Source organism: Rhineura floridana, chromosome 21 (assembly GCF_030035675.1).
Source record: "Rhineura floridana isolate rRhiFlo1 chromosome 21, rRhiFlo1.hap2, whole genome shotgun sequence".
Lineage (NCBI taxonomy): Eukaryota > Metazoa > Chordata > Lepidosauria > Squamata > Rhineuridae > Rhineura > Rhineura floridana.
The window spans coordinates 14,595,307-14,667,083 of NC_084500.1; the positions used below are offsets into that span (position 1 = coordinate 14,595,307).

At 44.3% G+C, this 71,777-nt stretch overlaps 3 protein-coding genes and 1 long non-coding RNA gene across 5 annotated transcripts in view; 3 read left to right on the forward strand and 1 right to left on the reverse strand.

Annotated features, from left to right (window-relative positions):
- Positions 1–213: 213 nt before the first annotated feature.
- APPBP2 (amyloid beta precursor protein binding protein 2) lies at positions 214–46,388 on the reverse strand. Its single transcript, XM_061604796.1, has 13 exons — positions 45,798–46,388; positions 20,401–20,489; positions 18,837–18,988; positions 16,730–16,853; positions 11,948–12,116; positions 10,134–10,223; positions 9,261–9,328; positions 9,069–9,174; positions 8,128–8,252; positions 7,136–7,221; positions 5,019–5,209; positions 2,726–2,891; positions 214–928 (listed from the first exon to the last, which is right to left on the reverse strand). The coding sequence occupies exons 1-13, from the start codon at positions 45,936–45,938 to the stop codon at positions 675–677; spliced, it is 1,761 nt and encodes a 586-aa protein (XP_061460780.1). The 5' UTR covers positions 45,939–46,388; the 3' UTR covers positions 214–674.
- On the forward strand, positions 25,792–27,513 carry LOC133374474 (keratin, type II cytoskeletal 8-like). The gene is made up of 2 exons (XM_061605497.1): positions 25,792–25,833; positions 26,638–27,513. The coding sequence occupies exons 1-2, from the start codon at positions 25,792–25,794 to the stop codon at positions 27,511–27,513; spliced, it is 918 nt and encodes a 305-aa protein (XP_061461481.1).
- On the forward strand, positions 45,811–60,644 carry LOC133374206 (uncharacterized). Its single transcript, XR_009759836.1, has 3 exons — positions 45,811–46,410; positions 49,212–49,329; positions 60,546–60,644. It is a non-coding gene; the product is annotated as an uncharacterized LOC133374206 (long non-coding RNA).
- Positions 60,645–68,439: 7,795 nt separating this feature from the next.
- Positions 68,440–71,777, forward strand: part of PPM1D (protein phosphatase, Mg2+/Mn2+ dependent 1D) — a 44,663-nt gene continuing 41,325 nt past the window's right edge. The window contains exon 1 of one of the 2 annotated variants that reach the window (XM_061605392.1): positions 68,440–69,295. In XM_061605392.1, coding sequence (XP_061461376.1) covers positions 68,866–69,295 — 430 coding nt within the window. In that variant the 5' untranslated portion in view covers positions 68,440–68,865. The remainder of the gene's footprint in view (positions 69,296–71,777) is intronic. The other variant, XM_061605394.1, reaches the window with a different exon arrangement.

Consider the following 71,777-nt stretch of genomic DNA (forward strand, 5'->3'; position numbering starts at 1 on the left):
GGCAGCAGAAGGCAAGAAGCAAGCTCTTTCCCCCCTTCTGTGTATGAGTGAATATCCGAGATTAACTTTTTCAACGATGCGTATCGAATGACAACCTTTTTTTTTTCCAAACTGTATGAATACAGTAACCATAGAGCATAGGATTTCAAACTTGTCAGAAGCACAAGGCTGTTGGCACCCTCGTTTTTCACCAATTAAAACTGCAACTCTGAGAACTGTTTAATGGCTTTATTGCTCTCTTTCCATTCTTGCAGAGATTTCGTGTAAAGTAGCTTCGCTTGGACAAAAAAAAAAAGATAACATAGAGATGTCTATGGTTTTTCTCTCTTTTAATATATAAATGTATATATCTCTCTCTCACTCTCTCTCAAGTTGAAATGTGAGCCAAAACGAAACATGCTGTACTCATGCTGGTAAGAATTTTAGCACACATTTGTTTGTATGGTCACTCCATTCGAAGTTGAGATTTCTCCCCCCAAAAAACAGGGGATATTTTTAATGGACTGGACTGGACCAGTGTTTCAATGCAACTGCAGCCCCCTCAGAGAGAGAAAAAAATACACAAAAAAACCCTACATGGTTTCAAATTTCACAGTATGACTTTTCCCATGTAAATTTGGGGAAAAACGGAAGAAGGGGGGGGGAAAAGATGTTGGTAAAATCAACCAAGTTCCTTAGCAAATCTGTCCTTCGACGGTCTGAGACATCAGGAAAGACTGGACAACTTCTTCAGTGGATTGCAGGCTGGTGCTCACGTCCTCAAGGGCGTCTGTAACTGAAAACTGCCGATCCCGCAACCGGTTCCAGTTGGCTAAAATGTTGTGGTACTCAAATACCTTCTCGTAATTGCCAATGGAGTTGTACAGTTTAATGAGGCCCCGGTAGTCATATTCTAGTCCACTGTAACCTTCACCAAAAAGCTTCTTCCCTGAAAATAAAAGAAAGTTTAAAAAGGAGAATTAATTTTTAGGCTGCATTTTACGTTATCTACCAGCAAGTCCAGCATTAAAGAAAGAAAGAAAGAAAAGATTCCAGAAGCCTTTCTTTAGCAGGAGTGCATTTCAGCATGGCTTACATCAGGAACGGGGACCCTGTGCCCCCACCCCCCAGGCTGTTGGACAACAACTCCCATCATTCCTGACCACTGGCCATGGTGGCTGGGTTTGACAGGAGGTTGGATCCAGCAACATCTGGAGGTCCCCACAGAGACCCCACCTCTGACTTAAATGGGCAGAGGAGATGTTGCTATTTGTACTGGTTCCCCCCCCCCCAAAAAAAGAAAATCTATGTCTGCTCTTCTCTGCCCAAAAGCAGATTTGGAAGAATGTATAATTGAACCAGCCATGATTGGAGGTGGGGGAGCAGTTCTCTCTCTTGCTTCAAACACCTCCTCTGTGGAAGGCCTTAGTTTAACACCTCAGTCTTTGTCACCAACTAAACAAAGCTTAAGAATTTGCTCATGTGGCTCTTCACTATTGCCCTAGTTTCTTTGCACTGGGTTGGATCCAAAGGATGTGGACTCAGCAGGCTGCCCGTTGCCACTGCCTGTACTCTTCAAAAAGCCTCTCCCTGGAGGAATGGGAGACCCTCCTGAATAGCATGGGCTACCTAGCAGGGGCTATAGGGGGAGGGTGTTTTTAAAAAACAAAAAAATCTGTAGACATACTATTGCGGCACTTCTATTGTTAGATAGCTTCCCACATTGTTTGGCTTGCTGTGTTTGATGTTACTGTTATTTGCATTGGCCAGTTGATACTGGGGGTGGGTGGGGGTTGTTGAATGAATGAATTGGGGGGGGGGAGATTGTCTTGAAATGGGCAGAAGAACCTTGTGGGAGAGTCCTACCCACATCCCCCTATCACAAAACACACACACCCAGGCAACACAACACATCCATCTCTCCCCCTCCCCCAAATCACACTAAACAATTAAAACAGACAATACTCTCCTCTCTCCCAGGCCACTCCCCAATACTTACCAGGCAGCAGTAGATCCCTTCCCATCCCTTACCCCAAACCTCTTTTCTTTAAAACTGAAGCTTGACAGGGCAGGATGGAGAGCAAAGCAGCAGCAACGACTGCCAATGCCCTCTTCTCCTGTTCTAGAAATGCGTCTGGGTCCATGTGGGGCCCAGGGGCATTCTGGGAAGAAGAAACAAAGATGCCTGGAAACAAGAACTTGTCTCCCAATTGTTAATTCTCTTTTAATGTTTTAAAAAGCCCCCCCCCCAAAAAAAAACCCAGAAGGGGCTGGATGCCTTAGGGGGCGCCAAGAGAAGTGTCTGGGTGTACCAGGGCACCCATAGGTGCCAAGTTAGCAACCCCAGTGGTGAGCCAGCTTACCGTGCACACTTTGCTGCTCCTGAGTTCGGCTGGGAAGACCCCTGGTTTGGGTGTAACGCTAAGCTAGGGACTGTGGTTTGTATGAGCAGAGAGGAGACAGCTCAGACAGGAGTGTTTTGTTGCAAACCATTAACTATTATCTATGGTTTTACTGTGGTGTGCAAACTGGGCCAGCATGTGCTGGCTGAGACAATGACTGGCCCAAGGTCATCCACTGAATTTCGTGGGTTAACAGAGATTTGAACCCTGCCCCCAAATCCAACCCTCTAACCACTGACCCTCCTTTTTAGCTAGACTTCTTCCAGGACAAGAGAACCTCACCCGCCCACCAAGACAGACAACACCTCTGTAACTGCAAGCTTACGCTCAAAGTGTGTACCCACCAATTGCTATGGATCTCAAATAGAGCTTTTCAGCATTTTCGTACTGATTCATGTCATAATTGTAGAGCGAGGCAAGGTGTCCCACGGAAAGAGCAACTTCATAATCCTCTTGACCGAGGAGCTGCTCCTTGATCTGGATCGCTTTGATGTGCATTTCTTCCGCTTCCTGAAATAGGCCCACAAAGTTAGCACGATGATAAATTACCATTCACCATTCATGCGGCACCATCAGCGCACATGACCCTTTTACAGAGAAGCAGCTTGTTTAGTTTATTACATTTGCACATCACTTCACGCTAAACCATATCCCAAAGTGATATACAACCAATTAAAATGCAGTAATAAAATCACACAAGCATTATTAAAAGCAAATTTAACAGTATAATCACGTCTCACTGGTGCTGCCCAGAAAACAAAAACATCCTTGCTTGGTGCTGAAATGAAAACAAGCGTCTCATCCATTTAAAGCACATGGCTTCCCCCCAAAAATCCTGGGAACTGTGGCTGGGTAAGCTTCAATTCCCACGATCCTTTAGGGGAAGCTATATGATTTAAATGTATGGTGTGGATGTGACCAAGGGTGGTGGGGCCAGAAGGGCATCCCTGGAAAAGCATTCCATAAATATTGTTCCATGGATATTGTTCATGTATTTTGCTTTGTAAATTAATTTGATATTATATGGTTTTTTATTGTACCTTGTGTATTCTATTGTAAACTGCTTTGAGATCTTTCAGATAGTAAGCAGTCTATAAATGGAAATAAATATAAATAGGGAACTACTACAGAGAAGGCCCATTCCTCAGAAGAGGGCAGGTCCCTATCCTGAAGAGCTCACCACCTAAAGTTCTTACAACTCTAAAGTTTAAAGCCAAGGTCGGGCATTTTGGAAATCCCTCACCCCACACGGAGAAGCAGGAAGACTTGCAAGGGCCAAGAGTCTATGGGTTATATCCAACATTGGTCATACTTAAGAGTAGACCCATTGAAATTAAAAGACTTTACTAACTTAGGCCCATTAATTGCAATGTAGAGGTTGTTCAACACAGCCCTGTGCTTTTAACACCACCGCTTTTTTGATCAGAGCTGTATGGTATTCAGTGATGCAACCCAGGCAGTGGGGAAGCATGGAATCCAACATTATGTTCAGTCTTCCACCTCTTGAGAATCACCAGCTTCCCTTAAAACCACAATTTCCCAGCCCTTATTTCATTTATTTAGGTGATTCAGAAGCTGTTCATTAAAATCAATCCTAGAGCAGGATACAACTTACATATAGCTGTATTAAACTAAGTTATACTCTGAGTAGATCCACTGAAATGAATAAACCTAAGTTAGTCATGTCCACTAATTTCAATGGGTCTACTCGCCCATTATATCCCTTCCAGGCAATTGTGCTTGTCAGATGGGACACTGCTGAGGCTACTATTTGCCCCAGAGGGGCACTTAACCTATATTAGAAACGAGGCTTTTAGTGTAGCAGCTCCAAATGTATGGAATCACTTGCCAGCTGAAATCAGGCAGACACCTAGCGGGATTATGTTGAGGTGCCTACCGAAGACATGCTCGCTTAGGAAGGCTTTCCCTGAAAAGCATTAACCCAGTCATTTATGGGATATAACTTTTTATATCTGATGAAATTGTTTTTTTTGTTTTCGAGGTTGTACGGACAGTTTTAATGTTTTTAGAGCCTGTGTTTGTGTGTTATATTTTGTATACCACCATTGATGGCTTTATTCTACACGCAGTGCGTAGCTGGACTATGGAATTCGCTCCCACAGGAGGCAGTGATGGCTGTCAACTTGGATAGCTTTAAAAAGAGAAATTTACCAAGGAGGGAAAGGCTATCAGTGGCTACTAGCCATGACGGCCATGCTCTGCACAACCAGAGGCAGCATGTTTCTGAATATTAGTTGTTGGAAGCCACAGGAGGGGAGTGGTGCTCTTGCACTTGGGTCCTGCTTGTGGGCTTCCCACTGGGGCATCTGGCTGGCCGCTGTGAGAACAGGATGCTGGACCAGATGGGCCACTGGCCTGATCTAGCAGGACCCTTCTTATGTTCTTATGCTGTGAAGCGATCTATACAATAATAATAATAATAATAATAATAATAATAATAATAATAATAATAATAATAATAATAATAATAATAATAATATTCTGAGTAGGACTGACATTGAACACAACCCTTAAAATATCATGAACCCTCAAGAGTGGGTCAGAGTGTGTGTTGCCATGGAGCTGCAGGTGCAGGTCAAATAAGATACATCACCAGCATTCGCTGGCCAAAATTACCTTAAATTTCCTCATTGACTGATAAAGCCTGCCAAGGTTACCATAGTGTTTTGCTGTCTGCACATTGAACTCCCCGAAGGCTTTTTTAGCGAGCTGGAGCGAAGACAGGTGCAGGTCGTGAGCTTCTTGGAGCAGCCTCTGTTCTGTCTCCTTGTTATGACAGTCGATCGCAATCTCCTCCAAGATAAGTGCTTGCATGGGAAGGGGAGGCAGGAGAAGAGAGAGCCATATTATCCAACTGAATCAGTAGACTGATGAACCCAACTTAGTCAAGCCCATTATTTTCCAACAGGTCTACTTTGAACAGGACGAGCACTGGTTGCAACCTATCAAGTTAACTAGGAAGCTGAGGCACTGAATGTTGTTGCCTGCGTTATCTGAAAAGGCCTTCTGCACAACACTTGCCTTTTCCTGTCTCCAGTCATTGGATCATTTTGAAGCTGTACACAAAACTCAAAAAATATTCAGGCACTGGGGACCTCAAGACTGGATTTCTGCAAGGCTGTCATGAGCCAAGCAGGGAGGGGGCAGATAGACAAGGGCGAAACAGTGGACGAGGACTTGGACTGGGAACCTGGGGGGGGGGGAGGAGATAGCGGGATGGACTCACACAGTGCCCCAGCCCGTCTTGGACAGCTCAGCCCCCTCATCTCCTGACGCCCCCTGTGGAAGTGCTGCAGCCGCCGCTGCCAGAGATTCAACCTTTTTATATTCCCAGGCATTTTAATGCGTTTTATTATATGTATTGTTGTATTTTGCTGCTGTTTGATTATTTTTGTTTACCTTTGTTGGCTTGATTTTATTGTATTATTGTATTTATATATTCCTGACTGTTTTATTTTATGTACACCGCCCAGAGAGCCCTTGGGCTTAGGGCGGTATATAAATTAAATTAATTAAATAAATAAAAAATAAAACCTTGCTTGTCAGATGTTTCCCAGCCAATGCTACTCAGCTTCCCCCGCCCAAACTGTCAGCTAGCAGCCCCCCTCTGTCGGCAATAGAAGCTGAGATCAAACCACCTTTACCCCGTGCCCAGAGGCAGGAAGTTCCAAAAGTCTGAGCTGAGGAGGCGCCTGCGTGCGCGTGAGAGATCCAAGTCTACTTAAGGGGACTCGGGGGGGGGGGGAAGAACCCAGTTGCTGAGTGAACATCTTAGAGTTGTGTGGTCATGCTTAGCCAGAGTTAGAGCAGTGCAAAGTTCCTAGAAAGAGTAGTTAGATTAATGAGGCAAACTGCTTTGGATGTATCTATTACTTTAATAAAAAAAGAAAAAGCCATAGCCAAGTCTGAGCCTGGTTTCCTCGACTTCGGGCAGGACAAATGCACTCTATGTGGGGTTTCCCTTGAGCTTGAACTGGGAACTGCAGTGAGTGCAGAATGCTGCAGCAGAGTTGCTGATGGGAGTGAGATCCTGTTAGCATATAACACCTCTGCTCAGAGATCTGCACTGGTTGCCAATTTGTTACTGGGCCAACTTCAAGGTGTCACTATTGGTATAGAAAGCCCTTAACAGCTTGGGACCCATTTACTTGCAGGACTGCACTTACCCTACATAAGCCACATCGTCTGCTTAGGTCTGTGGAACTGGCCCTGTTAAGGCTGCTGGTTCCACACTTGTAAGAAACCATTCTTGTAGTCTGGCAATGCCTACGCTTTGGGACTCCCTATTGACATCAGGCAGGCGCCTTCGCTGTACTCTTTTCGGTGCCTGCTTAAAACTTTTTTATTTAGGCAAGCCCATCCAGACACAAAGATGCTGATGTGACTAACAAGAGATTAATGATCTACTGCTGTTTTAATCCTTTTTACAACTGCTTTTAACTGGTTTTATTGATAATTTTAATGTTTTTGTCAACTGCTTACATGTTTCTCACAATCAAGAGGTATAGATATTTTCTTAAACAAATAATAAAAAGAAAAACCCAGCCGTTCAGGGCCAGCCTTGCCTTTAGGTAGAGTGAGGCAGTGGCTACAGGCAGCAGATGCTGGGGAGGTGTGGGGAGGGCACTGTTTTCTCACACACTTCATTCCACATCAGGCTTTGAGATTTTTCTACAGTACCAGCAGTTATTCCTGTTCCCTAAGCACCAGGCCTAGAAGCAGCATGCAAATACCTTTCACTCTTTTGGAGGAGGCGAGAAGCAGGTGGTCTTCTGGGAGAATGTGGGTTATGATGCCAATCGCACGCTCCGCGTGGAATCTACGAACAAGAGCAAGCAAGCACATGAGGGAAAATCTCTTGGAACATTTAGCAGTCAACATCAAAAAGGAAGTCAGCAGATTAGAAACAGGAAGTTCGAAGAAGTGTTTGCATACTGAGGGTTTATTTAGACACAGGGCAGCTGTTTACTGTTTGCAAAGAACACGGTGCAAAAGACACAGAATAAAGAAGACTTCTGTCAGACTCTAGTATGAAAAAAAGGCACAGGTTTCACCTTAAAAACAAAGAGCATGGTTGTCCACCTGATGGTAAGGAGAGAGTGAAAAAAATTCTCCTGACAAGGAAATCGATTATTTTCTCTGTCTTCCATACAGGATCATCCATCAAACCAGACTGGCAGTTAGGATCAGTGCATGCAGAAAGAAGCTCGTCTTTGTGCAACACATTATCTCGCAACCCAGCCGCATATTTAAGAATTTGCTCGGTCGCCAAAGGTGACCAGGATTTCTATGCAGACGAGTGAGCAGGCTAGTGGCGGCACATTTTTTATTAACCTGCTAAGAGGCTAGCAGCCTGCATTTCCATGTTGGCCTGGGAGAAGGGGCTTCCCTTCTTCCCTGGCCAGCATTGAAACACAGGCTACCATAACAGGAAAAAAACAAGTGGGACCTAACGTTGCTGTGTGATGTGTTCCTGTTCAGGATACCAGCCAGCCATGCACTCTTGACAGATACTCCATTCCATCCCACCCCAACAGTCAGTCTGTATACTGCGGTCAGTGAACATGTTCAGTTGTCACTGGGATGTTTGGGGGTCCTCCTCCCACCTTTAAGTTTTTCTCCCTCCCCCAAATGCTTTTTGTACCTCTTTCTAAATATTTGAATTTTCTTTTCGAGTTATTGAACAAGAAAATCTCTGGGTCTAAAAAGCGAGCACAGTACTCACAGTGCATTGTCGAACTTCCCCGAACTGTACTGGTGAACGTAAGAAGAGTAAGCCAAGTCTTCATGAGCTGTAGCCACATGGATGTTTTTGCCTCCAAACACTGACTGTCTGATGTCTAGCGCTGTCTGAAATTATTGGGGGGGGGGGAGAAAGTTATATATACTTCATAATGTGACTTCTTAGTTATATTAACTATGATCCCGAAGATTCCAAAGCCACTTTTTACAGAATGGTTTGTTTGGGAGAGACGAGAGGATGGTTGTTTGGAAAATGCTACACATTCAAGCCCTTCTGCCTCTATGCCAGTTCCCCACATCCACTCCTGTCAAAGCAACTTTGCACTTAGCTTCTGTGACTTTTGGTGCATGAAGCTATTTCTGTCTCTCCCCAACAATTCATCATAACTCTGTAAACCCTTGTGAAATTTGTAACTCCATCCTTCTGAAATTTGGCAGGTTACTTTTCCAGGGCACCTCTACAATGTATGCAATTTTCACAGTAAAACTGGCACCCACAAAACTACACAGAGAGAAGCAAATCCCCCCCCCAACTTCACAAAAACAACAACAACCCTGGACCTATTTGTCTGTAATTGGTCAGATTTCTTATCAAGGGGTACTTATCTCATATAGGCTATTTTCATACAAGTTGCCCATAAAACAGTAGTTAATTATTTTCTTTTGACCACCCTAAACTGTAAAGGCTGCCCCTGCAGAAAGATCACTATAGCTATCCTTCCGAAACCTGGCAAGATTCACTGCTCAGAAAGGACTATCATGCCTTCAAATTTCATCTAATCCTGCCAGAAAAGATACAGTACAGTAAGGACGACTCCCATCCCCAAATAAATCACTTTTTTGCAATGAAGAATTTCAGGCAGAAACACACACAGCCACTTCACAGAATCTGAAAACAACACACAGACACAGCCCAGCCCATACCTGATAAATTGCAACTGACTGGCATATGTTGTCTACGTTGAGTAAATAAAACCCATAGTCTAGTAGCGTGTCTGAATATTTAGGGTGTTTGGCTCCAAAGTGCTCCCTGAAAGATAAAATGCAAGTTAGAAAGCACAAAACACAACGAAGACACAGGAAGCAACAGTATTTTTAAACAGGGCTTATACTTACCGTGCGAGGTACACTGCGTGTTTTATTAACTGTTCAGCTTTCTTAAATTCACGTTTTACAACACAAGCCTAAGCCAAGAAGAGAAAGCGCGTGTAAGAGGCCATGAATATCCAAAGGCGTTCCTGCATGCTTATGGACAGCCTCTGCTCATGAACTGCCAACAACTCCACTAAACTGAGAGTGAAAATACTGTCCCATTTAAATGTGTGTGTATGTAAAGAGAGATGAAAGGTCGACACTTTTGGAATGCACTGCTTCTTTTAAAATGGTAATGATATTTTTTAATTTGGAGAGCACAAACAGAGCTGGAAAAATCCCAACTAGCATCTTAGGGAAACATTATATAAGAACAGTCCTGCTGGATCAGGGCAGTGGCTCATCTAGTCCATCATCCCGTTCTCACAGGGGCCAACCAGGTGCCCCAATGGGAAGCCTGCAAGCAGGACCTGAGCACAATGGCACTCTCCAGTGCAGAGAATGGTCTTCAACCGATGTGTTAGGACACACTATCGGGTCACAGCCTGATCCAAGATGGGTCACAACAGTAACACGATTCCCATACAAACATATGGTAAAAAAAAATAAAATTAAGAAATAAGCGGCCAAATGCACGTTTGTGTTAAAGGTGGGTTCTGGATCTGAAAAGGATGAAGGCTACTGTTGTATAATGCAGGCACTTGACACAGACAGGCGGCTAACACTCGTGTCCTCCCCCACTGTCATCTCAAATGCGTGTGAACATTTTTTCAGCTCTCCTCAGGCTGGTTCATTAAGTATCCAATGTTGCCCTTGCCCCCCCCCCAAAGAAATGTGGAATGTGTTCCAGCCCTGCTCAATACCATCCAGGTTATTTGTAGAAGAGTTAAGAGTCACCTTAGAAGCTTGCCGTAAAACGTCCACTACGACTTTCACCGGCAACCCGACCGAGATCTCCTTCATGGCTTCTATGCACCACTTGTAAGCCTGTGGCGCACACAAAAATGTGGTCATGATTATTTAACATTTACAAAGCGTTTAAACTTTCCTATGTACAGACATTTTGTTTTTGTTTTATAAAAAAAAATGCAGAGATGGTCCCTGCTCACAAGCTTACCATTTAACAGACGTGATGCCAAAGGAAAACAGAATGGGGACAGAAGAGGGAATCAGCCAAATCCAGGTTCTAGCAGGGCCGGCACAACTGGGCACTTGCCGGGGAGGGGGGGGCACACAGTGCAGCAGGGAGCTCGCTGAGAGGAGCCCCTACACCTGCTCCTCCCTCTTCACTGTAAACCTGCTGGTTCATCTGCCTCTCTGGCCCAGAAGGGAGGAGCAAGAAAATAAAAGTGGGGCTGGCAGAGGAGGAGGAGCTGCCCCTGCCTGCTTGCTCACTGGTTCTGTCGGGTAGCAGCGATGAAGCAGAGGAGCAGCCCAAGTGGCAACAATGGCAGTCAGGAGGGAGACTCAGTGAGGGAAGTGGGGCATTGAGCCCAAGGGCCCTCCACAAAAACCTGAATCTAGTACTGGGCTCCAGTATCAGAGCAGACAAGCACATTTCGTGAAATACCACTCAGCCTTCAAAGCTAAACACTTGCAGAGGCAGTCCAATGAGAAACCCCAGTGGGACTTGCGGATTCCTCCTTCTGCTCCAATAGTCTGAGATTCACATCCTCTGTGCTTGGCTGTTCAAAGGAGGAGCGGGAATAGCTGCGAAGCAGCAGCCTTGTGCCCCCCCCCATCTTCTGACCTCTGGTCTGCTGGCCAAAGGAGCTCTCAGTCCTTAATCCAGCACCAAATACGTTTACAGAGTCTCCCCCAGAACTTGGCTTTCAAACTTTGAACGTCAAGGAAATTCTGTCTTAACAAGAGTTATCAACTGTAGCTATGATGGGGCTGAGTTTGTCGAGGCACAAGGGTGGCGTCAAGAACAGAGAAATAAGCAGCCCTAGGGAGGTATTCTGGCAAATGACAGGGATGCAAGAGCCTCGCAAGAGATCTGGGAACCATCAACTCCCAGGTGACTGGAAATGCCAAATCTCAGTGGCATGCAGATAGTCCCAGGTTCCATCCACACTGGCCTCTCCAGGTAGAGCTGATACAGGCTCCTCGTCTATAATCCTGGAGAGCCGCTGCCAGTCAGTGCAGACAACACTGAGCTGTATGGACCGGTGGTCTGACTCGGTACAAGGCAGCTTGCTACGTCCCTAGTTCTTTGTTCCCACCTGAGGACTTAAATGCTCTCCAGTGGCACCCTACACAGGTGGGCTTGACAAAGGCAGAAAAGAAAGCACTTCAATTCCTGCAAACTTCAGCACTTGAACCCGGGCCAAAATGCTAATTTCAGCCAAATGCAAATTTTATTTGGCACCACCTTACGAGCTGGAATTCTGCTGCCAAGCCTCAATGAAACACGCTTTTGTATGCCCACGCACCACCGCCGAGTCAACCCACAGAACTCTTTGCCCTGGAAAAACTAGCTGACCCATTCTTTACACTGAAGCTGCCTTATACCGGAGCCAGACCATTCGCTCATCTAACTCAGTACTGTGTACCCTGGTGGGTTCAGGCAAAGTGTCTCCCCTAGCTCAGTTGGAGATGCTGGGGATTGAAACGAGGACTGTCTTCATGAAAAAGAGACATTCTACCACTGAGCTGCGGCCCTTCACATGCTGGGAACTTTTAGGTTGGATTTTGTGGAATGTGCTCACCTCGTCATAATGGCTCTTTGCAAAGAGCAAAGCGCACAGCTCCCCGTACAGGGCAGCCTTGTTAGCTTGCTGGCCATGCTTGGCTAGCTTGTCCATGTAAGACTGTGCTAATTTGAACGTTTCTTCTCCGAGGTGGTATTTACAGTTGCCGTTCCGGACATGCAGCAACCTAGGACAGACACAGAAGGATCTTGAAACCTCATGTGGTAAAATTGCTGAACGATTCTCCTCACAAAATAATGAAAATGCCATTTACTGCTTTTATGAGCTTGCATCCTCAAAAGAAACAAGGAACTAGAACCGGAGGATTCTCATCACCATTTAAGCATGTTTAACATCCTATGAATTATTTTAAATGCATGCCAGCAAAGCACAAGAAGGAAGACATGTTCAGAGGCAGTGACCTAGTTCAGATACAACAGCATTAATCCAATAAACCATGATTTACTGGACCACAAGCAAGCCCAAGTGCTGTGGGCTTCTCATCCCCTCTCCTACAATGCAAAACTTCTGCTGTTTATTAAAACCAGTTTACAGTTATCGGTTTAACCTTTGACTACAAACTAAGATAGGAAACCAATTCTGAATGTGGAGGCCCAGAAAAATTGGAGGGGGCGGGGAGGAAAAAAAACCATGGTTAAACAAAAGACAAAACAAAATTTTGTCTTTTGTCATGGTTAAACAAAATTTTCTGTTTTTTCCACCTGTTTTTTTTCCACATCTCTTGCTTGCAGTCAGGGATTAAACCACAGTTTCCAATTCAGATGCAACAGGAAACTGGTTTAACAAGTTCAAATCATTTTGCATTATCACGCACAACAGCAGAGCAGAGAAGGTAAAAAGCTTGTTCTTGACTAAATAAACCATGAACTTATTATGTCTGAATTGGGCCAGTGTATCTCCGAATACCTGATGCATTTTAAAATCATGTGTTACAAAAGAAAATAAAACTCATCCTCATTGGAAAAGAAACAATGCTCCCCCGCATCCCCAGTCTCAATTTCAGACTGGTACTTGAAAATATAGCATTCTGTGGTTATGTCTGAGACAGGGGTTACCAAAGTGTGATCTGCGGACCACCAGGGTCCATGAGCTTGTTCAGGTGGTCCATGGTGGATAGTTTAATTTAAAAAAAACAACTTTATCAACACACACAGCACATTACAATTGCTAAATGACAGGCAGGAAAAAAAATCATGAAATGGCCTGCCAAGACCCTCATCAATTTTAAAGTGGTTGGGGTGAAGTTTGGGAACTACTGGTCTAAGATAATTGACTTCTTGAGGAACCAAGGAGAGAATGATACTGATGGATTTATAAGGAAGTCAATTTTGTTTGTGGTGTTTTGGAATTCCAAGATGCTCCACAGTCTTTTGTATTTACTTTTTCTTCATTGAGAATTGTTGTGATTAATGAGTGGTTAATGAATGCTGTACGCATTGTGTATATATATATACATATCCTTTTCCACCTCTATTCCGAACACACCAAGGAATCTGTACTTTGGACACATGTCTCTAGAGTATATCAGACTATTGAATTCTTTTCAATAGCAGTCACTGAATGTGTGGCACCAGCAGATTAGCTAGAGATAGAGAGCTGTTGTGAGCCCTGCTTGGGGGGGTGGGGGGTGGAAAGGCGTGAATGAAGCAGAGGAGGACTCAGATGGGATGTTTGAGCCGGTGAAGGGCTGAGCGGGGAGTGGGATCCAGAAGGTGCCCCAGCTCTAGACGTGGACAGTTCAACTCCGCCAGCCCCAGATACCCCTATGGAGGGTCAACTCGACCAGCTGGTCGTTTCCCAGCCTGATGCTTCCCCAGGCAGCACCCCTCCCTTGGAGGGGGAAAATGGGAGGGTAACAGAGGCTCCCCCTTCGCCTCACAGCAGGAGTCAACAGACACAACTGAGGCGGAGCCTTCACTTATGCGCGCGCTCCCAACAGTGACAGCTGCACATGCAAGCAGGGTGCCCACCCAGCCTTACTTAAGCGGGGGGCGGGTGGCAGTAGCTGAGTCAACGTCTTAATGCTGCAAAGTTGTGTCTAGTTACTCCTAGAGAGATGCTGAGTTCTGAGTAAGCCATAGACAGATTCATGAAGTGCACTGAATTGAAAGTATTTTTTACTACAATACAAGAACAAACCACAGTCTTGCCTGAGTCCTTCGAGTTCAGGCAGGACAAGGGCTATCTTACAAGATGCTGCAGCAGCACACACACCATACATTTAAAGCACACTCCCAGTCACCCCTGAATCCTGGGAACTGTAGTTAACCCCTAGCAGAGCTACAATTCCCAGCACCCTTACACTACTGTTCCTAGGATTCCTTGGGCCAGGGAATATGCTGTAGAAGGATGGTGTTACACAGCACGCATGTCTGAAAACACTGGTGGGAGAGCTCTCTTTCCAACCATCCTCCTACTTTAATCCCCCCTCCCTCCACACTTTAAGATGTTTGCTGAGGATGGTGTTCTTGGCTTTTAAACAACTAGAGCATGTTAGCTCTACAGGAACTGATGAAGCCTCTCCCCAAGATAAGAGCAGAGAAGGTGGCAGAACTTTGGATTTTTTTGGAAGGACATCTGCAAGCCGTTTCCCAACATAAAATTCAACGCCTACACAAATGTGAAGGGAAAGTTAATCCATTGTTTTTTTTTTTTTAAAAAAAAGGTTGCTTAGGGAAAGCAGATATAAAGTGCTCGATGAAGCCCAGAGAGCAGGTGAATGCGTTTTCACAAGGGCATCTTGGAAAGGCCCCAAACAGCAATCTTGTCCCGAATGGCTATTAACGTATTAAATTGCACAGATTAATGAAACCGGAACAGGATTTGTTTTCTTCTCACCCCCCCATAGCTATTATATTAAAAAAAAAAGGGGGGGCAGACTATGTCTCCTGCATATCTCTGTCAGCTGTGCAGCATAAGGAGCTGCAGGAAATCACAGCTAAGCATTAAGTCAGCATAATCTTAAAAGAGCCAATAACAAGCAGGTGGAGGATGGAGACTGCAGTGACCTGGCTCTCCAGAACGGCAGTGTCACCTTGTTTGCACATCAGTAGCGCACAGCAAGATTGCTTAAGACCATGGCCCTGAACATGCAATCCCTACCCTTCCCAGGCCTCAGAATGCTTTATTTTTATTTTTGAGCGACTGCAGAAAGAAGAACAACATATGGTCCTTGGATGCTGGGGGAAAAGCAGATTGATTACCTGTAAGGGTGATTCTTTGAGGGGGTGGTCATTGAGTGAAGGCACACACACAGGGGACTGCAAAACAGCCCAAAGAACCACTCCCACAAGCTTTGTATCAGTGACCAGTTCCAGTGCTGGAACTACGAAGACTCATTGCTATGAACTACCAAGACTCCTTATTGGCAACTAGACTTATGGAAGAGCCAGTTTGGGGAGAGGATGGTGGCTACCCCCCCCCAAATTTCATCGCCCAAGATTGATTGCCAACGAGTCTCATTTCCACAGCCATCACATGCCTCTGTAGAGGCCAGATGGTAATCCTCAAGAGGTCCAGTTTGGAGATGTGGTCTCCACAGGACAATCCCGTAAGAGCCCTGCTGGATCAGACCTAGGGTCTATTCAGTCCAGCACTCTGTTCTCACAGTGGCCAATCAGGTGTCCCTGGGAAGCCCACAAACAGGGCCCGAGCACAGCAACCCTCTCCCCACTTGCAATTCCCAGCAACTGGTGTGAAGGGAGGACATACCCATTAATTGACCTATCCTCCAAGAATTTGTCTATTCTCCCGTGTTAAGCCATTCTACTATACAGACGGGCCCCGCTTATACAGCAGGTTCCGTTCTGGACTGCCGCCGAAAAGCAGAAACCCATTGGAAATAATGGTGTGCGTCGCGCAAAAATGACACAAAAATGGTGCGTGACAAAAAAAAACCGCCGCAAAAGCGGAACAAGTGCCTTAAAGTGGGGACTTTCCAGAATTGAAAGCCGCCGCATTAGCGCAACGCCGAAAGACAAAACGCCATAAAGCGGGGCATGCCTGTATTTAGCAGAAATGTGCATGTGTGCGTGCATGTTTTTGAAGTGCAGCAGCGTTCAGTGACACAGATCATGGCAACCAGAGTTGGGCCCACGTGAAGGACAAGCAGTTACAGTTGTGCCTGACATCTCACCCCTTGTTGGGGATTGATGGGCATGACAAAAGGTCTCCATAATCTACACTGGTGACCTCCACAAACAACAACAGTCAATTCATGGTTATCAGGTGCTGGTACTGACCTTTAAAGCCCTATACGGTTTCGGCCCAGTTTATCTTAAGGAGCGCCTCCAGCGTCACCAATTAGGCTGCCTAACAAGATCAGCCACACAAGACCTTCTCTCGATTCCCCCAGCTGAAAAAGCTAGGCTGGTGCGAACCAGAGAGAGGGCATTTTCAATTGTGGCTCCCACCCTCTGGAACTCCCTTCCTTTCGATCTCCGCCATGCCCCCTCCTTGATAGGCTTTCGCCGAGCCTTAAAAACCTGGCTGTTCAGACAGGCCTATGGCACTTCTGGGGAGGGTTAGGTTTTTTATGTTGCTGACCACTTGAAAGAGTGGTGTTTTTAATGATTGAGTATGTTTTTATTGGTTTTATATTGTATTTTATTGGAAATGTACGTCGCCTAGAGTGGCCGTTAATTCGGCCAGATAGGCGACTAACAAATAAAATTTTATTATTATCATTATCATCATCATCATCATCATCATCATGGCAACTCAATAATATAATGACAGACCCACTCTGCACTTAAAAAAGGAAAATGGGCCAGGGCTTACCTCACGCAACACTCCACCGCACGAAACCAATGGAGCATCTCGTCGTGAAGGGTACATAACTGAAGGCAGGAGAGGAAGACCTTCTCAGCGTCGCTGTACCAGCCGGCATCTGAGAGGAAGCCTCCTAGGAAGGCAACAAGCAACGACAAGGCATTGTGCAACCAGAGCATCATTACCAGAGAGAAGGGCCTGCGCCCTAAACATGCTTCGACTGGTTTTATTTATTAAAAATGTTTAGATCCTGTGTATTCGTCCTTTGTGGAAGCCGTCATCAACAATCACCAAGCAGGTAAGTTGTGGGGTACATAAGCCACAGGGTTGTAATCAAACTAAGTCTACTAGGAATACACCCACTGAAATCAATGGACTTAACTTAGTTGTGGTCATTGATTTCAATGGGTTTACTCCAAGCAGGACTCAGCTGCATACAATCCAGAGTTTGTCCTTTGCATGCTTGTTCAGCAAAGGCTTTCCAAAGGGCAGAAAATATGAACTGGCTGCTTGTTTTGAACAAGGTGATGCAGAAAATGGGCCTTGCCCCATTATGGTGCAACAGGGTTGGGCCAGGAATCGAGCCTGCACTGGGGCTTGAGGCCAATGACCCAAAGGATTTAGTCTGTGTGTCACCACCTTGCTTTTGTCCAGCAAGTAGAGCAATGAAACTTCTTACGAGCAACAGGTCTTTGGGAAGTCACAAAGGCTTCCAACCCACTGGGTTGCATCCAACATTGGTCCTACTCAAGGTAGATCAATTGAAATTAATGGACATACCCCAACTTTAGTTCATTAATTTCAGTGGGTCAACTCTGAGTAGGACTTACTTGAATACAATCCAATGAAATTAACTGACATGGATAACACAGATACATTAATTGCAATGGGTCTACTCTAGTTGCATCCAATGTTCTCAACGGGTGTGTGCTGTGTGGCAAGGCGGTTAAATGTGTCAGACCAGGACCAGGGAGACACGGGTTCAAATGCCATTCAGCCACAAAGCTTGCCTTGGGCCAATTGCTCAGCCTCATCTACCTCACAGGGTTGTAGCGAGGCTAAAGGGTGAAGCTCTAGAGAGGAAGGGCAGGATACAATTATAATGAGTGAATTAACATATTACTTGCAGGGTTAATTGCTTCATTCGCAACTGATACACGGGCCAGGAAGCAAAAAGGAACTGGGCCTTTTCGGATGCAGCACATATATACTGGGAAACTCCTGCCTGAGAGAGGCTTGGCTGGGCCTGTCTCGAATGGTTCTTAGGCTGCCCACCTAATCTTAGGCTGATTTTCTCTCTCCAGGCATTTGTTCCGTTTTAAGTTCCTCTCTGCTGTTGCTTGACTTCAGACTTTTTATGGCTCTGTTTATAAAAGCTCCCTGTTTTTATCTTATCTGTGCTTTTTACGGCTGTTAAGCTGCTCTGGGGGCCCTATTAAGGGCTGAAAAGACAAGGCATAAATGATTATTTATGAATAGACTCATAAAACTTTCAGAGTTGGAGGTAATCTAGTTGAACCCCCTAATCGAATGAAGGAATCTTACCAACTACAGCTGCCTGCACCTACCTGATACCCTCCAGATGTTGTTGGGACTACAACTCCTATCATCCCTGGCCATGAGCCATGCTGGCTATGGCTGATGGGACTTGGGGGTCTAACAACATCTGGGAAGGGGGGCACAGATGTTTCCCATCCCTGGTTGACATGACCAGCTCTTAACATCAAGGAAGAACTATTATAATTACTGGCTGGGCAGTTCTCTGGATCCAAGCCATGCAGTGTTGACTTTTATTTATTTATTATTTATTTATTACCATTTATACCCCGTCTTCTTTTTCATGATAGAAACCCAAGGCGGCTTACATATGGTTCCCAAGCGGTCTCCCATCCAGGCACTAACCAAACCTGACCCTGCTTAGCTTCAGCAGGGCGGTGGCTCACATCCCTTCAGACCACAGCCTGGGACTTTCTTTTGAAGATAGGATTTTTTTTTTTTAAAGGAACTCTTGGTGTGTGTTTTTTTAAAAAGCCAAAGTGTTCCCCCCCCCAATGTGCCTTTTTACGAAGTTTCAAGCAAGCGAACTAGCCTGACATCCTATCTTGCCCACAGTTACCTAAGACAAATCCAATCTGGATAGCTTTTTCTTTCACAGCAGCATCTGATTCTGCTATGTAGGAACACCTCCTGCTGAACGAGTAGGCCAGGACTGATGCCACTTTTACTCCATGATCCATCAATGCCTGGAAACAGTGATGAAGTAGATGTCTGGAAGGGAAAGAAAAGAAAATACAGCAACTTTTTACCCCCTTCCTATTAAAATTTGTAGAGGCTGCAACCCTAGTGATGCTTAGTGATGAGTTCAAGGGGACTTATTCCCAAATAACCATATTTAGGATTTGCACTGCAAGTTTCTGTTTTAAGCAGTAGGTACTGAAATATCAAGTGATTCACCAAAGAATAAAATAAAACCATCGATCACAGCTTGGTTAAACCTTGTGGAACAGATGCATTGCCTGCCTTCCTGTATCAATCTCTTTTTGCAGCAATAAAGGGATTCAGAAATGCGGGTGAACAACTTAAAGTTCATCTATGATTCGCACGTGTACACCCAAAATTAACAGCTGCTGTATTTTACAACACCAAATGGATTTATGTTGCGTCCTTGACAGGGGTTGGGGGAAGAAAACACACACACACACATACACAATTTTCACAAAAATCCAAAAAGCCACCCCCAGCACAGATTTGCAAAAAACAGGAAGCAATCCATCATTCGGAATTCCTGCCATGGCCAATATCAGCCACGTGAAATATGCTAGCACCGCAAGGCTCAAGAGCTCTTAATTGATTGTACTTCCACCACGCTGACACAAAAGCAACTGCCAGAGCCTGTTAACAGGACTGTTAAGCAGATGGACAAAAACATATTTTATGAAGAATTTTGCTTCTCGCTCTCTCTCCCTTTTCAAGCCCAGCCTTGCCCACAGTAGCTGAGCACACTCTCCAATATGCTGAATCCAGTGGGCGTCTGCAATTAGCGGAAGCCTCTTTGCCTTGGCTTATTTGTGGTTGCCAGCAATCCCTTCCTCTCTCCTGAGTGCTCTGGCACAGGGAACTTGGGAAAGTTGTGCACTCATTTTCTATTGTGTTTAAACATTGTTCTAGACTTTAGAGAGGGAAACTCAAGGAGAACACACACACACACAGACAAAAGCGTGAGGGCTCTCTAGTAGATCCTGTCCATTACAAGAAACTTCAAATTCTGATTGCCTTCACCATGGGTCACGAATGTGGCGTCTGCATACCTCTTCCCTGGCACCCAGAAGATTCCCCCCACTGGAATCACAAGTGCTGACATAAGGCTTTTATTGTAGCCAACAGAAAGTGTTTTTGAAGCCTATTCGGTGGAGTGGGGGGCAGTGCAGGCTGCTCCACTAGGGAGGGGCACTGCCTCGCCAGACTCAGCCTACCTCCTTATTTACAACCAGGCTAGGGGTTGGCGCAGGCTGCTAGCCTCCCCCTTCTCCTCAGCCTTAGCGTTGCCTTTGTAGAACTCAAAAGGGAGGAGGATAGAGGCATAAGCGGTGGCTGGCCTGCACTGTTTTTTTTACAGGGAAAACTGTTTATTCTGCAAAGCAAGAGGAGCTGCCTTTTTTTTTTTTAAAGGACAGACTTACCTTTTATCTAAAGCTCGAAGCACCTTTGCAAAAACTTCTAGTTCGCAAAATTCACTGCCCAGCTGGCAGAGTCGGCCTTGTTGGTAAAGCTGCAGGAAGAGAGATTGGGATGGGGGGAGGCGGGAAGAGTTTTATGAGTTGTATTAAATGACATAAATTCTAATATTAAGTTAAGAGCCTGGAACACCGCTCTGTCCTAGCTCAGGGTGCGGCTGCTTTCCTCTGCAGAACTGGGTCACAAAGCGTTGCTTCTCACACAAAACTGGGCCGTTTGGTCAAACTCACAATTTTAAGATTAACCTCTCTGTGGCTCATAAAATCTCTACAGCAATCCAATGTGGCAAGAATTCGTTTAGGAAGGAATGGCGCCTTATCCTGTGACATCCCTATAATGAAAGGGGTGACACAAGGGTGCATATTGGCGCCATTCCTTTTTAATTTTTTTATTTTAATTTTTTTATAAATGACATAATTCCTGCACTGTCCGCACCCAAGTTCTTTCCCCCTGCTGTAGGTTCCCAAAAAATTTCAGTACTATTATATGCGGATGACCTGGTTTTAATGTCCATGAACAAAGTAGGTATAAAAAGATTACTCCTCGGTTTGGAAGAATATTGTCAAACCCACCACCTCCAAGTAAACCAGGCAAAATCAAAAATCATGGTTTGCGGTAGATACAGAAGGACAAAAAACACTTGGATTTTAAATGGACGCAGACTAGAACAAGTGAAGTCCTTCAAGTATCTCGGCATAGTCTTCACAAACACACTCACCTGGAAAGCGCAAGAGGAAGCCATCAAACTAACCAGTGCTACAACATTTGGCCAATTAAAAAGGTTCTACTATACGAGAGGAAGCCAATTAACCCTTCCCCTCCTAAAAATATATAGAACTGCAGTAATTCCCAAATTACTATATGGGGCAGAATTGTGGGGACATGCCCTCAAACGCACTGTAGAGCCTCTACAAAACTCTTTTCTAAAACAGATCCTGGGCCTCCCACGCAGCTCCCCTTCAGCACATGTAAGGACGGAAGTGGGAATACACTCATTAACTGCAAAAATTGACTTGGCAGCATTAAGATTCTGGAGGAAAATCCTATTATTGGACGATTCTGCATTAGTCAAAGGTTGCTGGCAGGAACAAATTCAAAAAGGGGGGTGGGCACAATCTACAAAACTCTTAATTGAGCATTACAATCTAGCACCTTACGATCTTAAATTATTCACCCCAAAAGAGCTGAACAACTGGGTACTCAATTTTGATGAGTCTCAAGATAGACGCCGAGTGTCGAGTTCTCAGTTTTCGACCTGGTTCCCGCTCTTCAAAATAAACCACACTCCCGCCGCTTATTTTTCCACCCTTTCCTGTCCACAGAAACGCAGAGCATTTACAGAAATAAGGTTTCAGACAATGCCCTCAGCAGTTTTAGAGGGAAGGTATAAGGGAGTGCCAAGAAACCAACGTTTCTGTATATGCGGGAATAATATGATTGAGGACCTCCCCCATTACATGCTCTACTGTCCTCTCTACAATTCCCCGAGACATAAATTTTTAGACCCCTTCCTAAAACCTAGAGAGGGCCTAGTACAGGAATTTATACTTACTGACCTATTGGCCGACAATTTTAAGGAGGTGACCACTGCGGTTACAAACTTTGCCATGGCACCGAAGAGATTAAGAGCCCAAATAGTGAAAGACAATTCAAACAAAGCCGAGCAGCCATGATTTCCCAAGACAGAACATATTGCATTTTATTGTACAAATTTTACTGTTGTGTTTTTAAATGTGTTTTGCGATGGCCAATGGCTAGAAGCAATAAAGTATTTGATGATGATGAGATTAACCTCTCAAGTTATCTACCTGGTCCCACCCACTTTGACCAGTGTGACGATATCAATGGGCTGGAAGGGGGAAACGTTTTTGCTTGTGGGAATTAATAATCACATGAATCCATGGGTGTTCAAGGTGAATGCACACAGCTAGAGGCTCACAAATCAAAGCTCACTAGTATGGTTAAAAAAACAAAGTCCTATGCTCTCTGGTGAACCTGGCAACATTACAGCTACGAAATAAAAGGGGCAGAGAATCATTCTAAGTGCCTGCCCCATTCATGTATAAAAGCAATAGGTGGGATGGGGAGAAACCTTGAATTAACTGCACCTTTCCCCCTTCCCCCCCCACCTCTCTGTTCCCGGCTTGAATACTGGTAGCGAGCACAGAGAGAGGAGTGTAAAGCTCCCCCTCTCGCCAACTTTATTCTCATAAACACTCTCATAACTCTAGAGCTCAGGGACATCCAATGAAGCCGAATGTTGGACGTTGCAGGACAGACAACATAAAGAATTCTTCATGCCACTTGCAGTTAAAACCATGGAATCCGCTCCCCCAGGAGGCAGTGAGGGCCACCAACTTAGACAGCTTTAAAAGAGGATCAGACAAATACACGGAGAATAAGACCATCAACAGCTACTATCCACATGATGGCTGTTTCATCTCCACTGTCGGAGACAGTATGCTCCTGAATCCCAGTTGCTGGAAACCACAGGAAGGGAGAATGCTCTTGCGTTCAGGTCCTGCTTGAGGGCTTCCCATTGGGGCATCTGCTTGGCCAATGTGAGAACAGGATGCTGGACTAGATGGGCTACTGGCCTGATCCACCAGGATCTTCTTATGTTCGTATTGCTGGTCCCATCTGCCCCAGCATCATACAGCCATACTGGCCGAGGCGGATGGGAGCTGCAGTCTAAAAACATCTGGGAGGGGCTGCAAGGATGGCAAAGGGTCTTTTAAGCTCTTAAAATTGTTAAAGCAAAGTAAAAGCTACAACAAGCCTTTGTGTCCCGTCCCATCCCCCTGCCACAATAACTGTTTTGGAAGTAAGAAGGTTTCTTTCTTAACAGGAGGAGTGGGAAAGAACTCAGGAATGCTATCTCTCTCTCTCTCTCTCTCTCTCTCTTTTAAAAAAATAGCTTTTGGGATTGCAGATTCTTTGTAACACTCATGAGAGACATCAGGGTTTACCGGCTTTATTCGCTTAGATCTGGCCAGTAAAGTACAATACTTCCACTCTTCTTTTTTTCTTTACACAGAGCACAAGCCAACAACAATTTGCTTACTACACTGCAGTATGCTCCATTCTGAGGGAAATGAAGATACTAGAAACAGTAGTGTTGTCAAAAGGGTTTATCTCAGGCAAGTATATATTGTTCAAAGATATAGATATGCAGTAATATCTCAGTTAAGGAATCCTCCAGGAACCAAGCTCCTTTTAACAAAGGCTTATTTTAAAGTGAAACCGATCAACTTTGCTTTGCTATGGATAAGCTTTCAAGCCTGTGCCTTTGCTTTAAGGTGAAACTGACCGCCGTGTGTCTTTGCTTTATTATCAATAAACTAACAGCCTGTGACTTTACTTTAAGGGGAAACTGACCACCCTGTCTTTGCTTTACTATCAATAAACTGACAGCCTGTGACTTGACTTTAAGATGAAACTGACCACCCTGTGTCTTATAATAATAATAATAAATTTAATTTTTGTGTCGCCTATCTGGCCGAAACCACTCTAGGCGACGTACAACATTAAAATTCAACAATACAATATAGATACATAATAAAATACAGTGCAGTCAACAATAACCATTTTAAAAAGCGGCAGTACAGGGCCATCAACAGACAATTTTAAAACAATATAAAGAAATTAGCCCACCCCGGGGACCCCAAAGGCCTGTCCAAAGAGCCATGTTTTTAAGGCTCGGCGAAATGTATCCAGGGAAGGGGCATGGCGAAGATCAGACGGGAGGGAGTTCCAGAGAGTGGGCGCCACCACTGAGAATGCCCTCTCTCTAGTCCCCACCAACCTAGCTGTTTTCGTTGGTGGGACGGAGAGAAGGCCCTGTGTGGCTGATCTGGTCGGGCGGCTTAGTTGGTGGTACTGGAGGTGCTCCTTCAGGTAAACTGGGCCGAGACCGTATAGGGATTTAAAGGTTAAGACCAACACCTTGAATTGGGACCGGAAAACAACTGGAAGCCAATGTAGGTGAAATAACACCGGCATGATGTGATCACGGTGGTGGCTGTTTGTAAGCAGGCGTGCCGCCGCATTCTGCACCAGTTGTAGTTTCCGGACCGTTTTCAAGGGTAACCCCACGTAGAGCGCATTGCAGTAGTCTAATCGAGAGGTGACCAGGGCATGTACCACCTGTGGGAGCTGATGAATAGGAAGGTAGGGTTGCAACCTCCGTATGAGGTGTAGTTGATACCAAGCTGCCCGGCTCACTGCCGAAATCTGAGCCTCCATGGACAGCTTGGAATCAAGAACAACCCCGAGGCTGAGGACCTGATCCTTCAGGGGTAATTTTACCCCATTAAGATTCAGGTCAGCAACACCCAACCTTCCCCTGTCACCCACAAGTAGCACCTCGGTCTTATCAGGATTGAGCTTCAGTCTGTTTCTTCCCATCCACCCACTCACGGATTCCAGGCACTTGGACAAGGTCTCTACAGCCAACTCCGGTGAAGATTTAAAGGAGAGATAGAGCTGCGTGTCATAAGCATATTGGTGACACCGCAGCCCAAAACCGCTGATGATAGCTCCCAGCGGTTTTACATAGATGTTAAATAGCATGGGAGAGAGGATAGAACCCTGTGGTACTCCACAAGTGAGGGGCCAAGGGTCTGAAACCTCATCTCCCAATGCTACCTGTTGATGCCTGTCAGAGAGAAAGGAACGGAACCACTGTAAAACAGTGCCTCCTATTCCTAATCCCTCCAGGCGATCTAACAGGATACCGTGGTCGACGGTATCAAAAGCCGCTGAGAGATCCAGGAGGACAAGAAAGGTGAATTCTCCCCTGTCTAGTGCCCTCCTCATATCATCTACCGGAGCAACCAAGGCTGTTTCAGTACCATGTCCAGTCCTGAAACCCGATTGGTATGGATCTAAATAATCCGTTTCATCCAAGTGTGCTGACAACTGGTTAGCCACCACTCGCTCAATGATCTTGCCCAAAAATGGCAAATTCGAAATTAAAGTAAAGCAAAGACACGGGGTGGTCAGTTTCACCTTAAAGTCAAGTCATGGGCTGTCAGTTTATTGATAGTTTATTGGTATAGCTGTGGGTTACTTTAAAAGAAAACAGTGTATGAGCTAGTAGTTTTTAGTGGACTTATTGGCAAGGCTGATGTACTATGCTCCGTGTCGGGATCACAATCCTTTCGGGGCCTGTGGCCACATTTGCAAACTGGAGAAACTGCTGTGGGCATAACCCCTCCCCCAACCAAGCACACACCACAAGCAATTCATCTTGCAACAATTGAATGCTTTCTTTCAAGCCTAATTTCAGCCAGTTGGAGAGAATCTTGTGGGCACCAGGGAAGACCTTTGTGGGTATGTGTACCTACAAGTGCCACACTGGCAACCCCATGCTATGCGTCAGTGTTCTTCAACCTCGAGTCCCTAGATGTTGTTGGATTACAACTCCCATCATCCCTAGCCATCTGCTCCAATGGTCAGGATGATGAGAGTTGTAATCCAACAACATCTGGGGACTCAAGGTTGAGGAACACTGCTATGCAGTAATCCTCACAGTGTTCCATTTTGCTTTGCAGAAACTGTGTTGCAAATACTCCAGCATCTGAATTTCCCATGTACGGTGACCCTGGAAAAATGACAGATTTTGAAATGTCTTCTTTGCTCGCTTAAAATAGCTGGAAGCTGTGCTTGATCATTCACTAACTGTATATTAGAAGTGCTTAGAGGACCCTGGCACTTATTAAAGCTCCCCATGGAAGCTCAGACTGCCAACCTAATTGGCCGCCTGCCAAATGTTTAAAAGGAGGGGAATTCCCCCAAAGATGGTTGAACTCAAGGAAAGTTTGAGGGCTTTACTTAGATGCACAGCAGTTTATTTTTTTGTTTTACTTTACAGAAGCCCTCTTTTCTGGCCTCTGAAGAATGGGAGAAAAGAGAATGAGGATGCAACGTAACTAAAGCTCAAAATGTTTGCAATGAATGACACATTTTTAAAATGAATATAGGTACTGACCAAGCCAAAGCAAAGCACTTTGAAGGATGCAATTAATATTTTAATATGTTGAGACTTCCATACAGCCCTTTGCCAAAAATGGTCACAGAACAGTTTGTTTTTTTAAAAAAGACAATGTAAAAACATAATACATAATAAACAAATGCATTAAAATAATTTTCATCAATTATGTAAAGAGCACAATTAAAAGCACCATAAAAATCCTATACGCTCCTATACGGCGGGCCCCGTCACCGCCTCTCGAGTCAGCACCTCTTACGCCTCCTCCGGCTATGGGGGCAGCAGGTTTGGAGGCGGCGGCAGCGCCAGCAGCTTCCGAGGGTCCTCCGTCGGCGGCGGCATGGGGGGTATCACGGCCGTCAGTGTGAACAAGAGCCTGCTGGCGCCGCTCAACTTGGAGATCGACCCCACCATCCAGCAAGTGAGGACCAAAGAAAAAGAGGAGATCAAGACTCTCAACAACAAGTTCGCCAACTTGATTGACAAGGTTCGCTTCCTAGAGCAGCAGAATAAAATGCTGGATACCAAATGGAGTCTCCTGCAGAATCAGAAAACCACCCGAAGCAACATGGACAGTATGTTTGAGGCCTACATCAACAACCTGCGCCGGCAGCTGGACGGCTTGGGGCAGGAGAGAGCAAGGCTGGATGCTGAGTTGGCCAACATGCAAGGCCTTGTAGAAGAATTCAAGACTAAGTATGAAGATGAAATCAACCATCGTACTGAGAAGGAGAATGATTTTGTCCTTTTGAAGAAGGATGTGGATGAGGCCTACATGAACAAGATTGAGCTGGAGTCCCGTCTGGAATGCCTGACTGACGAGATCAACTTCCTGAGGCAGCTGTATGATGAGGAGCTGCGTGTAATGCAGTCTCAGATCAATGACACTTCTGTGGTCTTGTCCATGGATAACAACCGCAGCCTGGACTTGGATGGCATCATTGCTGAGGTCAAAGCACAGTATGAAGACATTGCTGCCAAGAGCCGGGCTGAAGCAGAGAGCATGTACCAGATCAAGGTGAGCCACCACCCCCTGCACACATGCACCTGGTTTACTACTGGGTGATGAGGGCTGAGCTGGGTTGGTGAGAGTCGCCACTCATTCTTCGTTTTACATTTAAATAGTACATTTTAATGTGTACTATTAATATTTATTGATGTATTTTGCTGCTATTTTGATTATTTTTGTTTGATTCCATTGTATTATTGTATTTATATATTCTCTGATTGTTTTATTATTATGTACACCGCCCAGAGAGCCCTTGGGCTTAGGGCGGTATATAAATTAAATAAATAAATAAATAAAATAAAATAAAAATCCTGGCAGAAAAGATGGGGTTTTTTTAACCAGATGTATGTAAGAACACAAAGTTGGGTCAAGATGCACCTCTGTGGTAAGGTCATTCCATAGATGCAGACCTACCACTGAAAAGGTTCTTCCCAGAGCCCCTACACTCCACACCTCATTTAACATAGGAACCATCAGTAGAAGCTCTTCTACTAACTGAGTGCACAGGCAGATTGATATGAAAGGTGCTATGTACTCTTACTTTGGAGAAAGCCCCACTGAACTCAGTGGGTTTCCTGGTGTTGTGGGCACACTGACACTAGACTAATCACCGTTTGTGCTACCCAGGACTGCCTCGTAATCATGGCTCACAAATCCACTTAAAATTGGGGTTTCAAACTATGGTTAAAAAGTATAAATCCTGGTTAGCACTGATGTATGCATAACACTACATTAGGGTAAATACAAATTATGGAAGGGAGTGAGGAACGCCTGCATGAGAGGGAGTCTGTGAATCTACATCCATATTCCTGCTTTCCTTGGGGCTAACTGGGTGGATCATATCCAAAAAACAAGGCCTAGTCTGCACCACAGGGCTGTGGAGTCAGTACGTCAGACCTTCAACTCCGACTCCTCTATTTTTCTACTGTCCGACTCCGACTCCTTCATAAATGGCACATGTCTATTAACTAGTAATAACAAATTTACTGTAGTAAAATGGTAGCACAAGGCATTTCATCACCACCACGTGAATCCAGAGCTTGGAAAAGTTACTTTTTTGAACTACAACTCCCACGAGCTCAATCCCTGGGGCTAGAAATGTACCGACTCCGATTCCGACTCCACCCAAAATTGCTCCGACTCCACAGCCCTGCTGCACCATACATTTAAAGTACTCTTATACCACTGTGAACAATAATGGCTTTCCCCCCCCAAGAATCCTGGGAACTGTAGTTTGTTAAGGATGCTGAGAGTTTTAGGAGACCCCCTATTCCCCCTTCCCCACCCCCAGCACAGTTCCCTGAGTAGAGGAATTGATAGTTAAACTGTTCTGGGCTCTGTGTGGGGAATAGGGGTCTCCTAACAACTCTCAGCACCCTTAACAAACTGCAGTTCTCAGGATTCTTTGGGGGGAAGCCATAAGAACATAAGAAGAGCCTGCTGGATCAGGCCAGTGGCCCATCTAGTCCAGCATCCTGTTCTCACAGTGGCCAACCAGGGGCCTGGGGGAAGCCCGCAAGCAGGACCCGAGTGCAAGAACACTCTCCCCTCCTGAGGCTTCCGGCAACTGGTTTTCAGAAGCATGCTGCCTCTGACTAGGGTAGCAGAGCACAGCCATCATGGCTAGTAGCCATTGATAGTCCTGTCCTCCATGAATTTGTCTAATCTTCTTTTAAAGCCATCCAAGCTGGTGGCCATTACTGCATCTTGTGGGAGCAAATTCCATAGTTTAACTATGCGCTGAGTAAAGCAGTACTTCCTTTTGTCTGTCCTGAATCTTCCAACATTCAGCTTCTTTGAATGTCCACGAGTTCTAGTATTATGAGAGAGGGAGAAGAACTTTTCTCTATCCACTTTCTCAATGCCATGCATAATTTTATACACTTCTATCATGTCTCCTCTGACCCGTCTTTTCTCTAAACTAAAAAGCCCCAAATGCTGCAACCTTTCCTCGTAAGGGAGTCGTTCCATCCCCTTGATCATTCTGGTTGCCCTCTTCTGAACCTTTTCCAACTCTATAATATCCTTTTTGAGATGAGGCGACCAGAACTGTACACAGTATTCCAAATGCGGCCACACCATAGATTTATACAACGGCATTATTTATTATTATTTCAATATTATTATGATATCGGCTGTTTTATTTTCAATACCTTTCCTAATTATTGCTAGCATGGAATTTGCCTTTTTCACAGCTGCCGCACACTGGGTCGACATTTTCATCGTGCTGTCCACTACAACCCCGAGGTCTCTCTCCTGGTCGGTCACCGCCAGTTCAGACCCCATGAGCGTATATGTGAAATTAAGATTTTTTGCTCCAATATGCATAATTTTACACTTGTTTATATTGAATTGCATTTGCCATTTTTCCGCCCATTCACTCAGTTTGGAGCCCTTCGCAATCCCTTTTTGTTTTAAGCCATGACTGCTTAAAGTGGTACAATAGTGCTTTAAATGTATAGTGCACTAGGATTAAATGCGAGGAAGCACATCAGGCTATCAGAATCATAGTTTTACTATACTAGACGCTTTATCAACAACCATGATACAAGCATATAAGCTGTAACACAGCATAATACTTTGGGTTGTTTATTTACTAGGTCAAAAGACTCCTCTGTTTAAAAAAAGCAGCAGGAGCAGGGACAGCAAGCTTCTTGACTCATAATTTGCCAGTTCCATCCACATGGATTAAATGTTTTGGAAGGCTGCCTTGGTCTTTAATAACCTTATCAGAAATTCTGACAGCTTGGCATATCGCCGCTAATCTCTTCCCTTAAATACCAACACACACATTTAAAATGACTGTATCCTTGGTAGAATTTCAAAGCTATATATCCAAACGGCATGGGGAAAAAACCCAACTGGGTGACTCAATGTGAAGGGAGTCATTTGAAAGTTAATGCAAAGATATAATGGAGGGATTTGTTTCCTTTGCTCTATTCTAGCTGTGTTCTGGGGAATCCTGAGGTTCCGTGGGAAGTAACTTTAGGGCTCCTCAACAGGAACAAAAAATGGCAAACAGCTCTTAAAAGATAGCTTTCCCATCACCTCTGAACTTCTGAACTATGAATTTGTTCAGGAATTCATGGGCATTCTTTTAGGGTGGAAAGGACTAAGATACCACCTTCTCCTGTTCGAACCTGCCTGGCTAATGAGATCTTCTTGGGGGGGGGTGTTCTGGTTCTCTTCCACCCCCAACCTTCAGAGATGAGACAGCTAGTGACCAGCAACAGGGGGGTCTGCCCTTGTGGCTACCCCAATCTCAAGAACACCCTCCCCCAGAGAGGGCTGGCACTATCTTTTCAGCAACAGGCAAAGAACTTATGATTTGCCCACAACTTTTAGGATGCACTGTTTTATGTACTGTTTTTATTATTATAATATTATTTATTTATTTATTTATTTATTTCCCGCCATCCTTCCAACACTGGAACTCACATGCCCACTCCGCTGATGGAGATGGAACACTGAGCTAGGTCCATCTACTGCAACCTGGTGCCCTTCAGATTTTTTTTGGGGGGAGGGGGGAGAATATTAATTTCAACTTTAATGAATGTTATTACATTTTTATTCCACCCCTCTTTCACAGCGCTTGTTATTTCAACAACCCCTGCAAGGTTAGGCTGAGAGAGAGAGAGTGTGATCAGGCCAAAGTCACCCAATGAGAGCTTCACGGCCAACCAGAGATTTGAACCTGGGTTTCTCTAGTCCTATTCTTAACCACTACCAGCACAGTGGCTCTCCAATTAATTTAGGCACATTTTAATGTTCCACACTGCAGGAACAATACACACTGGCTTTCACGTTTAGCTGTCAGACAAAATCCAGGCTAGACAGATATTCTGGACCATTCCACAACCTTTCTGCGGGAGAGCTGAATGGAGCTTGTGAGCCACCATTTGAAACCTCTGTCTTACAGTAACACCTGATGCCTCTTTGGGGTTTCTTTTCCCACTACAGATGTCAATTAGCTCAACACTGCCAAGCTGGCTGTTTTATCACCTATCACTGCAGTTGTAAAGGGTAACTGCATACTTTGCCTACATTTTAGCAGTAAGTGAATTGTCACTATCGGTACTGTTTGCTTTTCATTCCCCTCTGACTACACTGCTTTATAATTGTCCACCATGTGTATATAACCCTGTAATGGCAGATTCCTCTTCATGCATCCAACAAAGTAGACTCTGGCCCATGGAAGATTATCCCATGACAAAATTTGGTAAGTTGTTAAGGTGCAACAAGACTCTTTGTTGTTTTTGCTGCAATAGACTAATATGGCCACCCCTATTTTTTTTTAAACAAAAAACTTTTTTTTAAAAAAACAACAACAACTAATTGTTAGAAGGCTGTTTCTTAAGACAGAGATCTCCCAGGAATGTGTGAAATGGGAAACCCATCATAACGACATCGGAGAAGCCCAGATGGATTAGGCTAAAAGCCCGTCTAATCCAGGACTCTGTTCTCGCAATGGCCAACCAGATGTCCACAGGAAGCTTACAAACAGGACCTGAGTGCCACAGTGCTCTCCCCACCTGCAATTCCCAGAAACTGGCATTCAGAGGTGCAGTGCCTCAGACAGTGAAAGTAGAATACAGCCGTCGTGGTAAGTGGTCACTGATGGCGTTCTCTTCCTTTAAAGTGTTTGGAGATGACAACATCACCCCCACCAAGGAGAGGGGGGTTTATGCGTGTGTGCGTGCGCAAGAGAGAACGAACAAAAACAGCAGGTTTTGGAACAAACGGGGCCTATAAGCTATAAGGTCCCCTATAAGGTCCCCAGTCCAACACTCTAACCACTGCCCCACAGGCAGTGTGGGACAGGATAAGAGTCCATAATGCCTGGAAAGGGGGTGCAAAAGGTTTTGGGGGAGGAACCCGAACCAAGAGGAATATCAATCCCTTCACCACCCAAACAAAATATGGTTGAGCTAAAGAACCGCTGGTAAAGAGATATTAAATTTATCATCATCATCATCAGCGGCAGCAGCATTTGTTTTGGTGCCCTGAAGCCAGAAAATGTTTCAGAGCGGCTTACAAAAACCAATTTCAATTGACCGATTCACACTGGATTTGTAGGGATGCGATTGCTTCCCTCACACACCCATCACCTCAATTTGGAAAGGGGTGCTGTTTATTTTTAATGTTGCTTTTCTGGTGTACAGCCTTAGGAGGAGTCACTGGTCTTCCCCTTTTCCTTTTTCTAAACTCAGTGTCGGATTAGTGTTCCAGCCAAGCAGCCCGCACACACATGACCACATGCAAGCAATTCTTCATGCTCTGCTTTGAAATACATGGATGGTGCTACGAAGGGGGGGGGGAAGGACAGAGACAGAAGGCAGAATAAGTGTACGGGGACTCTCTGTGCAAAGTGTTTGAGAAACGCCGGGTTAAGACTGATCAGGGTTCCTGTTCACCAGTGTCTGAAACCAGGGCTCGAAGTCTGCTTAAAACCCTGGTTATAAGGACCCCCGTTACCCTTAACCACAACTGATGTCATGGTGGGTGTGTTATGTTTCATAGCAGTTAAGGCAAAAGGGGAGGAATTCACTCTGGAAAGGAGGAGTACATGCAGCCTCCAGAAATGCCTGCAAGCCACGCAGTTTTGCCAATGGTTTCTCTCTAAGCCATTCCCACTTAACCACTATCAAATCTGCAAACAATCAAATTGAGGGCTGGTCTAAGTGCTACGGAAAGGCTGCCATGACATGGTTAAGCTCTGTCCTCACTAAGCACGTGCCGTGAGCAAAAACAAACCTTGATTGCTGCTTCTGGTTAGAGAGAACTTAAGCACAAGTCCCAGTCTGGATGACACACTAAGCCCAACCCTGGTTTAGGCACAGCATGACATGGTAGCAAAAAGGACCGGAGAGGAGTAAGGCAGCTGCTAGCTCCTTTCCAAGAGCCTGCATGTTAACACGTTCTCAGTAAGCCACGTTATGGTTTACTGTGTTGTGCGAACCAGGCCAATTAGGTAAATGATGGTCACATTTGGGAACCGTTGAGTATATACAGACCTTGCCAGCATCTAAATGGGAGACAGCCTGGGCACATGAAGGCATCCTCCCTAAACTGGAATTGAATACATCCAAAGTGGATGCTCCTAGGAGAAAGGGCCATAGCTCAGTGGTAGGCCATCTGCTTTACATGCAGAAAGTTCCAGGTTCAATCCCTGGGAGGGCTGGAAAAGTCCCCTGCCTGAACCCTGGAGAACTGCTGCTAGTCAGTGTGGACAATACAGAACTAGGCAGTCTGATTCAGTATAAGGCAGCTTCCCATGTTTCTAGGTCTGAGTAAGTACAGTAGAAGTAATGACGTATAACACCCTCATTGGAGAAGCTCAGTGGAAGAGCATCTGCTTTATATGCAGGAGGTTCAACTGGCATCTCCAGGTAGAGCTGGGAGAGACCGCATCTAAAACCCTGGAGAGCCACTGCCAGTCAGTGTAGACAATATAGAACTAGAAGGACCAGTGGGTCTGACTCGATATAAGGCAGCTTCCTATGTTCCTATGAAAAAGGAAACAACAAGAATTCCTGAGTCAATCCTTGAACGCACAATATGAGCCTTTCGCTGTAGTTCCTTGTTCCGAACGAAGCCCTCAGCAAGAAAGATCTCACTGACTTCACTACAGGATTAAAAACCTTAAATCGTAACTCCATGTTGCAACTGCAGAGAAAAGAACAACATGAAATCCTCTCTCAGGTTGTCTTAGCTTCTCTTTCCCTAATATAGTGTTGCCTTTTCAGATGATTTACATGCAGCACTGTAATCCTGCCCAGGTTTTTTGTTTTGTTTTAATTCCTTCATAATGTCCTAGCCATGTTTTGAAGAGAATTCTTTCCCTCTGTCTCTTGCTGGAGAAACAAAGACAACGTGTACAAGAGGAAATCCATTTAGCTGGCTGCAGAAAAGGCTCAATGACATGGGAGGGTCCAAACCTGCACAGCTAGGAGCTGGATCAGAATGCGAGTCCATCTAGCTGAAGGTCAAATGACAGCTAGCCGCTTGTGGACAAGAATTTAAGAAGAGCCCTGCTGCTGGATCAGTCAGGCGGCAGGCCCATCAAGTCTGGCATCCTCAAACTAGCCAACCAGATGTCCCAGTGGGAAGCCCGCAAGCAAGACCCGAGCGCAACAGCAACTCTCCCCTCCTGTGATTCTCAGCCCTTGTTATTCAGAGGCATACTGCTTCTCACAGTGGGTGCTCATAATCAGGGCACTGGGGCAACAGACCCATCCATGCTGTGGCTGACTCTTGTATCCTGCATTCAAAAGGTATGCTCCCCTCTGTGCACAGAGAGTTATATCATGGCTAATAGGCACAGGTAGATCCATTCTTCAAGCATTTATCTAGCCCTTCAAAAGAACCATAGTAGGACCATCACCATCTTTTGTGGTGGGAACAGCTGCAGGGCCAGCTGATGGTGGGAAGGGCCACAGCTCAGTGGCAGAGCACCAACTTTGCATGCAGAACATCCTGGGTTCAAGCCCTGGTTGTTCCAAGTGAGGCTGGGAAAGTCCTCTGCCTGAAACCTTGGAAATTGCTACCAGAGTAGGCAATACTGAGCTAGGAAGTTGCCATATGCTACGCGAGGCTATTGGTCCATCTAGCTCAATACTGTCTACACTGATGGGCAGCAGCTCTCCACATACAGGGACACTTTCCTAGTTCTACCCCGAGTTGCCTGGGATTGAACCTGTGACCTTCTGTGTGCAAAGCAGGGGCTCTACCACTGAGCCATGGCCCCTCCCCTAGATGTACTGAAGTTCTGACTTGGCATAAGGCAGGCTTCTCAGGTTCCCATGACTAACACATTGTCTTATGTCATACACTTCAGCAGACTAGAGTCCATTTCATCAGGTGTGTGAAGGGTTAGTTGGCAGGCTTATATATCAGTGGGTATAGAGCACAGTTAAGGAATCTCTGGCCCTCCAGATATTGCCAGATTTCCATCAGCCTTAGCCAGCAGGGCAAATGGTCAAAGAACATCTGGCAAGCCAAAGCTTCTCAAAGCACCCATGTATATGTGTGGAGCGAGAGAGACACACCTGCCAGCTAAACTTCCATGCTTCTGATGACATGGACTCTAGTCCATGAAAGCATATGCCTAGGAAAATGTGTGCAAAGCGGGCTCCTGCCAGGAGGAAGGGCAGGATATAAATTAAATAATAAAGAAATAAAATAAATAAAATGTTTGAGGGAAAACCAGTAAAGTCAAATGGTAATGCAAGAAGTGTAATCTGACACTATTTGTTTTGCAGATTTGAAGTGAATAGTATCTCTGCATTCCACTGGCACTTGACTGTTTTCAACTATTTCCCCCTTGGCATCCGCATAAATATGAACCTGCCAACTGCGGGTGACCCTTCATACATCTTCTGAAGCCTATAACACTTTCAAGTTTCCTGTTGCAACTGTGGTTAAATAGGCAATTCCACAAATTTCCACCCTACAATAAGGCACATGGTTGCATACTTCCTCCACGTGGGAACCACACATAAATGAAGAATATGGAAGCAGCATGACCAAAACAACAAACCATTTGGCAAGTGGTCTAACTGCACTTGGGAGTTGCATCCAATGTTAATCTTACTCAGAGCAGACCCACTAAAATTAAAGGACATGAGTCACTTGGATTACTGCAATGCGCTCTGTGTGGGGCAGCCTTTGAGGTTAGTCCGGAAGCTGCAGCTGATGCAAAATGCAGCTGCTCATTGGGGCCAGATATTGTCACCATGTTATACTGCTGCTGAAAGAATTGCACTGGCTGCCAATTACAGGAATACCCTGCATTAATGTACGCAATGGGTCCAGAGCGAGTACGTAAACCGAAAATGTACTTAAAGTGAAGCACCTTTTTTCACTTATCGATGCATATACTGCACTGCAATCGTCATATACAGGCATAACTGATGTAAATAACGTATTTATAACTAAAATAAACACAGTAGGCCTTATTTTAAGAAAAAGTTTGTAGTTGGAAACTGATCGGGCGGTGGTGTCATGCTGTTAAGTGTCTGTTCTTGCGAAGCGAGCGTACGTAAACAGGGGAATAGTGCTACTGTAAATGTGTCCATACTTGCGAGTGTCCGTAAAGTGAAGGTCCGTATAGTGGGGTATTCCCGTAGTTACCAGGCTAAGTTCAAGGTGCTGGGTCTGGTGTATCAAGCCTTATAAAGCTTGGACCAGGATACTTGAAAGATCATCTCACCCCTTATATACCCAATCGATCCATGTGGTTTGCAAGTGAGGGTCTCCTGCAGATACCAATTTATCATGAAATCTGTTCCACACACAATATAGAGATTGAGCCTTTAGTGTTGTGGCACCTACCCTGTGAAATTCCCTCCTGTTAAATATTAGACAGGCAGTGTTCCTGTTATCTTTTTGATGCCTACTGAAGACATTCCTCTTCCAACAACAAGCAGAAGTCTATCCCAGTCTGCATCTGTACCAGAATTCCTTTTAGATACTTTATCATTTGTAAGTTTTCAACCCTGGGTTCGTTTTGGGAGGAAGGGCGGGATATAAATTTAATAAATAATAATATAGTAACTTAGGCTCACTAATTTCAGTGGGTCTACTCTAAGCGAGTAAAACTTTATTGGATACAACCCTTGCTCTAGAAAAACATACCAATGAATAATTTTAGAAAAAAACATGCCACAACCTAGGCTGTGGTTTTAACTATTTGAGATTGCATATCTTCTCCTAGGATCAACATGTAGGGGAAAAAACTAATTCAATACCAAGGTACGATTAAGGAACAGTATGTTATGAAGGGCATATGCTCACATGTTATCTTGAGAAGCACAAGGCCTCACGTAAAGGCTTCACTGGGTGTGCTAACACACAGCAGCATACACTTTACTAATTCATAGCTGTGTCTACTCAATTATGCATGCTTCATAACATGGAGTGCTCATAAAAGATCAAGACTCTGTAGACAAGAAACCGTAGCAGTCAGCAAACCTAATACTGAGTGTTCCATTTTTGTAGGTAACAAAAATGCATTCATTTATTTATTCATATCTGGAACCCATCCTTCCTTTCAGTTAGAAAAGGGAGGTATTACACAGGGACGCCCTGTTTCTCTCTTAAAAACATTCCTGTATAGTAGATAAGGATGAGAACAGAAAGGGCATCCAGATGTCCCAACACACCATGGTTTGCTGAGATGAGAACACAATCTGGGCAAAAATTAAGCTTCTGTTCCCTGTTTGTGCCAAACTAGTTCCCCCTTTTGTCTCGGGTCACATTCACACCAAACATCCCACTATTATTTCACTTTGAACAGTTATGGTTTCCCCTAAAGAATGCTGGGAAGTGTAGTTTGCAAAGATTGTAAACCACCCAGAGAGCTTTGGCTATGGGGCGCTATATAAATGCAATAAATAATAACGGTGCTGAGAGTTATAAGGAGACCCCTTTTCCCTTCCAGAGCTACCACTCCCAGAGTGGTTTAACAGTTGTCCCTCTTTCCAGAGAACTTTGGGAATTGTAGCTCTGGGAGGGAAATCTAACAACTCTTAGCACCCTTTGCAAACTACATTTCCCAGGATTCTTTGGAGGAAACCATGACTATTTAATGAGGAATAAACGTATGGCATGAATGCGGCCTCAGTACTGGAATCTGTTGTTTGTACAAACCATACTTGATTAACAAACCAAGTTGTTAAACCAGGATCTGCACTGGCTGGATATTAATTTGTTAACAAATTATGGTTTGTACAAACAATTAATGTAATTTTCTACCTGCATCCAGAAGAGGATGGAAACAGATAGGGGAGCCCCAAAGGAACAAGGCACTGTTCTGAAGCCTGAATGCAGTCACAGTAGACATATTCAGATGATCCTTCAAACCATGGTCAGGGTACTCACGAATAAGAGGTGGTTCACTCACACTCTGCTCCCTTCTTCCTGCATGTGAGCAGAGAGTAGAAACTTCTAGTTGCTGTTGCTTCAGACGTAGCAAGCAAGGATTTGCTCAAATCATAGTTTGGTCCCAAAGATCAAACCATGGTTTGGCATCCTTGTCCCTAGGCAAATGATGTTTTACTCAAATCATAGGTGCTGCATTTGCATGCAATGGCAAATTATGTTTTGCACCTAGACCAAGTTGAAAGCTGTTGTTCATTCCTGAACCTGCAAACTGTGGATTAGGAGGATCATATGAATACATCCATTGGCTCAATTCAGATATTGTGCCAAACTATGGTTTGTGTCATCTATATACACTATGCTTTGAATTTCTACATCAGCCTTCCCCAACCTGGTGCCTTCCGAATGTTCTGAACTACAGCTCCCATCAGCCCCAGCCAGCATGGCCTATGGTCAGGGATAATGTGAACTGGAGTTCAAACCATCTGGAGGGCACCACATTGGCTACACCTTCTCTATCTATCACATGGTACTGTTTGCATTTCAGCAAGAAATACAAGACCTCACAAATCTTCTGAAGTGCAGCAGATTAAAGATGCAATGCAGCCAGCACATCAAGAGGGCTTACTCAGTAAGTTTCAGTGAAGCTCACAAAGGCCAGCATGTGCGGAATGGGAACCTATTCTGGAAGCGAAACTACTACATGTACTAAACTACATGTAAACTACTTTTTTAAAAAGTGCTTAAACTGGCCACTTATTTTGACAAAAAAAGCTCCTTCAAGTGCCCAGTTCGGAACGTGGCCATCATCGGTAAACTGGACTTCTAGTCCGCCAGTGAAGTAGGGAATAAGTGTGCTTCAATGGTTAGTTCAGTAATAAGTGATATTATTGGATATACAGCGAACACAGTGATCTAGGGGGGCAAAATTTAGTAACATAAGGTGCCTGTGAGTCAGAACGTTGGTCCATCCAGCGTGGGATTGTCCACAGTGACTGATAGCAGCCCTCCACGGGACTCTTTTCCAGCCCTGCCAGGGATTGAACCAGGGACCTTCTGCATGCAAAGCAGATGCTCTGCTACTGAGCTACAGCCCCTATTTTTCAGTTTCTAAAAAGAAATAAATTATTTTTTACCAATATTTATACTCCACCCTTGTTCCAACAAGTTCAGGGTGAAATACAAGGTAGGATTGGCTCCATTTTATGACAACCCTCTGAGAGACACTTCACCAAGCCCAGGATCACCCAGTGAATTTCATGGTGAAAGAGGGATTTGAACTGAGCTCTTCCCTGGTCCAAAAGCCAATGGTCTAACAAGGACACCACCCTGCCTCTCACTGTTTAAAAAACAAAAACAAAAACAAATTGTAGCATTAAATGGATACTAGTCACAATGGACAGTTTCACAGTTGGAACTAACTTTGCCTCCAGATGACTGATCCCTAGGAAGTGCTCCTATATATCATCCCTAATAGCTCTTTGGGTGAGGTAAAATGAGTAGGTTAAAAGAGTTTCCAGTTCCTTCATTTATTTCCTTAAAACATAAACACTACAGGGGATTGTAGACTATTAAGGAGTCATAACTTAATAAACAATTATTTATTTGATCAATTTATAGCACACTTAATATTAAAACAAACCTCAAAGTGGTTTACAAAGCAAAAACAACAACTCAAAATCACAAAGCTAGAATACAAATAGAATGCTAATATATACTGTCAATAAAAACCAAAGGAAACTGACTAATACTGAGTTGGACCATTGCCCCATCTAGCTCAGAATTAAAACAGAGTTTCAGACAGGGTTGGAAAAGGCCAATGGAGATCCTGGGTACTTCTCAGGGCTGTGGAGTCTGTACGTCAGACCTTTGACTCCAACTCCTCTATTTTTCTACTGTCTGACTCCGACTCCTTCATAAATGGCAAATGTATATTAACTAGTAATAACAAATTTACTGTAGTAAAATGGTAGCACAAGGCATTTCACCACCACCACGTGAATCCAGAGCTTGGAAAAGTTACTTTTTTGAACTACAACTCCCACGAGCCCAATCCCTGGGGCTGATGGGAGTTGTAGTACATTTCTACCGACTCCTACTCCACCCAAAACTGCTCACGACTCCGACTCCACGACTCTGACTCCACAGTCCTGGTACTTCTGCATGCAAAGCAGATGCTCTTCAACTGAATTACGGCCCTTCCCCTAAAGAAGGGATCGACATACTAAGACAAAATACTGGGCAATGCAATCTAAACATTGTCGGGAAATGCCTGAACAAATAAACTATGTTTTTAACAGGTGCCTAAAACATGTCACAGTTGATGCTTCTCAGACTGCATGGGGAAGGGTTTTCCAGAGGGCTGGTGCCACTGCAGAAAAGGCTGACTTCCACATTTACTTATTAAATATATTATTTATTAAATTTATATCTCGCCGTTCCTCCCAGAAGGAGCCCATGCTGGCAAACAAAACACTAAAAACACCCTAAATCACCTTTAAAACAGACTAAAATATATTAAAACGTCTTTTAAAAAATATTTTTAAAAATTCCTAAAAAGCAATTCTAACACAGAATGGGATAAGGCTTGTTGAAAGAGGCAAGTCTCTGTCTCCAGAAGGTAATTTATTGCCTGTGACAGTAGGACATCTTCATAAAGATCAGCTGGATCTGTTCAGAGGAAGGCGAAGCACCAGATAACATAGTTCTAAATCGTTCACAACTTTATAGGTCTATAAACGGAACCTTGAACATGGCTCAGTAACTAATAGGCAGCCAATGCAGTTCTTTTATACACCAGTGTAAAATGCATATGGCCAGATACCTTGCTTAGCACCCAAAAATGTAGCATTCTGAACTAGCTGCAGCTTTCGAACCAGGCCCAAGGCCAAAGTAATTACAAGTGCCTTTTAGGCTGCAATTCTATACAGACAACCTGGAAGAAAGCCCCAATAAACTCAAAGGGACATGCTTCTGAGTAGACATGTAAAGAAATGCACTGTCAGTCACCTAAAACAGTCTATTTGAACTACAGCACATCCACAGCGCCAACTCTCACATTTTGCAGACATCTTGAGATCTAAGAACGTTTGCAGAACTTTGTCATTTTATGAATATGGCAGGCACAAGACTGTCAAAGCGCTGCTGTCAAAGAATTTACAGTGAAAAATAAGCCAGACAGACTAATATGGAAACGATGAGAGTGATAAAAAATACACATTTTAAAAATCAAGCCTATAAATAGTCATTTGCTTTTGGTGAGTCATCTCCAGGGGATGAGGCAAACAAACTTTTTTTGTAAATCAGAAGCAATATGTTTTTCCCCCCAGTACTGTACTCAAAATGTGGTCCAGCTATTAAAACCTTCTTGTGGGCCGGTAACTTTGGTGAGGTTATTTGTGAAGCTGTTTTGAAATTTCCTTTGTTGTTTTCAACCCTTTAGTTTTTTCCATCACACTTCAAAGCTTGTAACTGTAATTATGAGGTCTAGAAACATGTGGTGTTGAAAAAAAAACCCACCACCACCAAAGTATACTTTTAAAAGGATACTGCAAGCAAAATATCACGTATTCACACTCCATCAAGTTTTTAGGCATTCAGGTGCCAGGGATCTTTTTTTCAAGCTTAGTTCAGAGCCTTCAGAAAATTCATCTCTGATTACGATTTTTTTTTTTTTTACAAAAATACATTTTGCAGTGGATATCTATATAAACATTTTCAGCAGAAACTGTTACTTTCTTCATCATAGCAAAATGAAATCTGAAAAGCATCTCAAATTCAAAATAATAGTGTTTCAGCTGTATTATCCTCTATACATTTCTGGAGTATGGCAATAACCCACTGGCATGTAAGAGCATGTTGAGACTGCAGTTATAAGCTTTTACACTGGTGCATCAGTAACATCAAACCTTGTAATAGTGCTCCTATGCCACAGTGGTCTGCAAGATCCCCAAGCATTTAATTGTTCACACTGGTTTTGCTAGCAGACCATAAATGTGCCACATTTAGTTTGTTAAATTATTCCCATTTTACAGGTAACAAGCTGAGGTGCAACGTAAGAAGAGCCTTGCCGGATCAGGCCAGTCACCCTTCTAGTCCAGCACCCTGTTCTCAGTGACCAACCAGATGTCCCAACGGGAAGCCCACAAGCAGGACCGGAGCAGCTCTCAACCTCCTGTGGTTTCCAGCAGCTGGTATTCAGGGGTATACTGTCTCCAACAGTGGAGGCAGAACATGGCCATCACAGGTAGCAGCCACTGATAGCATTGTCCTCCATGAATCTGTTTAATCCTCTTTTAAAGCCATCCAAGTTGGTTGCCATCATTGCCTCTTGTGGGAATGAATTCCCTAGTTTCACTATGTGCTGTGTGAAGAATTACTTTCTTTTGTCTGTCCTGAACTTTCCAACATTCAGCTTCATTGGATGTCTATGAGTTCTGATGTTGTGGGAGAGGCATAATTTTATACAGTCCCTGTTATATTGCCTCTTACTTGCTTTTCTCTAAACTAAGAAGTCCAAACAAAATAGCTTGCCCAAGATTACCATTATGACAAGAACTAGGGATCTCAACTCTGCTATACATAGATATGTGAAGGTCCAGAAAAAAGACCAGAAGATTTGGGGGGAAAATATGCCCCCCACTTTTTTTCAGGAAAAAAACTTCAGAAATTTTCAAAAAAGGGGGGATCTCCCCCCCCGCCTTCACATCTGTAGGCATACTTTCCTCCTGGATGACAGCATCATTCAGAAATACATTTTCAAATGTGCATGACTCATAAGTAACTATCAGGAGATACACATCTAATACCAACAGTTCATGGAATGGGATAGTAGGACATCTAGTCTGACCCGCTGTACCCAGAGGCAAGTTTATCCATCCACAGTTCTAATCAGTGCACAGAAACTGTCACAAACGAACAGCAAATGAATTGCTTGCTTATCCCAACAGTATGATTATAAATTAGTGTAGATGAAAGCAATGAAACCGACTTAAATGCCCACTTAGCATTCACAATACCAACGAAAATATGTCTGTCAAGTTGAGTATCTTGCTTTCCTCACCCAGACATAAATGCAGTTATGATATAAGAACTCCAGCCATGCGTAGATCCCCCTGACTTTGCTAGGGTTCATCCTTGCCTTTCTAAATGCAGCAGCTCCAGCCTACCAAGGGACAGCTTCAATTTCCAACACAGAGACACCTTTCCAGGGAAAGGAAATTTTCCTTTTGTAAAAAAACAAAAGATTGTCAAGTTGGGGAGAGCATGAGGATGGGGGAAGGAAAATTATGAATTAGAAGTCTCCCCGAACCAAAACCTTTGCTTATTCACTGGCTAAAGTGCTATTATTTAAAATTGGAAAATGTGTCACACATAACACACTCATTCCCTTTTGCCAAGAAGAAACCCATTACCAATATCACTTAAAAAAAAAGAATACTGGATAAACACCATACAGCAATTTGCTCTATAACAAACAGTAAGATTAGCCTCGGAGAATGAAGACATCTGTATGCAACCTACACAGGCCTATAAAATACAAACAACTTATTCTCTAGGAAAATATCACAAACCGTCCGACTTCCACTTGGTCTATAAGGTTGACTATTTCAAAGGAGCACTTTGGATGTTTAGCCAGATACAAAAAAGCAAGCAAGCAAATTAAAAAAAAGCAAAAAAAAAGCAAAGACAGCAATAAAACTAACTTGAGATGGTAAATTCAGGAAAAATGAAAAGCATGTCCTTTTTATGTTAAAGGGGTGCCTCAGATTAAGAACACCAGCCCTCATGAAATACACACCATTCATTTGAAAGCACATGATTTCCCCCAAAACAATCCTGGGAACTGCAGTTTACCCCTCACAATTCCCAGCACCTTCCACAAACTACAGTTACCAGGACTGTTTTGGGGGAAGTCATGTGCTCTCAAATGTATGCTGCTATACACAAGAGAGAATCCTTAGTTTCAAAAGCACCCCAACTCTACAGAACAAAGGTGGGAGACACATACATCTCTCTTCATGGTCCTCATACAGACAAGGTAAAACAGCATAGTCCAACATCACAGTGTTTCGAAAGCATTCTGCACTCTGAAGTAAAACAAAACACCAGCACTACAAAAACAGCCACAACAATGTTGATTATGGCACATATGCCCCCTCCCCTCAACAAATAGTACTCTGGTGAGTCCTCTGAACTTGAGGGTGAGAAAGTTAGATATCAGTTCGAATTTACAGCGCAAACCTAACCACATCTACTCATCAGAAGTAAGTCCTACTGAATTAAACGGGGCTTGCTCTCAAATAAATGAGGTTAGGATTGCAGCCTGAGGCTCCAGTATAGACTTTGCTACTACAACCTACTGCTTGACACAGACTCCCCCATCTCTGCAATTGGCCTGAGTTGGAAACTGCACCCCCCCAAGCCAAGATCTCTTGAGTTCTTGGAGAAAAGGGGCACGGGCCACAAAGAAAAAGAAAAATAGATCAGGCGGGCAAGTTCTACAGTGGGGTGTATACATAAAGGATAAGAAGGGCAAAGAAAAGGATGAAAGGAATTTGGGGGGGGGGATGGGGGTACTTGCCGGGATGGATGTACAGAAACAGGGGGAGGGAGTCAGTTTTCTGAGAAGGAAAATTCTAGAAGAGAAGTTTGCAGGAGTGGGGTTGCCAGGAGAGGGAATAAATGGAAAGCAGGTAATGGGGACAAGTATTAAAGTGGTGGTAAATATTGTTGCAAGAATTGGTAGGGATGTTCAGGGTAAAAATAAATTACAAAAACGATTCTATGTAGAGCAAATTCGACAGTGAAGGGGTGCAAAAAAGGACGGCAAATAAGTGAGGGGGGAATAAGCAACTGAGATTTTATGGGGCCTAAACTGTGTGTGTGGGTATTAATTCCTCAGAGGAGAAGGGTGCAGACCATTCTGAAGGAGTGAGTGGTGGGGCAATAATGGGCAACACAGATTCAGAGATGGGGGGTTATAAAGAAATTTAGGGGGAGAGCAAAACGCAAAACCTGTTCGGAATTATATAGTGGGGGGTGTGTGCAAAGAAACCGATATTGAAGGTGCTTCCAATCTGACACTGAGGGGTGCAAAAAAATTTTTTTTCAGGAGGGGGGACCACATGCAAAACAGCTTCTGAGCTTGCGTGTGTGTGTGGGGGGGGTCCATTTCTCTTAACAGAGAATGCAAAAGAGGGAGCCTGTGAGGGCTTCTTTTGGGCGATAGGGAAAAAAGGCCAAGCCTGAGATGGGGTGGGCGGTAAGCCCCCTTCTTCGAGCCCCTTCCCCAACGTTGGGAATATATATATATATTTAATTGGGGAGGGGGACGACATTAGCTTCGGCCACCCCCCCCCGCGTGTTTCGCGTCCTACCCACCCCGGGCCGCCCCCCATCCGTGGGGTTCCCCGCTCTTTCTTCCTCCCCCCACACGCAGGGCTCCGGGTCTGGCCCACCTTGTAATAGACGTCGAACTGGATGTTCTCGGGCAAGGAGCGGATGTCCCTGCGGCGCGCCCGGCCGTAGCTGTCGACCACGGCCGAGATGGCGGTGTTGTAGAGCGTCTCGGGCACCCACTCCAGCTCCACGGCCGCCATCTTGCGTGTGCCGAGCGAGGGATGGAGGGAGACGGGGAGGCCAGCGGCAGCGGAGGCACCCGCCTCTTCCTCCTTCTCCGCCCAAGCTGTGCTGCGCTGCGCTCTCCGGGCTGGGGCCGGCTTGCTCGCTCGCTCGGGGCTGGGGCCTGGGGCCTGCTCGCTCCGCCCAGCAGCCCGCCAGCCCGCTAGCGCTGGTACTCTCGCTCTCTGCCTCCCCTCAAGCCCAGCCGCCGAGGCGAGGCGTTCAGTTCCTGCCCTGCTTCGCCTCAGGCCGCGGGGCGAGGCCTGCTTGGGAGGGAACCGCTGGGGGCGCCGTCGCCCTTTTGGAGAAGGATGGAGGGAATTAAGGAGGAGAAAAGGAAAGAGGGAGAGAGAGAGAAGAAGAGCGCGAGAAGGAGGAGGAGGCGACGGCGGAGGAGGACGCCTGAGGGGACGGTGAAGGCCGCAGGCCGCGCTCTCCCTCTCCTCTTTGGTGTGTGTCGTACCTGGTTGGGGCCCTTTCTAAACCCTTTCTTCTTTTTTTAAATAAAATGAAATAAAAACTATTAATTATTTAACCTGCTCTGTTGAACCACCCCCAAAGGGTTTTCCCCTTCCTTCCTTTTTACTCCTGTTTAAAATAAAAAAGGAAAACTTAAAAAAATATATATAGCACAGTCTATATAGGGTTGCTGGGTTAAAGATGGCTAATATTTATTTAATATTTTGATGGAGGAACCGTATGACGAAGAATCAGAAATTTCATGGAGGAACTGTAGGGTGAAGAACTAAAATTTCACGGAGGAACCATAGGGTGAAGAACCAGAAATTTTAGAATGTGAGGCGAAAGCTGCTCTTAAAACACTTGGAAGGAATGAATCACCAGGAATAGATGGCATACCAACAGAATTGTTACAAGCAACTGAGACTGAATCTGTCCAAATTTTGACAAAAAATTGTCAACAAATATGGAAAACTAAACAATGGCCCACAGACTGGAAGCATTGAATATACATCCCAATTCCAAAGAAAGGGGATCCCAGGGAATGTAGTAATCATCAAACTATTGCCTTAATATCCCATGCAAGTAAAGTAATGCTCAACAAAGGCTCTTACCATATATGGAGTGAGAAATGCTGTATGTCCAAGCGGGATTCAGAAAGGGAAGAGGCACCAGAGATCATATTGCAAACACGTTGGATAATGGAATGGAGCAAGGAATCTCAGAAGGAAATCACCCTGTGCTTTATAGATTACAGCAAAGCCTTTGATTGTATAGGTCATGAAAAACTATGGAATGCTTTAAAAGAAATGGGGGTGCCACAGCATCTGATTGTCCTGATGCACAACCTATACTCTGGACAAGAGGCTACTGTAAGGACAGAATATGGAGAAACCGATTGGTTTCCAATCAGAAAGGTATGAGATGGGTGTATTTTATCACCCTACCTGTTTCATGTATACGCAGAACATGTCATACGGAAAGTGGGATAGTACTAAGATGAAGGAGGTGTGAAAATTGGAGGGAGAAATATCAATAATTTAAGATATGCAGACGATACCATACTCTTAGCAGAAACCAGTAATTACCTGAAAAGAATGCTGATGAAGTTGAAGAAAGCACAAAAGCAGGACTACAGCTGAATGTCAAGAAGACTATAATGACAAGAGAAGATGTAACTTTAAAGTTGACAAAGAGGACATTGAACTTGTCAAGGATTATCAATACCTTGGCACAGTCATTAACCAAAATGGAGACAATAGTCAAGAAATCAGAAGAAGTCTAGGAATGGGATAATTCAGACCATGGTATTCCTGATCTCTATGTATGGATGTGAAAGTTGGACAGTGAAAAAAGCGGATAAGAGAAAAATCAATTCATTTGAATGTGGTGTTAGAGGAGAGCTTTGCGCATACCATGGACTGCAAAAGAGACAAATAATTGGGTGTTAGGACAAATTAAACCAGAACTATCACTAGAAGCTAAAATGGTGAAACTGAGGTTATACTTTGGACACATAACAAGAAGACATGATTCACTAGAAAAGACAATAATGCTGGGAAAAACAGCAGGGAGTAGAAAGCAGAAAAAGAGGAATGCCAAATAAGATATGGCTTGATTCCACAAAGGAAGCCACAGACCTGAACTTACAAGATCTGAACAGGGTGGTTTATAACAGATGCTCTTGGAGGTCGCTGATTCGTAGGGTCGCCATAAGTCGCAATCGACTTGAAGGCAACAACAACGTTTATATTCATGCATTAAATGTATATTCCTCCCAGAAGGAGCCCAGGGCAGCATAATAATAGTAAGAATTAAAAATGTTATTTAGTAGTAGTAGTAGCCGTTTTTGAAACAGCAGTCCTACAGACTGTCCTATAATCTTTTTTTCTTTTAAAGACAGGAGTAAAAGAAAAAATATGATGGGACAGTCTATTGGGTTGCTGGTTCAAAGATGGCTACTACTACTACTACTACTACTGCTAAATAATAATAATAACAAATAATAATAGGTTTGCAGCACAATCATCCAGGATTGTGCTGCAAACCTATTATTAAAAATAGCAATTATTATATTGCTAACACTAATAATATAATCTTAAACATTATTTAAAACAACAAACTTTGTTCTACAAAACTACATCCTACAGATCAACCACTTTTAACTTTGAATTTTATTAAATGAATATATTAACCCGCAACCTTATGGATTGTGTTACAACCCTTTTCTTTTTTAGAAAACTATCTTTAAACCTGTAGGTTTAGGCTGCAATCCAATACACACTTACCTGGGAGTAAGTCCCACTGAACCCAATGGAGCTTACTTCTGAGTAGAAATGTATTGGATTGCAGCCTTAATTACTGTAGTTCTTTTTTAAAAATGGCTTGTAGCACAGTCCATAAGCTTGTCAATTTAAAGGTGGTGGATTTAAATACGTAGTAGTATTCATAAAAATATGTAACAATATTGCTCTTTCTGTTCATAAGTTTGTAGCAAAATCCGTAGTGTTGCAGCTTTAAAGATTATAATTTTTTTAAAGAAAAAATGGTTGAGCTTAAATTTTAGAGATGGTAAAGTTACAAGGTTCTCTTAGAGAAAATACTTTTTTTAAGGGCACAATGGAAAAAATACTCCAAATGCACTTTAGCATTTCTCCAAGAGAAAACAAAAATTTTCCAAAATGGACCTACACACAAAGTTCCCCCAAGAATGTGTAGAGTACATTTGCCGATAAGAAATAATCCACTACTGGGATGCTCAAAGATGTGTGGTGTCTTCTCTTTATAAACAGAATGTTACCATACCTGCTTGGGGAGGTGCCCAGATGTGCTGTGGAATATAGTAGCTCAACGGTAGAGCACCTGCCTTGCATGCAGAAGGTCCCAGGATCAATTCTTTGACATCTCCAGGTGAGGCTTGGAGAAAACCCTGTCTGAAATCCTGTAAAGCCACTGCCAGCTATTGTAGACATTACTGAGCTAAACAGACCAATTTATCTGACTCAGTATAAGGTACCTTCATAGCTTCCTTTGTGGTGGGTGGACAGCTCTTGGAAAAGTCAATGTGCGTGCATGCATACATGTGCATTTTAAATGCACCCTTTAATGTTATGCCAGCCATTTCATGCTTAAACTGACCGTTATGCTTGGGAGTGTCTCCCCAAACAGCTGTTTGTTGTCACCTCTCTTACTACCGTCAGAACTCAACTTTTTGGTAAAGCTTTAGTGCAACCCCTTGTGGAACTGAGGAACCACAGCCAACCTGTATCCTTTGATTTTCTTTCAGAATCAAGCCGTTGCCTTATAGCATACTGTATGTATCCACATTCTCCCCCACCATCGACCATGGTATCCTTCTGGGAAGACTCACGGAGTTGGGAGTTGGGGGTACTGCTTGGCAGTGGCTCCGCTCCTACTTGGTGGGTCGCCACCAGAAGGTAGTGCTTGGGGAACATTGGTCGATGCCCTGGACTCTCCATTGTGGAGTCCCGCAGGGATCGGTACTGTCCCCCATGCTTTTCAACATCTACATGAAGCCGCTGGGTGCGGTCATCAGGAGTTTTGGGGTGCGTTGCCATCAGTACGCTGATGACACGCAACTCTATTTCTCCTTTTTATCCTCTTCAGGTGAGGCTGTTAACGTGCTAAACCGCTGTCTGGCCGCGATAATGAACTGGATGGGAGCTAACAGACTGAAGCTCAATCCAGACAAGACCGAGACGCTGTTGGTGAGTGCCTTCTCTGCCCAGATGGAGGATGTTCATCCTGTTCTTTATGGGGTTACACTCCCCTTGCAGGAACAGGTGCGTAGCTTGGGGGTTCTTTTTGATCCTTCCTTGTCACTTGAGGCCCAGGTGGCCTCGGTGGCACGGAATGCTTTCTACCATCTTCGCCTGGTAGCCCAGCTACGTCCCTATCTGGACAGTGATGACCTCGCCTCAGTTGTTCATGCTCTGGTAACTTCTAGACTGGACTACTGCAATGCGCTCTACGTTGGGCTGCCCTTGAAGACTGTTCGGAAACTACAACTGATAAGGATAAATAACCCCCTTAGTCTGTTGTACCTTCCAAATGTTACTTTCATTGCAGTCACGCCATCTTGACACGTATGCACTTGTTGTTTTGCTGTATTCCTGGCCTTATAAGGCAATGTTCTTTTGTAACAGTTTTGTGACTGCAATTATGGGATGCAGAGACAGAGCCCAGGCAAAGTGTATAAGTATTCTGTGTTCTTTGCATTTTGGCACGCTGTAGGCTGAGCTTGACTCCCTAGCGCCTTGCTGCAGCAATAAAACTTTGTTATACCTACCTTGATCTAGTAATGCTTATTCTCAAGGACATCCCTTATCATTTGGCACCCCAGATGGGACCCGAGAATAGTGCATTATTGTAGATTGTGGTATTCCACCTCTCTTTGCAAGTGGACTGGCGGGGCAAGGGCCCAGCCGAACGTCACCAACGGGAGCGCGCCGAACGAAGATTTACTGTTCGCCCTGCGGCACGAACGGCCGGCTCCTTCTCCAGCACCTCCGCTAGAGACTAAGGGGGTAAAACAAACTTTCCAGTAAAAGACCGGCCGGCACGGGAAGGGACTGATCCACCAACCCACAGGAACAGGCGAGTATAGTGGGTCCCTTAGACAGTTCTGGCCAGTCCTTAAGGACTGAAGGGGGGACAAGGCCAGTCCCTCACCTGGAGTCATAGGAAACGGGTTGGTGGGTTTCCTGTTGGCATGAATGGTGAATGAGTGGAGTGAAACGTTCGAAAGTGTGTTGCCCAGTGACGAAAGTCCGGAGTAAAGGTACCTCTGGACCTGGCTAAGCACTAGTGTTTCCCGCTCCTAGTGCCTCTGGCTCCAGGCCAAGTATCACCGAGGACTAGTAAGCGCTGGTGGCGACCACAAATAGAGCGGAATTCACTGAGAAAAGAAAACCCTCTTGTTGACCTCCCCGTAGAGACCCCTTACTCTACGGCGCCTTACACCCGCTTTTGTGTTTACTATCCTAATAGATATTAGGAATAGGCAGGATGGGAAAAGGGCAGAGTACTCCCTTAGATGTGGCCACTGCCCAGTTTAAAAATTACTTTGACCAGACAAAATGTAACCTGAATACAATGAAGACCAAATGTGAGGAAACATGGCCTAACATGGCCCCTAGTTTCATTTGGTGGCCACCGGAAGGAACCTTTTATATACCAGCCGTCGCAAGACTGTTTAACTATGTGATAGTTGATACAAATCCGGGAATACTGCCTGATGATGCCGGTTACGCTCTAGGCTGGTTGGAACTGAGTAAACACCCGCCCAAAACAGTTAAGGCCATCCAGAAGAAAGAAGGTGATGGACCTGCCAGATTGATGATAGTGCAGTGTAAAAGCCAACCAGAAAAAAGAAAGTCAAGACCACCGGTGTTGGAAGATTCCCGGCCCCCTGAATTACTACCACCATATGTGGCAAATACTGCGAGGCCCCAGCCCCCCGAGAATTCTGACAGAGATCAAGAACCAGTTTCAACCCAGCCGAATGATAATTCCAGTGATTCTCCACTCCGTCTATATCCAGAACTCTCGCAGCTGTCTGTTGACATACGGCCTATCGTGCCATCTGCCCCGCCTGAAGTTCAAAGACTTACCCCCGTGCAGACTAGAAACCAAAGCCGTATCAAAAAAGAAGGAATACTGACAGCGCCAGTTCGAGTTACGGCGGGAATAGTACCCCAGACTGATGATGATGGACAAGTACAAGGAATAGTAGTGGAAACTCGGTCTTATGTGCCCTTTTCAACTGCAGATTTATTAAACTGGAAAAATCATGGTCCCTCTTATGAAGCAGATACAAAGAAATTCATTGACATGCTGGAAGGCATAATTCAGGCTCAAAACCCGACATGGGCAGATATTCAGCAATTAGAGGCATATTTGTTTACAAGTGAGCAGTGTCGCACTATCCAGGACAACATGGAGAGTGCCGTACGACAGGCAGCTACAGCTGCAAATCAAGCTGATCCGTCAATCTGGGTAAGGGAAAGAGCCCCACTCACCAATCCGAATTGGGGTCTAAATACAGCCGCAGGACAGGCTGCCCAGGCAGACTATCAAGCGCTCTTCCTAGAAGCAGTGAAGAAAGGGAAGAAGAAGTTGATGAATATGCAGAAAATTCATGATGTGGTCCAGAAGAGGGAAGAAACACCCGGCGATTTCTTGGAAAGATTGCAGGAAGCATACCGAAAATACAGTCCCCTAGACCCTGAAGAGGAAGGGGATAGGTCTATCATAGTAATGAGTTTTGTGGCACAGTCAGCTCCTGATATCCGGAAGAAATTGCAGAAGACCGAGGGGTTTGAGGGAATGACCCTATCACAATTAAAGGCTATAGCGGACAGGGTATATACCAACCGGGACGCCGAGGAAGCTAAGGAAAAAGATAGGAGAATGAAGGACAAAGCATGTTTACTGGCCGCAGCATTGCAAGGGACAGCTGGGCCAATTAGAGGAAGAGGCAGGGGCATGGACAGAGGAAGAGGAAAGAGAAACGTGGACCGTCCAGTTTTGGATCGGAACCAGTGTGCATACTGTAAGGGATTTAATCATTGGAAAAATGAATGCCCAGAAAGAAATCAGAATAGTCAACGGCGAATGGAAGCTGAAGGAACCATGACGGAGATCAGAGGGTTGCTCCGGGAACGAGGAAGGCAACAGGGAATAGGATACAGAGGGAGAGGCAGAGGCAAAGGAATTCAGAGAGGAGATGAGGACAGATTATACCCTGTCCAACCTTAGGGAGGCCTACGGGCAAACCCCCCTGAGCCCGTATTGGAAATGGAGATTGGGGGAGTAACAGTCGCAGGACTAGTAGATTCAGGGGCCCAACGGTCAGTTTTAAATCAACCCCTTGGGAGTTGTAGCAAACATACAACTCCCATCATCGGAGCATCAGGGAAGTCTGTCTTGGCAATTAATTTAAAGGGGCAACCAGTGGCAACTGGATCTCAAGTACTTTTCCGTGAATTTTTGTATATGCCCGAGTGTCCTGTCCCTCTTATTGGAAGGGATCTTCTGTGTAAAATGCAAGCTACCCTGGAATTCAGCCCTTCGGGCCAGGTGAAGATGAGTACCCCCGCCACAGAATTACCCGTACTGTTATGTCCAATACAGGAGGCTTGGAGATGTTATACATCAGTGTGTGTCGTGAGGGAAAGGACATCTGAAGAGTGGGAACTGATACAATCTGTACCTGGGGTGTGGGCTGAGAACAACCCGTCAAGTTTAGCAGTACGTGCAGAACCAGTCCGAATTACCCTGAAACCTCAAGCCAGCCCTATACAACTTAAGCAGTACCCAATTCCAAGTGAGGCCAGAGAACCAATTCAACATCACCTTAACAGGCTGATGGAGTTAGGGGTGCTGACAAGTATTACTTCCGCATGGAACACACCTTTGCTGCCTGTTAAGAAGCCAGGGACAGAAGGCGATTATCGTCCAGTACAGGACTTGAGGGCAGTAAATGAATCCGTCATATCCATGACCCCTATAGTACCTAACCCCTACACTTTGTTGGGAAGAATACCTGGAGGGAGTACTATCTACACAGTAATTGATCTGAAAGACGCGTTCTTCAGCATACCGTTGGCTGCAGAAGCAATACCTTTGTTTGCCTTTACTTGGGAAGATGTCCAAACAGGAGTTACTAGCCAGTACTCTTGGACCCGGCTGCCCCAAGGGTTCTGCCACTCCCCATCTATTTTTAGCCAACAGTTGAATAAAGACTTGATCAGCTGGCAGGAGGAAAATGGGCCCTTGTTAATTTATGTGGATGATATTTTGCTCCCCAGTCCAGACTTTGATACTTGTTGGAAATATTCCAAATCTTTGTTGCAAACCTTGGAGGCCCTGGGTTACCGGGCATGTCAGAAGAAGGCCCAGATCTGTCAGCTGGAAGTAGAATATTTAGGATTTATAATCCAGAAAGACCAAAGGTACCTTAGTCCGGCTCGTACTGCTGCAATACGTTCACTACCGAGACCTGAAACTAAGAAAGAGCTCCGTACATTGTTAGGAATGGCCGGGTATTGCAGGATATGGATTCTGGACTATGCCACCATTACAAAACCATTATATTCCATGTTACAAGAATGAAGGCCAGAAACTGCCCCTTTAGATTGGGAGCCCTCCCACGTTGCGAGCGTGGAAAAACTGAACAATGCCCTGCTAAACCCACCAGCATTAGGGATACCCGATACGACAAGACCATTCAAACTATTTGTGGATGATAGAAGAGGAGTTGCGGTGGGAATGCTGACCCAAGCCTTGGGCTCCTGGGAACGCCCCGTGGCGTATCTAAGTAAGAAATTGGACCCCGTAAGCCAAGGCTGGCCAGGCTGCTTGAGGAGCATTGCGGCTACATCCTTGTTGTTAACTGAAGCATTGAAACTCACCTTCGGGCAAACCATTCAAGTGATTGCATCACACTCCATTCGAAATCTGCTGGAAAAACAAGGGCCAAAATGGATGACGAGTTCCCGTTTAATTAAATATACTGCCCAGTTGTGTGAAAATCCAAACGTGATTGTACAGGATAGGGCAACATTGAATCCAGCTACATTAATGCCAGTGCCAGAGCAAGAGCCAGTACACGATTGTGAAGAAATAATGACTAAAGTGTTCTCCAGTAGACCGGACCTAAAAGATCAGCCATTAAGGAAGGGACAATCCCTATTCTGCGACGGAAGTAGTTACTTACAACAAGGGACTAAAGTAGCAGGATACGCAGTAGTGGAACAAGGAGGACATATAGTCCGGCATGGCAAGCTGCCCCCAGGAACTTCGGCCCATAAAGCTGAAATTATAGCACTTACTGAAGCCCTACGGGAAGGAGCAGGACAGGAAGTGACAATCTATACAGATAGTAAAAACGCTTTCCTCACCTTGCAAGTGCATGGAGCCCTGTATAAGGAAAGAGGATTCCTCACCTCTGAAGGAAGGCCTATAGCGTACGCACATGAAATCAGGGCACTCTTAGATGCAGTGTGGAAACCTAGGAAAGTGTCTGTGGTACATTGTAGGGCTCATAAAAGACAGGATGGTCCGGTCCATCAAGGAAATGCTCAGGCCGATAAAGCAGCTAAGTCTGCAGCTCTTAAAGCCCCCCCTGTTGCCAGGAGTTTTGCTCACCTGTATTATGTAGAAGTTCCCACGGATGTGGGAAGTCCTGTCTACACTCCAGAGGAAAAAAGAGAAGCTCAAGATTATAGTTACCGGAATGTGAGTGGATGGAAAGTCTTGCCTGACGGTTGTGTCTGGATACCTCAAAATTTGGCTCATCCTATAGTTTCCAAGGTTCACCAACAATGCCACCTGGGAAAGATAGCTCTGGAAACGTTGCTAAAGAAATGGTATTATATTGACCATATATCTAAATGGTGTGATATAATCACCAAAGAATGCCTTACCTGTGCACAAGTGAATCCTCGTCGCGGACCAAATCTGACCCCAGGAGCCATACTGAAGGGCACTAGGCCCTTTCAAGTGATTCAGGTTGACTACAGCCATATGCCAGCCGCTTGTGGACTAAAGGTATTGCTCGTTGCTGTTTGTACTTACACTGGATGGATAGAGGCTAAACCAGCAACAGGAGAGACAGCAGCTGTAGTGTCAAAATTTATTTTGGAAGAAATTATTCCTCGATATGGTCTACCAATACAAATCAATTCTGATAACGGACCAGCGTTTGTAAATACTCTAGTGAATAGTCTATCAACGGCATTAGGGTTGACTTGGAAGTTACACTGTGCATGGCGACCACGGAGTAGTGGAATGGTTGAGAGGGCAAATCAGACTATCAAGGCTCATCTCACTAAGTTATGCATAGAGACTAAAGAAAAATGGCCTCGGCTGTTACCATTAGCCTTATTACACGCCAGATGCACCCCACGAAGCTCAGGCTACACTCCGTATGAATTAATGTATGGCAGACCACCACCTCTGCCAACTGGAGTTGAGGTATTGGAAGACCATGGACAAGTACGCCTTCAGAAACAACTGCAGGCTCTGAATAGGATTGTTGGACAATTACAACAGTATACTGATCCCAGTCCATTACAAGTTACAACTAACATGCACGCCTTTGAGCCAGGGGATTTAGTATGGGTCAGGGTATGGGATGATAAACCATTGCAGCCTAAGTGGAAAGGTCCATTTGCAGTAATAATGGTTACTCCCACGTCCTTGAAGGTTGAAGGGCAGACTCCATGGATTCACTGGACCAGAGTGAAACCAGCAGCGAATCCAGAATGGGAAGTAGTAACCAACACACCAGGGGCGTTGCGGATGAGGATCCGGAAGCGTGCCACTACTGGAAGCAGGGACGCGACGGGAGAAGCCTCCTCGGGACAGGAAACCGAGTGAGCGAAACCACAGGGGGTGCTGCATCCCCTACTTACCCGGAAGAAGTAGTGGGACACCGCCCGAAGATCCAGATCTGTCTAGAAATAGCAATTATGTCCTGTTGTAAATTGTCTTATGTGATCATTTTGTTTCAGTTCTTAGTTCTTTTGATTCTGATATTGTTTCCCCCTTATTGTCAAGCATCTGAACCTCCAGGCATGTGTCAAAATTGCCAAGAAAATACCTTTCTAACATTGGTAAATCAAGTGGCAAAAGAATTTAATTTGTCAAATTGCTGGATTTGTGGAAATCCTCAAGGGTTTCCTCAATGGCCGTGGATGGCAATTCCCTTAAACCCTAAATGGTTGTTAAGCAACAAGAGTGATGTTTATAATGGAAGTGACCTTTGGACTACTAATCACAATTGGGAAGTCCGCTGGAATCCTGGAGGTCATTATTGCATACAACAGAATTTGTCGGAGGGGGTCTTGGTCGGAAAATCATATTGCAATTGGACTATGCAATGGGAACAATTTTGTGTTATTGCCTACTGTCCCATTACGGATTGTAGCAAAGAAATGCATAGGTGGAATCAAACCCATATTCAATTGAAAAATGGTACTTGGTGTGTCTGTACTCCTGGTAGTGAAAATCCACTTATAAACTGTGATGTGGTATGTGATGCAGCAAATTCCACCACTTTATTATGTCAGTTGCATAACTGTACCTCAGATCAAATACTTGAGGATTGGGCCTGGCAATGGCGCCATCCAAATGGAACCGTAGTAATGGGGTTCAGTCAATACTGGAGTATAGTAAATGATACCAGGACTGGTAGAAGTTGTAAATTTAATAACTCCACAGGAATATGGAAATGTACACTTCAGGGGACAAAGGCGGCATTGCTGACAGGGCCATTGGGAAATAAGGATACAAAATATTTCTCATATGAACATCGAGCTCCACAATTACCTGACTCAATCCGATATGCCCTAAAAGGACATTACTGGATATGCGGTCATAAAGCATATGCCATCCTGCCAGTAAATTGGACAGGTACCTGTTATGTAGGAATCATTCAACCCATGTACACCTTAAAAGGGGAAAATCTAAATCCCTTAGTTCCAGTGTTTGCTGATGACAAAGATGCTCGGAGGAAGCGGACCATAGATACAAGTATAGCCAAAGGTCAGGGAAATGATTGGGAGGACGAATGGCCACCCGAAAGAATCATTGCCACTTATGATCCTGCGTCCTGGGCACAGGATGGTATGTGGGGCTATAGGACTCCTATTTATATATTGAACCGTCTCATCCGGTTGCAGGCGGTAGTGGAAATAATCACAAATCAGACTGCTGGAGCGCTGGATCTCCTAGCAGACCAATCCACTCAAATGAGGGAAGGTATTTTGCAAAATCGTTTAGCCCTGGATTATTTATTGGCTAAAGAGGGTGGAGTTTGCAAATTGTTAAATCTGACAGAATGTTGCTTAAAGATTGACAACAATGGGCAGGCTGTAAAAGATCTTACAAATAAGATGAAGAAACTCGCCCATGTACCCATACAAACCTGGAAGGGAATAGATTTAGGTGATTGAAGTTCGTGGTTCAATTGGTTTGGAGGATTGAAAGGGTTAATAGGTATTGTCACTGTATTATTATTGTTATGTTTGTTGTTGCCATATGTTTTGTCAGTAATCGTAAATTGCTTTAAAAGTATAATTTTAGGTACAGTGGAAAACCAGGTAGCCCGACAGATGGTGTTACAAGCCAACCGATATCAGCCAGTACCTCAAGAAGAAGAAGAAAAAAATCATTTGTAGTACAGTATTGTGTAATACTTTAATTATTAAAAATAAGAAGTTAAAGTATTAAAGGGGGGAATGATAAGGATAAATAACCCCCTTAGTCTGTTGTACCTTCCAAATGTTACTTTCATTGCAGTCACGCCATCTTGACACATATGCACTTGTTGTTTTGCTGTATTCCTGGCCTTATAAGGCAATGTTCTTTTGTAACAGTTTTGTGACTGCAATTATGGGATGCAGAGACAGAGCCCAGGCAAAGTGTATAAGTATTCTGTGTTCTTTGCATTTTGGCGCGCTGTTGGCTGAGCTTGACTCCCTAGCGCCTTGCTGCAGCAATAAAACTTTGTTATACCTACCTTGATCTAGTAATGCTTATTCTCAAGGACATCCCTTATCACAACTAGTCCAGAATGCAGCGGCCAGATTGCTGACACGGACCAGAAGGTCCGCTCATATAACACCTGTTCTGGCCCATCTGCACTGGCTTCCTATTTGTTTCCGGGCTAGATTCAAAGTGCTGGTTTTGACCTATAAAGCCCTACACGGCATGGGACCGCAATACCTGGTGGAATGCCTCTCCCAATATGAACCTACCCGTACACTGCGCTCAACATCTAAGGCCCTCCTCCGAGTGCCATCCCATCGAGAAGCTCGGAGGGTGGTGACTAGAACTAGGGCCTTTTCAGTGGTGGCCCCCGAACTGTGGAACAGTTTCCTTGATGAGGTGCGCCTGGTGCTGACGCTACTATCTTTTCGGCGCCAGGTGAAAACCTTTTTATACTCCCAGGCATTTTAAAGTGTATTTTAACAGTATTTCACTATTATCTTGTATTCTGGACGTTGTTTGGTTCTTTTATTGTTTGTTTGTTATTGGTTCTTGATTTATTGTATTTATTGTATTTATACACTGTGCTTGTTTTATCTTTTATGTACACCGCCCAGAGAGCCTTCAGGCTTAGGGCGGTATATAAATTAAATTAATTAATTAAATAAATAAATAAACTTGGAGAGATTCACATACTTGAGAACTGGTGTTTTGGGAGGAAGGATGGGATATAAATTTAATAAATAAAAGTACACGGTAAGTCAATATATGAGATTATTCACCATTCATACAAATTAGTTTTGTACATGATTTTAAGTCTTCCAGTTTTCACAATGTTGTGGCAACTTTTGTACATTTTACAGTTTGGAGAACTGAGGCTGCGTTATTGTGGCATGCCCAAGACCATGCAGTGGGCCTGTAACGGAGGCCTGATCACGATGGCGCAAGCCTATATATATTGTCAGTGAAACATAATGACTTGTTAGCTATGCATACTCACAATAACCAAATACATACCCCATTACCATCCTATTATACCCAAAATTAAGGCAGCCAAAAGGTAGATTTTCTCTATCCTGTCAATTCTCTTTCATGAATTGAAATTGTTTTTGCCATTGTTTGACTTCTTGTAAGCTATTTCATATGCAGTGTGTTTTTGTTTTCCTTTTTGTACGTCCCTTTGAGTCCTATTTTTGGAAAAAAGCAACTAACAAATGCTATAAATAAATAAAACGAATGAAGAAAATATTTTGATCTCTGAGTGTGCAGATAAAGAGCTTGATCTTTTCATAGGTTCCATTGATTTTTATTGCATGAGCACAGAAAATGAGAACAAATTTGAAGGAGTTTATACTGGAGGCTGTGTACATTTGACAAATATGTAAAGTGTTTTCCTTGTGATTTTTTTTAAATACTGCAAATAAAAACCTAATAATCAACGTTCTTGCTATAGGGGGCCTGAGACCCAGTAATTAATTGCACACTTAAAAGTTGCATTGATATCCCTGCTTCCTGATGTTGGGTTCCATCCTAAAGGATCCTCTTCTCTGCATAACTTTTTCTGGGCCATATATGAAATAATCCCAACACACCTTTCACTTCCTTCACAGGAGCAAACATTCTCATCCTGACTGCTTCTCCCTGAGAACTTAAAATGTTTCTGAACATGCCTGTGACACAGCAGCTCAGCCAATGACTAGAGAGACAAGATACAGGTGGGTTTAAAAAAATATATTATATTTACAAAAGTTAATAGCCAGCACTGAAACACCATGCATTTTGTCAACATTTGATTTCTTTTAAAATGACTATGCACTTAGAACAAAGCCAATTTTGACCATTGCTTTGAATTGAAGTATCAGCAGAAATACAGCAAGGCTATTTGACTGTTAACACCTCTACTGTTTTTGTGGACTTTTTCCAACTTGTTAATTTTAATGGTGATTGTGCTTAAAATTCTTGGAGGGTGGTCGGGTTTTTTTTAAATTCCTATTCTAAGAGGTTTTGCATGATCACTACTACTTCTCACTAGGTCTTGTTGTTTATTGAGTTTTTAATGCCTTATGTAACGTTAGTATTTGAATTGGATGTTTGTGTTGCAAGCTGCCTTGAGACTGCTTTGCATAAGGCAGTAACAAATGAAATACACGTATTTATTTAAGATGATTTATACATCACCTTTCTATTGCAATACTCAGTGTGGCTTACAAAAATTAAAATTACAGTCCATTGTTTTTAAAAAGTAGATAAAACTAACATCATAAAGCATTAGTGCAGAGACAAGTGCCACAGCTTAAAAGTTCCCCCCCACTGATTTCTCTGCTAAACGCCATTAAAATAAGTGAACAAGCCAAACCAAAAGCCTACCAGAATAAAAAAATGTTGTCAGTAGACATCTGCAAATAGGTAACCTGTCTGACAATGCAGTTCCCATACAGCCAGGTTTTGCAAAGAATAAAATATGTCTGCACACTACCACAACTAAAAAGAAAAACTACAGATTGTGTATTTTTTTAAAAAAAGAAAAATCTGTATTTTCAAAGTGTAGCGGGGTTTTCTTGGGTGGGGGAAAATACATGAATAGATATTCCTAGTTTAACCGGCCAGCTTGTAATTTGTAGCACACAGGAAGTGAGGGTACAGACTTTCTGTAAGTGAAAAAGGCCATATTTTTGACAATGCTCTCCTCTTCCAGCTACAGACTACTTTTGCTGTCCAAAGCATCCCCATGCTTTACATGTCCTCTCATTCTGACCTAAATATCTCTCCGCTCTTTTTTTTCTGTTATCACTATATAGAAAGGGGGATGGGTCAGAAACTGGTATCCCCTGAGCCAAACCCTACCTTCTCAGAGTGTCATCTGGCCCTTCAATTGTCAGACCTCTTCAGCTGGAAGAACCATGGTAGAGGATCTGCTTTGAATATAGAAGGCTCCAGGTAGGGCAGTGAGAGACCCTTGTCTAAAATCCTGGAGAGCCAGGGCCAGTCATTGTAGATCATACTGAGCTCGATGGACCAATAGTCAGAACTTTGTATAAGGCAACTTTCTGTGTTCTATATTGCCGCTCCCCATTTATGGAACTCCCTTCCCAAAGAGGTCCACCTGAAGCCATCTTTGTTTTCTCTTTGGGGCCAAGCAAAAACTTCTTTTTAAAATTTAAATTGCTCAGGTCTTTCAAATGCTCTTTATATCGATCATATGCTTGATTTTGAAAACTGTTCAAATCTAGACTGCAATGCTGCTCCCTTTTGTAATAGGCTGTTCCACTTTTGTTGATTGCAACTGATTTGGTGACTGTATTTATCCATTTTATATCAGCTTCTCTGGGAGCTTTGTCAGCTGAAGAACAGGGAACAAACACCTAAAATAAATATTTCAGAGGAAAATGAGAGGGATTGAAGAGTAATGTCTGCAACAATGGATATTGGCAGTAAGGTATTAGGGTAGGAGGGTTAAGCCTACCCAACCCCCTTCAGTTGAGATGAGTGTGTTGTCGTGGTCAGAGCAAGGTAGGTACCTGTGCTCTCCAGACATAGTTGGATTCCAGCTGCCATCAGCCCTAGCCAGCACAGCCACTGGCCAGTAATGATGGGAGTTGTAGTACAACAACGTCTGGAAGGCTACAAGTACCCCAATTCCTGTCTACTATGTTTCCTTGCAGTAGCTAGAGCAGGGAAGATGAAACTGTTACCCTCCAGATATTGCTGGACTACAGCTCCCATAATTCCAGACCATTCTATGAGGGGAGGGCTGAAGGGAGTTGGAGTGCAACATTGTGATATAGTGGATTGTGACAGGTTCTCTCATTGGCCATATACTGCTGATGTTTTTACTGTTAATGTTGATGTAATTCTTGAAGGTAGTTTTATTTTTATTTTTTTTGCTACCGTATTGATGATTGCTGTGTTTTTAACTCTTTATTTTTATTCTGTTTCCAAGTCACCAACGACTGTTTTTGAACTAGGTGGCTAATAAATCAAATAAGCAACAACATCTGCAAGGTCACAGGCTCCCCTGGTTTAGGATGCAATCCAGTACACTCTCACCTGGGAGTAAGTCTCATCGAACCCAATGGATTTTACTTCTGAGTTGATACATATTGGATTGCAGCCTTAGATCTCACAGCCAGGCTCAAATTCTTGTCCAGCCCTGAAGCCAGGCAAGTCACTATACCTATCCTACCTCACAGGGTTTATTTATTTATTGTATTTATATACCGCCCCATAGCTGAAGCTCTCTGAGCGGTTTACAGTAACTAAAAACATTAAAAACAAATATACAAATTTTAAAACATATATTTTAAAAACAACTTAAAACACAATTTAAAACACATGTTAAAACCTGGGAGAAGAGGAAAGTCTTGACCTGGTGCTGAAAAGATAACAGTGTTGGCATCAGGCGCATCTTGTCAGAAAGATCATTCCATAACTTGGGGGCCACCACTGAGAAGGCCCTCTCCCTTGTTGCCAGGCTCCCAGCTTCCCTTGGAGTAGGCACCCGGAGGAGGGCCTTAGATGTTGAGCAGAGTGTACAGGTGGGTTTGTATCGGGAGAGGTGTTCCATCAGGTATTGTGGTCCCAGGCCTTGTAAGGCTGTATAGGTCAAAACCAGCACCTTGAATTGAGCTCGGAAACATACAGGCAGCCACTGCAAGCAGACCAGAATTGGTTTTATATGTTCAAACTGTCTGGTCCCTGTTACCAAAATGGCCGCTGCATTTTGCACAAGCTGCAGTTTCTGAACCGTCTTCAAAGGCAGCCCCACATAGAGCGCATTGGAGTAATCTAGCTTGCAGGTTACCAGAACATGGACAACTGAAGCCAGGTTATCCCTGTCCAGATAGGGGCGTAGCTGGGCCACCAACCTAAGGGTTGTTGTGAAGATACAGTCGAGGGGCGTGGGAGAATCAGGTAGCCTTCTTGCTCTCCATGGAGGAAAGGCAAGATATAAATGTCCTAAATAAGAAAGCAAATAAAGAGGAGTCCTACAACAGACACAAGGCTTAACTATCATGTACATGGGTGGAAAGTAGCAAGTTCTGATATGTAACTAAACCGTTTTAGATAACTGTGTTGATACCTATCTACCACTCAGTATTTATATCTATCGCTACATAAATAGCTATGTCTAGTCTTTTTCCACTACCATGTTCTCCCCCTTCCTCCTCTAGACGTCTGAGCTCGATTGCTTTCCCTTCGTTGCTTTAGGAACAGCTTAGCCGGCTAGCAACGTAAGCTGCCGCTCCCTCCCCAGCAATCTTATGACGTAAAAAGGGCGCCCCAGCCCTTTTGCGTAAGCGCGCGCGGATTTATTATTCAACCGCGACCGTCCTTCCACAGTTCTGATTGGTCAGGTTTTTTTTTTTAATTCTTTCCCGCCTGCGCCCTCGATGAATGCTGGGAAGGGTGGCGGAAGAAAAAAAAATAGGTTTGCTATCTCGCGGCGGTGGAGGACTGCTCTCTTCTGACCTTCCTTAGGAGTTGCCTTCTGCGATCAGATAAAGATCCATCTTGTCTAGCAGGTGTATATCCAACAGTAGCCAGCCAGTTGTTTGCCGCAAACAGAGCATGGAGGAAGTTTAGCCTTTCCCTTTGTCCCTAGCAGCTGCCATTCAGAGGTAGACTGCCTCTGAAGATGGAGGGTCCATTCCTAAATATCATGACTAATAAAAACATAATTTTGACACCTGAGATATATGTTTTCAGGATACACCCTTTTCCTGTGACTTTAATTTGTTTTTAACTTTTTAATGCAGAATTTTAAATTGTTGTGACCTTTCTAGGACCTGCTGGTAAAGAGCAGATAATAAACTGAATAATTAAAAAATCGCCTTGATGGATCAGGCCAACAGTCCATCTAGTCCAGCATCTGACTCCCACCAGTGGCTGACCAGATCCCCCCCCCCAACTATAAGAACATAAGAAAAACCTTGCTGGATCAGGACCCATCTAGTCCAGCCTCCTGTTCTCACAGTGGCTAATCAGATCCCTCTGGGAAGCCCACAAGCAGGACCTGAGTGCACCAGCGTACTCAGGTTGGAGAACATAGGCTATCAGTGGCTGCTAGCCACAATGGCTATGTCCTCCAACAATTTTTCTAATCCTCTTTTAAAACCATCCCAGATGGTGGCCACCACTGCTACTTATGGGAACAAATTCCACAGTTTAACTTTGTGTTGTGTTGCTTGTCCCCAACATCCACCTCAGTAAATGAAGGTGCCATTTAATTGTCATGGCTGATAGTCACTGGAATACCTACAAACATCAATGAATTGTCTACCCCCCACCCCCACCCCACCCCCAATACATTTTAAGCCATCAAAACAACATGTCATCAATGAAATCTGCATTTGTATCGGAATTGTTTTAAATGTTTTTTAAGATGTTTTCATTGTTTATCACATGTTGTTTGTTGTTCTGGACTCTTTGGGAGGGTGGTATATAAATTTGAGAGCCAGTGTGGTGTAGTGGTTCTATGTGTTTGACTACGACCTGGGACACTAGGGTTCAAATCTCCACATAGCCATGAAGTTCACTGGGTGACCTTGGGTCAGTCGCTGTCTCTCAGCCTCAGAGGAAGGCAATGGTAAACCACCTCTGAATACCACTTACCATGAACACCCTATTTATAGGGTCGCCATAAGTCAGAATTGACTTGAAGGCAGTCCATTTCCATTTTCCCTATAAATTTAATAAAACAATAATAAAACAGGCCTGGGTCTGGACAATTGCTGGATAGGTAACCCCTTTGGAAAACCCTTATGGTAGGCATTATTACATTTTTATCAATCCCTTTCTGTATGAAACTCAGCGTGGAGAATATGATCCTTTCCATCTCATTTTATTTGCACAATATCCCTGTGAGGCTGTTGAGACTGGCCTAAGGCCACTGAGTGAGCTTTGTGGCTGAACAGAGATTTCAATCCAAGTCTCTCTGGTCCTAGTTGATATTTAAATAAACATGAAGGGCTATACGTGGAAGAAAAATAAACCCACCAGAGCTGCTGCAAGCCAGTAAGACATTTTAATCAATAAATTGCTAGTGTTTTAGTCACTTAATTGACAGATCTATCCATTAAATTTGTACATGGGTAAAAATGGTATTTCTGAAGCAAGAAACACTTTTGTTGTTAGATCATTCACGTGGGCATCCACAGGAGTTTTTCCGACGGGACAACAGTGAAACAGAGGGAAAGGCTAGTTTCTCGCACACACAAAAATTAGAATAGGGCCTGTATATTTTGCCTCATATCTCAGGTTCTATAAATGCTAGAAACTTCTTTTTGGAAAATGTAAGCTGGGGATCAGGAGATTATGGTCTGCCCCTGACCCCACCCCCATACTCTTGCATGCATATATTGTAGGAAACATCAACTTAGAAGAGTTATAGGAGAGAGAGGAGGAGAGGATGCCTCTCTTAAAATGATGCTTGTCATGTAGGTTTTAAGATCGCTTTTATTTAAAAAATAACTATTTAAACAACAATCTGATGTCTGATTACTTGGCCTTTTGAGTGAGTTATACTTTTTGTTCCTCCTTGAAAAACCTCAATCAACCTAACAGATTGAATATTGCAGTTCTATTAATATCAGGCAGGTGTCTTCATTGAACTGCTTTTGACGCCCATTAAAGCCTTTTTTTTGTTTAGGTAAGCCTGTTTAGGCATGAAATTGTATTATGTACATTTGTGGGTTTTTTAAATGGTTGATTTTATCAATATTTTGTTAGCTGGATTATGTCTCCTCTTTTTAAAGTCTGTTTTTACTGGGTTTTAAAAAAAACTTTATATACCGTTTTATGTTAAACCATTTAGAGGTATTTTTGATTAAGCAGTATATACATTTTGCTAAATAAGGCTGCACATTGTGTTCAATGGGACTTACTCCCAAGTAAGTGTGTATTGGATTGCAGGCTAAATAGATAAAATGTCTATAATGTTTTTGAGATATTCAGAGCACTTTTCAACACACATTATCCTAGGGAGTTTCAGGTCATGACAAGGAAGCCAAGAAAGATTCATTTGATTTCATCGCTTAAAATTCCTCATGTGAACAAAGATGAATAAAAATAGCTAAATTTGTTTAACTAAGCCCATGTAACTGAAACAATCGCATCATCTTCCTCGGTTACCATTGCCTGAATTCTTGCACCCACTTTCCCTGTGCCTAATTTTAGATTGCAAGGCCCTTGGGATAGAGACCTGTCAAACGTGTTCTTTGCAAAGCCTCCTGTAAATAGATAAAACAACAAAGAGTCTTGAGGCACCTTAAAGACTGAGACTGCAGTCCTATACCCAGTTACCTGGGAAGCAAGTCCCACTGAACTCAAGGGGAGTTAACATTTTATTATGGCATAATAAGCTTTTGTAGACTAGAGTCCAGGTCATCATATGCAAGGAGTGCGTTATCCTAAAATGGCAGATGCACACCACTGTTGTAAAAGTGGAGTCAGAGGGAAATGAAATGGGCAGACTGTTAACAATTGCATCCAGGCTTAATCATCATAATTGGGGGTGGCATTTTAAGTTAGAAGAAGGTAGGGCCCCTGCCCTTAACACATTTTTTGTAGCTCCTCATAGCCTATCATTCCAAGCGTTAAGAACCCAGGACAAAGTAGCCATAGAAACATAAGACAACAAAAATCTGAGGCATTTCAGAGCCTGTGATACATGTATTATTCTTGTTAGTCACTTGTCACCCTAAGGTCTCAAAACGTCTTACAAAGCATTGAAAAACATAAATACACAATACCATTATTATTAAATTTATTAGCCACTTTTCTTCATAATAATGAACCCAAAGCAACATACAATAAAAAGATTAAAACCAATAAAAAACTTAACACAAACAATACATGGATTAAGATAGTAGAACAGCCAACCCCCTAAAAGAGGCTGCAACGTCAAAAGTCCTCAAAAAAATTGAGAGCTGAATGCCTGGGAGAATAGGAATGTTTTTGCCAGGCACCTAAAGATAGATAATGATGGTGCCAGCGTACCTCTCTTGGGAGAGTATTTCATCAGCAGAGGACCACCGCTGAGAAGGCCCATTCTGGTGTTGCCATCCTCTGCCCTTCCCTTCTCTGAGGAGGCACACAAAGAAGGGCTTCAGATGCTGAATGCAGGATCTGGATTAGTTCATGAAATAATTCATACAATTTGTAAGATGAATTAAAACATACTATTTATAATAATGATAATAATTTGTATCCAGCGCTGGGCCTAATCAGAGCACACCCATTGAAATTAATGGACATGACTAACATTGGCCCCTTAATTTCAGTGGGTCTGCTCCGACGGGAAATTAGTGAGATACAACTTTAATAACAACAACAACAGTCCCAATCCACTCAATTTCCTGCTTAGATATATGGAAATGCTTAACCACCCACACACCCCAATTTCCGTTTGTGAGCATGGGGAAGGCACAGATTGAGAGGGGGAGGCCCGTGCCCGGCGCGCTCTGCAAGGCCCTTCTCGGTCCGCGAGCTCAGCGTGGGGCGGGGCGGGCGCTCCTCTTTTGGAACGCTGAACCTCCCGAGCGTTCCATCGGAAGCGGCGATTGTTCCGCCTTTTGCAGCATCGCGTTCTATGCCGCCCGCGCGCAGGAGGGGGGAGGGAGAAGAGGGCCGGGCATGCCTGGACAGCGCTTGAAGCTCCGCCGCTGCTCTTCCACCTCCTCCTCCTCCTCCTTTCTCGACGATTATAAACAATAAAGTCACCGCCGGCTCCGAGAACCTGGAGAGCAGAGCGAGGAAAAGCAGAAAGAAAAGAAGCCACGCTGATCGTCGGGAGAGAAAACTTGCGCCTTCGTGGCCCTTCAAAGAAGCCCCCCACCTAACGGAATAAAGGGAACGGGGTGGGGGGCAGACAGGCAGCCAGTTTTCCCATCGTGAGGAGAGGCGACGCCGACGCCCACCCAGTTTCCCCGCATGGAGGGTCTCTACTCGCTGGGGGTGAGCCTCTTCTCGGACCAAGGGGGCAGGAAATACATGGAGGACGTGACCCACATCCTGGTCGAGCCGGAGCCAGAGGCGACGGAGATGGGCGCATCAGCCCAGGAGCAGCAGGAGGCGGCGGCGAGCCCAGCTTTCCGCGGCGGGAGAGGAGCCGGTGCCAAGTCGGCGGAGGCGCCGTCGCCCTTGCCTCCGCCTGCTACTGGTGCCGGCGTGGGGCGCTCGGTGGCCTTCTTCGCCGTGTGCGACGGGCACGGCGGGCGAGAGGCGGCTCATTTCGCCCGGGAGAACCTCTGGACGTTCATCAAGAAGCAGAAAGGCTTCCGCTCCCACGAGCCGGCCGCCGTCTGCGCCGCCCTCCGCAAGGGCTTCCTCGCTTGCCACCGGGCCATGTGGAAGAAACTGCGTAAGTTCTCCCCACCCCCACTCTGTCTCTTGTTTGTTTGTTTACCTCTCTCCCCCTCTCGATCCGCCTGCTCTCGCAAATCCTTACTCAGAAACAAGCCCCGCTATATTCAATGGGGCTTTCCTTATAGGAAAGTGTTTGCAGGATGGCGGCTAAACAACAGTCTCTGCGTTTTTACTCGGGAGTAACAGCGCAGTCCGATCCATGGCTGTGCAGAAGCAAGGCCTATATTAAATTAAGTGTGTGTGTGGTTACTCCCAGGTAAGCGCAATCCTAAGCATACCTATCTAGGAGCATGTCCTATTGAATTTAGTGGGGTTTACCTTTAGGTAACTGGGGTTAGGATTGCAGCTTAAATCCCACTCTGCTCAAGGGGCCCTGCTCCCCCACCCCTCAAGGCAGCAGCACAGCCTGATCTTGGAAGGAAGGCCATCTACATTAATTGGGGTAAAGGAGCACAGCATGGCAGCCTGAGATTGCAGCCCCATTCAGGGCCTCAGAATGAACTCCCATTGGGTTATATAGTTATCATTCAATCTTCTTTATTGAATTCAGTGGGGATTACTCCCAGGATGGTGTCCCTGCTGGGTGACGAGCCTATGCAGATCTACTCAGAAGTAAATTCAGCAGGGTTCAGTGAGAGCCTGGAAGTTGCGCCTAGGATCGTACAACTTTGCAGTCCAGTCCTATTCATGTCAATCCGGAGGTAGCTCCCACTGCGTTGGTCATTTTATTACTGAATTTAATTGTTTTGTGAGCTTTTTGATGTATTGAATTCAATGAAACTTACCCCCTAGTAAATGGATTTAGGGTTACAGAGGGCCTCCCTCTATTGTGTTTTGGGGAACGCCTTTCATGCCACTCCCTTCACTAGTTAAAGGATCTCTCTCTCTCTCTCTGTAGTGTTCAGATGAACAAATGTAGATTAATAGGACTCTTGGGCTAAATTGGGTTGTATTGTTCTGAGCTGTTGAGACAAAGGACACCTTGAATTCCCCCCCCCCCTTTAAATGTTGGGTACAATTGCGTTTTTTAATTATTGTTGTTGCTGCTGCTATTATTAGATCCTCTTCTGGATTTCTGACCTGTCATAACAAAGTTGCTAGTGATGCATTTACAGACATGTGGCCTGTGTATGCTGTCTAGGAAATGCCCCATTGAACTGAGTGGGAATATAGGAACGTGGGACTTTGCCTTATATTCCCATTAGAGCCCAACTAGGTCAGTAGTGTTCACAACACAGTGACTGATTGATTGATTGAGTGCCTGCACTGACTGGCGGGGCTCTCCAGGGCTCCTGACACGGGAGTCTCTCGCAGCCCTACCTGGAGATGCCACGGATTGAGCTTGGGACCTTCCGCATGCAAGGCAGGTGCTGTCCAACTGATCTAGGGCCCTTCTCCAAGGTTCCTTATAGCAGGCTAAGTTATTTGTACACATAGCTCAGGGATGCAGAACCTGTGGCTCTGCAGAGGTTGTTGAGACTACAACTCCCATCAGGCAGCATGGCCAGTGGTCAGGGATTATGGGAGTTCTAGTTCAAAGCATTTGAAGGACACAGTGTTTCTAGCCCTGATGTCGCCTAGGAAAATGGTGTGGGTCAGACCCGTTGGTCCATCTAGCCCGGTGTTGTCTGCTCTGACTGGCAGTGGCTCTCCATGGTTTCTCCCAGCTCTGCCTGCAGATGCCGAGGATTGAACCTGGGACCTTCTGCATGCAAGGCAGATGCTCTACCCACTGAGCTATGGCCCTTCTCCAAGTAAATCCAGATGAGAAGCAGATGTTGAGTTGGGCCATAGTTCTACTTGTGCTTGCTTGGGGCTAAATCCTGCTGATCTTGGTGGGATGTGTGTGTGTAAGCAAGCCTTTACGGGTGTCGCTTATAAAGATGCCCACATCTGTGAACAGGCAGGATCTATTTATTTATTTATTTATTATTGGATTTATATCCCACCCTTCCTCCCAGCAGGAGCCCAGGGCGGCAAACAAAAACGCTTAAAACACCATAAGAACAAACCTTAAAATACATTAAAACAAAACAACATTAAAAACGTTTTTTTAAAAAAAGCCTTAAAACATCTTTTAAAAAGGGTTGAAAATATATTGTTTAAAAAAAGCATTTCTAACACAGACACAGACTGGGATAGGTCTCAATTTAAAAGACTGGTTGAAAGAGGAAAGTCTTCAAAAGGCGCCGAAAAGATAGCAGAGATGGTGCCTGCCTAATATTTAAGCCTGGGGAGGGAATTCCACAGGATCTCATGTGGAACTGTTGATCTGCAGTTGCACAGACCACCAAGCCAGGGGTGTCTAACCTGTGGCCCTCCAGATGTTTTTTGAACTACATCTCCCATCATCCCTGACCATTGGACATGCTGGCTGGGGCTAATGGGAGTTGGAGTCCAACATAATCGGGAGAGGCCACGAGTTCAGCCTCCATAGTCGGTTTCAGGCCCTGCCGTCAATGAATGCAGAGGCACTG

What these genes read in the sequence shown, in the direction of transcription:
- LOC133374474 (XM_061605497.1), top strand. Translation starts at nt 25,792, where the DNA reads ATGTGTACCTACAAGTGCCACACTGGCAACCCCATGCTATGC. An exon ending in CTGGCAACCCCATGCTATGC is followed by an intron (nt 25,834 to 26,637) that starts GTCAGTGTTCTT and finishes CACAATTAAAAG; the next exon opens with CACCATAAAAATCCTATACG.
- APPBP2 (XM_061604796.1), bottom strand. Translation starts at nt 45,938, where the DNA reads ATGGCGGCCGTGGAGCTGGAGTGGGTGCCCGAGACGCTCTACAACACC. An exon ending in CACGCAGTGTACCTCGCACG is followed by an intron (nt 9,175 to 9,260) that starts GTAAGTATAAGC and finishes TTTATCTTTCAG; the next exon opens with GGAGCACTTTGGAGCCAAAC. An exon ending in AGTCAGTTGCAATTTATCAG is followed by an intron (nt 8,253 to 9,068) that starts GTATGGGCTGGG and finishes CAATAATTTCAG; the next exon opens with ACAGCGCTAGACATCAGACA.